The following is a 72,089-nucleotide window of genomic DNA, read 5'->3' on the forward strand; positions in this document are numbered from 1 at the left end:
TTGGTGCAATTATTGATACAACGGAAGACTTAGTTTGAACGGTGTTATAACGAAGGACATCCAATCTACGTTGGAATCAAAAATGTTTTTATATATTCAACAAATGAGAAAAAAGGTTAACCGAGTGGCTCAACTGGCTCACCATGTTATTTATTTTCATCAAAAGTTGAATGGTGTAATGACGACTTTCTTTCTTGGCAATATTGTAAACCAAGACTTTACACAGTAATATATATGTTTGCCTTCCCAAAAATAAAATTCTTTTAATCTCTTTTCAGACTTTTCTCAAACAATATATCATTACTTATCCATTATTATTAACTAGTATTCCACCAGTGCGATGCATGGTGTGTTATTTTTATTAATTAGTTGTAAAAATTAATAAGAATGAGTTTTTGAATAAATAATTAAAATACAAATAAATTAAGGTTGAGTTTGGATAAAATGATATGAAATCTTTGGATTTAATTTTATGTTCATTGTTTAGATAACTTGCACAAAAAAAAAATTCAAAGTCATTTTATATTTATTTACACCAATGTTTTCATAACCGAACGTTGTTCAAACCGAACTTCTTTAAAAAAATGGTCCAACCGATCGCACGCTATAATTGAGTTAATCACAACGGATTTCAAATTATTAGAATATTAGAATCATTTGAAATTCATTGTGGTTAAGGGTGTTTGGGAGATCTTATAAGCTCTTTAAATTTTTTTTGGTAATTGTTTTTAAAAAAAAACAGTTTATAAGACGTCGAAATAAGTTGTTTGACATCTTATAAGATGATTTTTTTAAAAAAAAATTGCTTCACCCCTACTTTTTAAGAAAGGTCTTATTTTAATATTTACTTCTCCATATTATCTTTGTATATTTTGTTAAATGTCCTCCACCCATTTTTCACATTAGCCTAAAAAATTAACAACCACCCATTTTTCGCATTAACCTAATGTAATAATAATAATTTTATTTTTAATATAGACATTTATGATAAAATTATAAAATTATTTTTGTGTATATGTAATTACTTACATTACCTTCATAGTATTATATTTTTTTGGTAATTTTGACAATAAAAAGATCTCACAATATTAAACATATCAACAACTTTAAGTTTTTTAAAAGAAATTCATCCAAGCATCTTAAAAGTTTATTTTTTAAAAAATAATACCTAACTGTATAGACGCTCCTAGAATAGCATATAAGATGTTACAATAAGTTTGATACATGCAATACTTGTATTATATAAAACAATTAAAGAGAAATTTTTTTAAATGTTAAAATGAATTTTTTTAGTTTTTAAACATTAAATACCAAGATAGAAAAATAAAATATAAAAATAATGCTAATATAATGTATATCACGAAAAAATTTGATCTGATGATACAATAGTATAAAATGTTCTTATATTACTATAATAAAAAAATTAATAAAATATTATTTTATCAAATTTTTAATTTAATCATAACAATGTAATTATATCAAAATAATCACCCTATTGAAAGTAAAAATTGAAATTTGTTTGATCATGAAAAAGATTATTTTAAATTTTGTTTAAACGCAATTATATTTTTTTTTGTAATTAGATTAAATAGTCTATCACTTGTAATATTGTCTTTTTTGAATCTCTGCTAGCAAAACAACGCACCTATTAAAAGTCAAAAAAAATTATTTTTACTTTTTTTAAAATTCAATCATATTTTTATCTATATTTTAAAATATTTATATAAAATAGTCTATCACTAATAATATCATTTATTTTTTAAAATATCTGCTACGTAGATCTATATATGCATCAAAACAACCACTTTATTGAAAGAAAAAATTAAATTTTTTTTGGTAAATAAAAATACTATTTTAAATTTTGTTTAAATTTCATCGTATTTATATATATATTTTAAATTTTTTAGATTAAATAGTCTATCACTAATAATATCATCTTATTTTTTAAAAAAAATAAGTATTATCATAATATGTAATTTTAAATTCAACCTTATCTTTATTTGTATTTTTAAATTAAATAATAATGTCTTTACTATCTTTAAAAAAAAATTTTGAGCAGACTTTAGTTTCTATTTTTAACAGATTTGTATGCTTTTGTATAGATAGATTATAAAAAAATTTCATAAATTGTTTATCACACATAATATCATCTTTTTTTATATATTTGTTGCGTATATATATATATATATATATATATATATATATATATATATATATATATATATATATATATATATATATATATATATATATGGTCAAAACAACCACCCTATTAAAAATAAAAAATAAATTTTGTTTGATTACAAAAAATACTATTTAAAATTTTTTTTAAATACAATCGTATTTTTATATAAACTATTTAATCTAAAAATTTTACAATATCACTCATAATATCATCTTTGTTTTTGAGTATGTGCTGCCCATATGTATATCTACATATAAGCAAAACAATCATCATATTAAAAACAAAAATTAAATTTTGTTTAATCACGAAAAATACTATTTTAAATTTTTTTAAAATTTAATTGTATTTTTATCTATCATTTAAAAATTTTAAATTCAATAGTCTATGATTCATAATATCATTTTTTATATGTATATATGCTAAACAACCGTCTTATTAACCAAAAACTAAATTTTGATTGATTATGAAAAATACTATTTTAATTTTTGTTTAAATTCAACCGTATTTTAATCTATATTTTAAATAAAAAATTTATTTTTTTTCTTTATGAAAAAACTATTTTAAATTTTGTTTAAATTTAATAGTAATGTTATCTGTATTTTAAAATCTTTAGATAAAAATGTCTGTCACTTGTAATATCATTTTTTTATTTCAATATTATCTTTATCTATAATTTTAAATTTAATATTATCTTTACTTGTATTTATGCATTTATTATTTTTTGAATAAAATTTTATGCGGAAAAATTATATTTTTTTTAAGTATATTTTTCTGTTTATATATATATATATATATTTATTTTCAATGTCAATACATGAAAAAATAAAAAAATTTCTTTTAGCATTGAAAAGATAATAAGGAAACAATTGTATTGTTGAATTGACAAGATTATCTTGGAAACGTGTATAAGCCTTATTGACATATATCTTTTAATATTAAATCAATTATTTTTAATTTAAAAAAAATTATTACAGCTTGTATTTCCTTTTTTAACCAAACATTTTGGCGGGAACTTTCTAATTTTGGCAACAACTCTGCTTTTATATATATATAGATTATATAAATTCTAGAATTTTTAACCACTAAATATTTTTGTATTAACTTAAAATTTTTAATATTTTGTTTTATTACATTATTAACGTAATAGGTTTTTTATTGGATTTAGATAGTTATTTTTATTTTGTTCAATAATTATTAGTCTTATCTAAATTTTGAATATTTAAATCACCATATATTTAATTTTTATTTATAATTGTAATATTTTATTAATTGTTTAAATTTATCTGAAATGACTAAAATATTAAAAGTTTATCTTACTATATTATCATTGTAGAGAGTTTTTATTGATCAACTTTCAATTAATTGGTTAAGTTTGAGATAAAATTACGTTCATATCTTAATTTAACTCCCAAAAAATCCAAAATTAATAAATTAGTTATTTTACATGATCATCTTTTTTTAGTCATTAAATTTTATCTAATTTATCAAAATGACATTAGCTATTTTTGTTTGTATTTTAAAATTTTTAGATTAGAGATAGTTATCACTATAAAAACTTTTGAATATCTAATTCATCATGTGAGTTTTAAAAATAAAATAAAAATTAATTAATATAAAAAAATTTATGTATATACACGCATCGCGTGCAAGATATGCTAGTTTATCTCTTTCTATTATATTAAGTTTGAGTCCCTCTTAAAAACTGAATTGATATATTGGTGTGTCAAACATTAAATTAAATTGCAAATTAAACCTATCTATATTAACGTGATAAATGAGTTAGTGGAAAATAACATCACCAACTTCTCTTTGCAGGTTTGAAAATAACTACCATCACGAATCTACTATTTCACTAAACCTCTCACTCACCCAAAATTTTACTTTAAAAAACAACATATAAAAAAGTTATATTTTACACACGCAAGACGTGTGCACTTTTCACTAGTATAATATTAACGATAAGTTCCAAATATATTCCGTACAACATTTCTATATTAGAATTGCTTGTGCGATAAAATATATTAACGAAAGTAATGGGGAAAAAAATAGTACTTGCTATAAATTAAAACAAAAATGAGTATAATTTTTTTGTTGGGTTGAAAAAGATATTTCACCTAGATCTGAAAAATAAGAAATAATATGTTTGGGATTTCGGAGGGAAATAAAAAATATTAATTAATTGGAAGTTAGAATCTAGAACCGAGAGAATGTGAAGAAGTGGGGTGAGGGTGGTTTAGGTATTTTAAAAAACAGACCATGACACCATTTAGTTACTCAACTAAACCTAACCTTAATAAATAGTAAAAGAATAATATAATTATGGAGCTACTACGTTTTTATTACATAATTATTGTAGATTATAATAATTATTATTATTAATATTATTATTATTATTATTATAGTAGGTTTCTCGTGATATGGATCGACAACGATCTATATCTAAGATGAAAGAAATATTTTATATTTTTCGTAAAAGATGATCTTACGGAAGTTTTTGCGTTATTATTATTATTATTATCAAGTTGTTCAAATTATTTTATCAAGATGAGTGTCCTATATCGATAAAATATTGATTTGAAAATTATTTAATCATTCATCAAGACAATAAATAATTCATAATGAGAAATTTTTATCTCAATTATTTTGGAAAGCTATTCTTATTTCTCTAAATTGTAATATTTTATTGAGATGGTAAAATTTAATAAAGAAGGGGTATATAAAGATTATTAAACTATATATAGAATACTATATTTTATAATATTTAATAAAGAAGACTATTTTTTAAAATAAACTATCAATAATATGTGCTAGAATAAATTAATTCTATATAATTGTTAAAAAAAATACAAACCTAGTCAATGGATGTTTCGGTCTAATGTGAATGGAATGGCAATGTGTGGAGAATTTACCCCTTTTAAAAAAAAAATAATAATAATCCATTTTCTTTTTCTTTTTTGGAATTTTGAATTCATATACGCACTCATGATTGATTGCATTCTCGTTAGCGGGGATTGCTCCTTTTTGACTTTTGGTATTTCGTTTCATCATTCTTTCACATCACGATTGTTTTAAAAATTATAAAAATAGAAAAATCAGCATATAAATATCATATATGGTATTATAATCTAGTTTTGTTTTGATAAGTATCGACTCGATTTGTATTCGAGACTAAAATGATAATTTCCCATAAAATTGAGTGGAAGAGGCTTTTGGTGTTATGTTGACCACATCTCCAAATCAAACGTCAACCAACATCAATATATTTCTAAATCACAATTGCTTGAAAAATAATGAAATAAACCACATCAAAATATGTTTTGGTCAAATATGAATATTGAAACCACCATTGTCTAGAAACTAGGTTCCACCTTGTCTTATTTTAGCCTAGATAGAGTACTGTATTTGTTACGATGGGTTTGTTATATCAATTGGAAAATTTTCTTTAATGAACTTAAAACGTATAAATATACACATGAAATCACAGGAAAAGAAAAAGTCTGTTAAAATTAATTAAATTAGGAAATGGAACAGTGGCAACCACGTTAGGAAAAATGTATACAAAGAAGCAACCGCTTTCTGACTGTCGTTTTCTCGCCAAACAAACTCAAAACAAAACCCAACCAAGATCTTCCAAGAACCGATTTCTTTATGAGAATTTTCAGCTTTGCTTCCTGGAATCGTCTTCCGTCGCTTCAAAATTCCACCGCTTTCTTTCCTTTATTCTTTCATAAGAGCCATCATTCTTTTATTTCATTCTCGGTTGTTTGATAGGAAGCTTTTCTTCTCGAGAAGTCAGTAATGGGAAACTGTTTAGGTATCTCCGCGAAAATTGATGCGAGTATCAGCAACACATCTGGTATGTCTTTTTGTCCTCTATTTTCTTTGTTCCTGCCTCTGTTTTTCTTGCATGAATCCTTGGGTTATGATGGAGATAGCTGAGGTTCGAATGGTGGGACTTTGTGTCTTTGTGGGTTTGATCTTAAACTATAATTGCTGCAAAATGTATTCTTGTTCTTGAATTTGATTGATCGAGGTTAAGTTTATGAGCCAAAGCTTGGATCTTTCTCATCTGCAAAGGGACTTTTTTGGACCGTTTTCGTTGGACTGGAAGCTGGACTTTAATTTTAATTTCTTTTATGAAGGCATCTTGCTTTTATGAACTATTTGTGTATGTGATTCAGAAACTAATTTCTTCCAACTCTCTATGACCATATGAAAAACGTTAGCTTAGTTCGATTGATTTAATATTTTTAAAAAAAAGTTGCTCCGTTTTTTATGTTTTCTTTTGGTTAAGAAGCATCAAGATATCACAGCAAACCTAGCAATTCAGCTACTTCGAGCATAAGCATACCCTCTCATAGCAGTAAAAGCAATGCTGAAAGCCTTCCTACTCCAAGATCTGAAGCTGAAATTCTATCTTCTCCAAATGTCAAACCATTCACTTTAAATGAATTGAAGAACGCGACTAGAAACTTTCGAGTCGACAGCCTTCTTGGGGAAGGAGGATTTGGCTATGTTTACAAAGGATGGCTCGATGAGCACACTCTAACTGCTGCAAAGCCTGGATCAGGAATGGTTGTTGCTGTCAAGAAGTTGAAGCCGGAGGGTTTCCAAGGCCACAAGGAGTGGTTGGTATGCCCCTTCTTGGTTATTTTATGAAGTAATAAGGTAAAATTTTCTACCAGTATAAATAAGTCTGTTTGAGAGCTTAAAAATGTTTTTTTTTTCAGACAGAGGTTCATTATCTGGGGCAACTTCATCACCCGAATCTAGTTAAACTTATCGGGTACTGCTCTGATGGTGACAATCGACTGTTGGTGTATGAGTTCATGCCAAAAGGAAGCCTGGAGAATCATTTGTTCAGAAGTATGTATCACACTGGTAGTGAGGGTCTATGTTCAATTCTTTATCATAACGTACATCGATGGTTTCTCAATTGATGTGTCGCGTGTTTTGATCATGTCTCCTTGTTATTTTATTGGACCCGGTAATGCCTACCATTTTTGTATGCATTTATCTGTCACGATTAATTTATTGGCTCCTTTTAGGCTACCTGGAGTGAAATGGGAGGGATATGCTAAATTGCTGCGTGTCCAAACAACAATACAACATCATTGACTAAAAGGAAGTAATTACCCTTCTGTGGAATGACGATCTATCAAAATAATTCGGGTCGCTACAAATCCTTGCATGATTTCACTGTCTTTTAAGATTCTCGAAATTGTTTTACATGTTCTCCACGCCTAAGATTTCTCAAGAGCTATTATTTTTCAACTCTTTAAATTGCATTAATCAGAAATCCATATTGTGTTGTGTTGGCTTTATATCAATAAAGTTTCATGTTTGTAAGATTAATCCCCTGTCAAGACTTCGTTGTAATATGTGTATTTTACCATGTTCAGGGGGGCCACAACCCCTCTCTTGGGCCACTAGAATCAAGGTTGCTATAGGAGCTGCCAAAGGTCTCTGTTTTTTGCACGAGGCTGAACAGCAAGTGATATATCGAGATTTTAAGGCTTCCAATATCCTGCTTGATGCAGTAAGTGTACATAATGTTGTTGTGATTCAATTGCTTTAGCTCATACTGTTTGTTGGCATTTTTATTTCAGGAATTTAATGCCAAGTTGTCCGACTTCGGTTTAGCCAAGGCTGGCCCAACCGGTGATAGGACTCACGTTTCAACTCAAGTTATGGGTACACAAGGCTATGCTGCACCCGAATATGTTGCTACAGGTTTGTATCGTTCAACCACAAGGGCATCCTAATTGCAATTCTCTTCAACTGTTCAATGATCATACCAAATTACTGATAATAATATATTTTCGCTTCTCTATATTTTTGTCGTGGAAAGTTAAATGAGAAAACCTTACTCCTGTTACTGCCTGGATATGCAAACAGAGATTAACCTTTCAAATTGAAGATCCAGTGGAATATATTTGACGAGTCAATTAGCAGAGTTATAGAAATTATGTGTTGTGAACATCTTGGTTAACGATGAACAGGTCGGCTGACGACGAAAAGTGACGTTTATAGTTTTGGGGTCGTTCTGCTCGAATTGCTGTCAGGGCGTCGTGCTGTCGACAAAACTAAGACTGGTGTTGAACAAAAATTGGTTGAGTGGGCAGTGCCATACATGAGGGACAAGAGAAAATTGTTTCGGATAATGGACACCAAACTAGAAGGCCAATATCCTCAGAAAGAAGCATACACTGCGGCAACTTTAGCTTTGCAGTGCCTAAACAGTGAACCTAAAGTGAGGCCACGAATGGCGGAGGCTTTAGCCACGCTCGAACAACTCCAAACTTCAAAGAATACGGGTAGGCATTCGAAGGTGGTGAGCAGAGCTTCTACCAATCCTTTGAATACGCCGCCATTAAAACCGCATTCACCTCTGAATATGACTCCTTCAGCTTCTCCATTGACAGCCCATCGAAGGTCTCCCCGTATAAAATGAGACAGATCCTCTTTGTAGTTGTAAATATTGGTTTTCAGATTCAAACTTTTCTGTTTAAAATCTTGTTTTTGAGTGATATTATGTGATTAAAACTAAAATCTTGTTTTTGAGTGGTATTATGTGATTAAAACCTGTACTCGATTCTCAGGTTGTGTTCTAAATTCAAGAAAATTCTAGATTTTGAAATATTTTACTTCAGATCGATCTCTGTATTTTAAGCTAAAACGTGTAATTAACTTCTTGACATTTTAAGACAAGAAATTATTTGTGTTTCAAAAAAACTATTAAACTTTGTTTATAGGCTTGGATCAATGGTTTTAGCTGTCCCGCCCCACCATTATCTTTATTTTTATATTTTCAAATTTGGAAAAACTGCAAATTTGGTCCTATAAATTTGTCACTTTGCGATTTTGGTCCTCTATGTGAAAATATTTCAGTTTTAGTCCTGCATGTTATGATTTTTGGCAATTTCGGTCCTTTTTATTCGAAAATGGTTACGTGGCACTGTACACGTCAGCTTCACGCCAGCACTGAATTGGTGCCACGTCAGCGCCACGTCGGAAAAAGGACTAAAATTGCCAAAAAAATAAAGATAGCGGACTAAAACTGAAATATAAAAATATAGAGAACTGAAATCGCAAAGTGGAAAACATATAAAACCAAAAAAACAATTTTCCCTTTCAAATTTTCAGATAACGTTATCACTTTTAATATAAAAAAAATTAAAAATATAAAAAAAAAAAGTAAAAATATAAAAAAAATATCATGTTTAGATGATTACATGTAACCATTTAGAAGTTAGTTTTAGTTTCGTGTTCTCGAAGAACAATATGCATGGATGAATTAATTTTACAACGAGTTTCAGTTTCGTGTTCTCGAAGAACAATATGGATGAATGAATTTTACAACGAGTTTCGGCAAGAATTGAACTAGCATCCTCTGTGTTGTAAATTACAACTTTCTTCAACCATTAAAAATCCACAACGGTTTCATACCTGTACTTATTTTCTATTATAATTACAATGACAAAATGATGAAATCGTAAAAATTGGATTCCCCGGCCACAGATATCTGCATCGCTAGCTATGGAATGAAAATCGATGGGTATTTCAAGGGAAAGATATAATATTGCATACAGAGACGTGAGCATCGGGAAATCCCGGCCATATTTTTAAAGCTAGCTAGGACTCTAATTAACAATCTTTTTAAACAACTAGAATACTTGATGAATCCTAGCTATCTTCTGTAACAAATTAATTAATAATAAAACCATGAAAATTTATTTACCAACAAGAAGTTCTATAACAAAAACCTTTTCTGCATGGACCCTTCATACTCCCAGCTGCAATGTCGTCGTCAAGATATGATTATGCCAAACCCGAAATCGACCATGAAATCAGTCCCTTGTGTATCTCCTTCGCCTCAGTTTGAAATTAATTTCATAATTTCTGGCACACACATAATTAATGAATGGATTTTATCTCAAAATCGGACTCATGAATTAGTCCATGCCGGAGTTGTTGAGTTGCCCACAGCTACAAGATCAATCCGGTTCAACCTACAAATGATCAGCACCAGCCCCAAAGAGAGAATGCTGGATGCATTGAAGCAAGGCATGGGAGATTTTCCTTTAGCAATCGAGCGTCGCGAAGGCTTGGCCAAGTATGCGGTAGAAACTGCATGGAATATTGTTGTCTACTACATGTCTCCGTCGGACAATCAGTTGAATCTCTACATCAACTTTTCTGTGGTCCACAAACATATTTTACATGCAGAACAGGACAATACGGGGCCTACCATGATTCCTACGAGCGAAGCAGCTATAGAATCCTTGGAAATTAGCAAGATGGTTGATTCTTTGAACCAAAATATTGGTGAGAGTTGTTTGATCTGTCTGGAATGTTATGAAGTGGGTTGCAAGGTTATTTTTATGCCGTGTTCCCATGTGTTTCATGGGGATTGCATTAAAACATGGCTTAGAAATAGTCACTATTGCCCCGTCTGCCGTTTTGGGATGCCAATTGACAATCACTGTACTTGATTAATTTCATGCTTGATTGATTTGCTAGTATTTAATTTAATTTTCCTTCGATTTGATTGATGATATTTTTGATACTCATCTTCCATATATATATAAGACCATTGTTGTACATAAGTTTTTTTTTTTTTTTTTTTGAAGCTTTGTACATAAGATTTTGGCTATAACATTAATTAATGGTTTCTTCGACTCTAGTTATGTTATTGTTGTCACCGCACTATTTATCAATATCTTTTGCCTTAACCTTTTTTAATTTTTTATACCTAAGAATATGTTCGTGTCATATTGACTATATATCACAAACAAAAAATAATCATATTTTTTCTATCTCTTATAAATATAAATTCGTAAATCGTGTCTTGAATAATACAAAAATCTTTTTATTTCTATTTTATTTCTCAACATAACTATACTAATTATCCTATCAATACAAACAACTGATGAGAAAATAATCATTTGTCGGGACATAATCCCGAATAACATAGATATACTTAAATTCATGTACAAAAAGGTTCTTTAGGAATTCTCATGCCAAAATTTAACAATTGAAAACAAAAATATAATTTATAAATTCAATTACTTAAATCACAAAGTATTACGAGATCAAATTCAATGAGATGATAAACAACGAACTATTTTTGTATATTCAGATGTCAATATAAGATTTTAAGAGAAGTAAAACTATTTTCTCTTATAAATATGGTGTAGTAAAAATTTTTGTGGGCTCTATTTAAAATTAAAAAGATAAAATATCATATTACAATATTTTAAAAAAATTCGGGACAGTTTAAAAATGGGCTTTGAAGTAGACTTGTCAATAGGATCGATCGGCCTAATAAACTCAACCCATTTTGACAAGTATATTCGCCGAAGCCAGCTAGATCATATATTATAAAGCAAATAGGACCATGGTTCCTTTTGGTTTCAAAAGCTAAGCCAAAAAAGTACTTTTTTAAATGCTTTTTAGTTAACAAGGTGTTTGGTTGACCAAAAAAGTGCTTAAATAAGCATTTTTTTAAGTCAAAATTATAGCTTTTTTAAAAGCCAAAAATTATAGCTTTTAAAAGCATTTATTTTAAAAAATCTCTACAAAATTCAAACGGGCTCGATGTATAGCGGATATAAGCCCATGAGATACCAAATAGCGAAACTCGTAAAAGATGGACTCTACAAAGAAGCCATTGCACTGTTCACACACCTCCACTCTGCTTCTGTTTCTCTCAACAAATTCACTTTCCCGCACCTTCTCAAGGCCTGCGCCCAGCTCAAGGCCATCTCACATGGCCAAATGCTCCATGCTCACCTACTCAAGACCGGCCGCAACACAAACACGCACACCGTCACAGACCTCATCAATATGTACATGGGTTTTCGTTTGTTAAACTGTGCCGTCAAACTGTTCGATGAAATTCCGGACCCAAATTTATCTGCCCTCAACGTTGTGATTTCTGGGTTTTCGAAAAATGGCCTTTTTGGAGAAGCCTCGAGGATATTCAATCTCTTTAGTGTTCCGAATCTTAGGATTGACGCAGTTACTGTCGCCACCCTGTTGTCTGCTTGCGAAAACGTTGAAAATGGTGTGCAAGTGCAGTGCTTGGCGATCAAGATTGGTGTGGAGATGGATGTTTATGCTGCAACGTCACTTATGGTTGTGTATCTGAATCACGGAGAACTAATTTCCGCTACAAGGTTGTTTGGATTGATCGAGGACAAAAATGTTGTGTGCTACAACGCTTTTCTATCGGGGCTGGTGCATAATGGTGTTGGTGAATCGGTGTTTTGTGTGTTTAACGAATTGAGGGAGACCCTATTTGAGAAACCCGATCCAGTGACAATGATTACTGTGCTCTCTGCGTGTGCCAATAGTAAGAAAATACAATTTGGAAGGCAGCTCCATGGTTTCATGATAAAAGTTGAATTAGTGTCCGACACCAAGGTTGGAACTGGTCTAGTGGGTATGTATTCAAAATGTGGTTGTTGGCAGCGTGCTTATGATCTTTTCAAAGAAATGGGAAGTCAAAGAAACTTGATCACTTGGAATTCTATGATTGCGGGAATGATGTCTAACGGTCAAACTGAAATTGCAATCGATCTTTTCATGGAGTTAGAATCGAAAGAAGGGTTGAAAGCAGACTCTGTGACGTGGAATTCCATGATCAGTGGATTCTCACGGCTAGGAATAGCGGATGAAGCTTTCTTGTTCTTCAGAAAGATGCAGTCTTGTGGCCTAATGCCCAGTCTGCCGTGTATAACCAGCTTATTAGCAGCTGCTGCATCTCTGTCAGCACTGAACTCTGGGAAGCAGATTCATGCGTACTTTGTGAGAATGAATTTTACTGATGATGAATTTGTGGCTACTTCACTAATTGACATGTACATGAAATGCGGGCAATGTTCTCTTGCATACAGTTATTTCACACAATTTGAAATTAAGCCTAATGATCCTGCAGTTTGGAATGCTATGATTTCTGGGTACGGAAAGAATGGTAATAGTGAGGGTGCTTTTGATATTTTCAATCAGATGGTAGAAAACAAAGTTCAGCCAAATTTAGTCACTTTCAGTTGCCTTTTGTCTGTATGCAGTCACACTGGTCAAGTTGAAAAGGCATTCCAATTTTTCAGATTGATGACTATACATTATGGTTTGAATCCAAATTTGGAGCATATGAATATCTTGATTGGCCTCCTCGGTCGAGTAGGAAGGCTGGATGAAGCTTTTGAGCTATTAAGAGGAATTTCTGAAACATCTGCTTCTGTTTATGCTTCATTGCTCGGTGCTTGTGGGCATCATGCAGATTGGACGTTTGGAGAGGAAATAGCTAAGAGACTTTCTGAGTTAGAGCCAGAGAACCCAATCCCTTCTGTGATTTTGTCCAACATATATGCTGTACAAGAAAAGTGGAAAGATGTTCACGAGATTAGAGAAATAATGAATGAGAAGGGACAGAGGAAAAACCCTGGACTTAGTTCAACAGGTGTGGCATAATAATTAATAAGAGAAGCTTGTTATATTACATACTGGGATTATAAGCTATTTCTTGGATTCTTTCTCACCTGATGGATGCAGAAGATTAACTTACAGGTTACAACATCACGTGCTGTGTGGTTTAATGCTTAGGTTTAGTTATGGATGTGGTGTGCTAATTGAATAGTGGTGAAGATATAAAGCAACTCCGCACAAATTTGGGAGAGGATGGCAGGATGAGGCGATTCGATGAGTTGGTATGGGAATTTGGTGCATCATTGCCCCCAGTTTCCGTTTCTTTGACGCATAGTCTCTAGAAAATAGAATTTACTAATTTAGATATCTGGCTATGTGAGATGTTTTTTTGAGATTATGTTTCATTGGATCAGTGTCTTGGGCCATGTTTGTTGGGCCAAAGGTTGGATGGTTGGGCTACTAATTCCTGATGGGGCTCATGACCATAGTCAAGCCCAAGTTAGTCTAACAGCTGGATACAAATAGCTAAGAAACAGCTTTCAACGGTATCAGTTGAAGATCAAGAGAGAGCTCGAGATCCAAAGAGAAATCAAGAAGTTGTGATCACTCGTGAAACTGAAGTTTACAAGAGGAATCAAGAAGAAGATAAGTTGATTGATTTTAATCTTGTAAGTTAGTTAGTGATTGGAGCTTGGCATTGATTGTAATCTCGTGATCTGTTAATTTTGTTCTCGAATTCTTGGTTTTTTGGTCAATAAAGATTATTCTTGGTTGCCCTCCCGTGGAGTAGGCTCGGATCACCGGCCGAACCACGTTAAATCTCTTGTGTTCTTTGTTTTTCCTTAATGCGCATTTAATTCTTGGTTCTGTGGTGCTTGATTGTAGTTAACTTTCTGAAATTGAGTGTGCAAGAGTGTGCGGGTATTATTGGTGATTTTTCTGGAAAACTTGGATTGTGCTGATCTTAATCTTGCATCGATCCTGTGTGATTTACTTTATAGATTATCCTCAACAAGTGGCGCCGTATGTGGGAACCATAAAGATGGTGGCTTCATTCCCACAAAGATGGTGGGATCTATGAAGTATGACATTGAGAAATTTACTGGGAAAAATGATTTCTCACTTTGGAGGATAAAGATGCGAGCTATTCTAGTGCAACAAGGGCTGGTTGAAGCTTTAAAGAAGAAAGAAGACATGCCAGCAGATATAAAAGACAAGGATGAAGTGCTAGAAAAGGCTCACAATGCTATCATTTTATGTCTTGGTGACAGACCCCTTCGAGAAGTTGCTCGAGAGGTTTCTGCTGCAGCCGTGTGGTCCAAGCTTGAAAGCTTGTATATGACCAAGTCTCTTGCAAACAGATTGTATATGAAACAAAGATTGTACTCATTCTTGATCCAAGAAGATAAGAATCTGGAATATCAAGTGGAGGAGTTTACAAAGATCATAGATGATCTGGAAAATATAGAAGTCAAGCTTGAAGATGAGGACAGTGCTTTGATTTTACTGAATGCACTCCCAAAATCCTATGAAAACTTCAGGGATGCATTGTTATATGGAAGGGATCAAACAATAACCCTTGAAGAAGTAATGTCTGTCATCCAGTCAAAGCAACTTCAAAAGAGGACTAATGTAAACAGTAACTCACAAGGAGAAAGTTTAAATGTGCGAGGAAGAACTGATAAGTGAAACTACTTTGGAAACAAATTCAGGTCCAAATCTAAGAGCCAAGGGAAATATCAGAAGAAATATGGGGGAACCGTGAGATGTTATACATGCCACAAGCAAGGACATATAAGGAAGGACTGCCCAAAAAGAAAAGGAAAGTTTCCTGACAAGCAGAATGATGATGGTTCAGCTGCTATAGCTTCTGATGGTTATGAATCTGCTGAAGTCCTAACAGTAACTGAGGGCAATACTACATCACAATGGATAATCGACTCAGGATGTTCTTTCCACATGTGTCCCATTATATCTTGGTTTGAGAAACTGAATGAATCAGAACAGGGGTTAGTGCTTTTAGGAAATAAAAAAGCATGTAAAATAAAAGGCTCAGGTTCGGTTAGAATCAAGATGCATGATGGAATTGACAGAGTTCTAACCAATGTAAGATTTGTACCTGAGTTGAAGAGAAACCTAATATCATTAGGAACTCTCGATGCACAAGGATACTCATTTAAATCAGAGGTAGGATAGCTAAAGGTATGCAAGGGATCCTTAGTTGTAATGAGAGCTGTCAAAGTGAACTCCTTATATGTGCTGCAAGGAGAAACCATAGTTGGAAATAATGCCAGTGTACAAGAATCTCACAATAAGACAAAGGTGTGGCATCTTCGACTAGGACATGTGAGTGAAAAGGGCTTACAAGAGTTAGCCAAACAAGGACTCTTATGTGGAGATAAGCTACAACCTCTTGATCTATGTGACAGTTGTGTTTTAGGAAAATCCAAGAGAGTATCTTTTAAACCAGGGAAGCACAACACCAAGCATCCCTTGGATTACATACACTCTGACTTATGGGGACCTGCTAGAACTGAAACACACGGTGGAGGAAAGCACTTCATGTCAATAATAGATGATTACTCAAGGAAGGTGTGGGTCATCATTCTGAAATCTAAAGATGAAGTATTTGAAAAGTTCAGGGAATGGCTTATTACAGTAGAAAACAAATCTGGCAGAACTGTTAAGCATCTAAGAACTGACAATGGACTTGAATATCTCTCTGAAAGGTTCATTATGTTGTGTAAAGAAAAGGGAATAACAAGGCACAGGACAGTAATAGCAACTCCGCAACAAAATGGACTAGCAGAAAGAATGAATAGGACGCTGCTAGAAAGAGTAAGGTGCATGCTAATTAATGCATCTTTACCTAAAACTTTTTGGGGTGAAGCCTTGGCCATTGCCTGTTATTTAATTAACAGGTGCCCTTCTAGTGCTATTGAGTTTAAGACTCCCATTGAGAAATGGAGTGGGATACCAGCAGATTAATCCACACTAAGGGTGTTTGGATGCTTGGCATATGCACATATAAAGCAAGGAAAGCTGGATGCCAGGGCATTGAGGCGTGTCTTTATTGGATATCCAGATGGGGTAAAGGGCTACAAAGTCTGGAATCTAGAATCAAATGGACCAAAATGTTTCAATACAAGAGATGTAAAATTTGATGAATTAAAAATGGGCTATGGATTGAAAATGACAGACAAGGACCTGGAATGTACTGAAAATGAAGAACCTCAGTTTGAGGTGGAGCTGCAATCAGAAGGTGAGATCTCACCTGCTTCTGATAAGACAGAGGAAACAGGAATAGATAAGGATCAATTTTTGAGCTCCTATAAACTGGCCAGGGACAGAGTTAGAAGAACAATTAAACCACCTCAAAGATTTGGTGAAGCTGATTTGGCATGATATGCACTTGCTATAGCTGAGGATTTAGAGAGCATGGAACCATCATCATATACTGAAGCCATTAAATGCAAACAGAGGCAGAAATGGAAAGAAGCAATGGATGAAGAAATGAATTCTCTATGCAACAATAATACCTGGAAGGTGGTTGAAAGGCCGAAAGACAGAAAGGTCTTAGGAAGTAAATGGATATACAAACTCAAGGAAGTAAACTCTGGGCAAGGAAGAATGAAGTTCAAGGCGAGGCTGGTTGCAAAAGGATTCTCTCAAAAAGAAGGAGTTGATTTCAATGAAATATTCTCACCCGTAGTGAAACATTGTTCGATAAGGATAATCCTTGCTTTAGTAACACAGCTGGATTTAGAACTTGAACAAATGGACGTAAAAACAGCCTTCCTGCATGGAGATCTTGAGGAAACATTGTATATGGAACAACCAAAAGGCTATGAGAAGCAGCTGGGCCAGAACATGGTATGCCTATTGAAAAAATCCCTATATGGCCTCAAGCAAAGTCCAAGGCAATGGAATAAGAAATTTGATACATTCATGGATTCTATAGGATATGCAAGAAGTCAGTTTGACAGCTGTGTATATATGAAATATTTAGGAGAACAAGTTCAAGTATACCTACTCATATATGTGGATGATATCCTAATAGCAAGCAAGAGCCAAAAGGAGATTCTTAAATTGAAAAGCTTATTAGACTCAGAATTCGATATGAAAGACATGGGATGTGCAAAGAGAATTCTTGGAATGAACATTTAGAGAGATAGAATGTAGCGACCCTACCCGGATCTGCTACCTAATCAGAGTTAAGAGCATAATTAAACATGCATTAAATAAATCGCTGCGGAAGACTTAAGTAAAAACAGACCGGCAGAATACAACCGGTTAAATAAATTCGATTTATACAACCAAATCGAATAAATAGCCTAAAGGCAGAACCTACAGCTAATCCTGCTGTCTTCACTGGTCACTGGCTACTCCAAGCTCCGGGTACTCAATCCTGCACCTACACCTGCCCCGTCGAATGGAGTGTCCGGATACACAAAAAAAGACTGGACGTGAGCTCTAAGCTCAATACGAAAGCACTGGGTAAAACATACAAATACGATTTATGCAAATGATAGGGTATCCATATATGGGATAATTGTATATAACTGCTCAGTAATGGCGCCTAGGACATGAGTGGTACAACTCGGGGAGCAAACCCTGCGTACACTGCTCATTCCTACAGGACGTGGACTGTGTCCCCAGATGCTAATCACTCATGACCCGTCAGTCACTGAGTGCTAGACGTCAACCGTCCAGACAGGGCTGAGCGGCCCTACGTGGCTCATCTCACAAGATGGACAGGCACAATATGATATGCACATGCTGCATAATAAATGACATACAAAATGCAACATATAAGTATGCAAAACCCGCTGGCAATCTCAGTCTGTACTTGCGTACCTTACTACAGGCAGTTCCTAGCAGTCCCACTCTAGGTTCCAAGCTTATATCAGCTCTACAATGAAAATACTCATGCATCAATAATTTAGCTCTAAAAGCCTTAATTAAGCTATTGCATACTCTTAAATAATTTAAGGAGACCATAGCTATACCTGCGTCCGTCGTCAGCCCGCTGATGACAATTGCCTCAAAATTAGGCCACAGCTCCGCCTCGATGCCTGGATCGCTATGCCACTTCCGGATTCCCAATAGGATGCCTAGAACTCCCTAGATCTGAGTTAGAAGGTTTAGGAATCAGAGAGAAGAGAGGGAAAGGTGCACTTGAAAATGAAATCTCGGCCCCCTATTTATAGACGAAGTTCGGAGCCTCCGAACCCGGTTCGAAACGTCCGAACACGATCGGAACCTCCGATCTCATCTTCGGAGCGTCCGATCGCCCCAATATTACGTCAGCCATAACGTCATCTTGCTGATGTAAGCGATGATGTGTGCCCTGGTCCCGATCGAAACGTCCGATCTTGCCGACGGAGCTTCCGATCCACTTCGGAGCCTCCGATCCTGAGTTCGGATCCTCCGATCCAGTTCGGAGCTTCCTGACTTGGTTCGGAGCTTCCGAACCCTCCGGACCTCCGGGACCTTTCCGGCTATTTTGAGTGTCCTGAATCCATTTTTGAACTCCGTTAACCCATTTGGAATTTCCTTCATCATGTTTTATTTAATCTAGACATGATTACACGATTAATATACTCATTATCGTCAATTCTGGATACGACTCCGTTAACCCATTTGGAATTTCCTTCATCATGTTTTATTTAATGTAGACATGATTACACGATTAATATACTCATTAATCGTCAATTCTGGATACGGGTTACTACATTCTCCCCCCCCCCCCCCCTTAAAAGATTTCGTCCTCGAAATCTAAGGTAATACCTCGAGAACGTACAAGAAACCCTTGCTCGAGTGTCTGGTCGAGATATCCTCCGACACACTCAGACTCCCGTCGAACTCTCTGCAAGCTCCATTAATGCTGAACCGCATTAACATTTTCCCATCTGAAAATTACTGCGCTACTGGTCGACAATCGAACTTCCTTTGCGCTAACGTATCGTAACACTGATACATCTTTCACTCGAACCACGATCTTCCTGACCACGAAGGATACAACATCCGCTTGACCGAGATCATCGTCTCAAGAAAAGTCTTAGACTGACGAAGACCAAATCATAACCTGATTGGCTTACGACAATCTTCGAATCACTAATCAAAATTAACCATCTAATGGTTTCAAAATTTCTCGGTGCTCAACACCTCTAATCAGGAAACACTATTCCCAACACTGTGCCAACACAACAAATCCCAAATTCTCCTCAAGAGAATCTAGTTGCTCAAGTCTATACTTCAACGTAATTGCTCACAATGTTCCCTAGACTGGTTACCCTCCCCACTCTCCCTGAAGCACAACCGGCTTCCCAAGAAATACTGGGAACTTAAACCATCATGTCTAGTACATTCTGCTGTCCACGTTTCTTAGTATAACCTCAACACTGTGCTCTGATGATAACTATCATCACTTGCAATTTATGACGCTACGTCATCTCCTAGCCATTGGCCTGCGAAGTCACGCATACATTGTAATAAAAGTTATTACACCTCTAATGATCTACATCACTTCACCCATAGGTTATTCACCCATGAATCTCAATCGTTAGACATCCTCCTGATAGTTATACATACTCGCAATCACTGTACACGCATCAAGACTAAGGCAAGCTCCCACCAATATGCTCGACTGGGACATTCCACAGTGCACAGACATATGGAAACGCTTCCTATTTCGTCTCGAAACTCGACAGTCATTGCACCTGGTATAACTCAACTCAGAGTCTCTGATAATACCATCAGCTCATACCAACTTCCCAAGGTTGAACATACGGATCCTGGAACTAAATCTCAACGGATTCTCAATAGTCAAATCGCTCCCTTGCCGAACGCATCAGTATCAGCACTGAACGAACTAATTCGTCGATTCCCTAGTCGATCCTGGAAAATACTTGTGCTCGAAGTAACTTTCCACACAATGCATCTCTGATTGTCGTTCATTGCTAACGCACAATATCTTTGACAAATAGTCCGCACGGATGTGACTCACGGCTTGAAAGAAAAATTTCGATCCGTCACGATCTTGCGAAATCTTCTATCCCAAAGGCAAATCTCGTTGGCTACTAAGTCGATCCTTGACTATCTTTGTCATTTCAGAGACATCATTCTTCATGCTAGAAGACTAGTGACACATCCTGCTAGATCTCGAGGATCAGATCCTAGCTAATGTCACGCAGATCAGACAACTGATGTTTTCTTACTAATGTTCATTAGCATTTCCAACTACTCGTCGGATCCAACCACAACGGTACACATAGATGCCCTCACTTAACCGAAATATTCGGTCAACAATCTTCACTATTGTTGTTCAATGGAAAACTCTCACATGAAACAACAACATGATCCTTTCCTGACCTATTGCTATCACTAAGCAATTGATTGGATTAATATCAGCTTCCTTCTTAACAAGAATGCACTATACTGGAAACTACCAACTCACTTGCTTGTCTCCACTGTCAAGTTAGCACCTAACTTGATTATACAAGTCTACTTGCAATCGTTCCCAATTACAGCAATCCCAGAAAATTCATCTCTGGCGATCATTGAGACTAAATAACTCAAATCTCCGATTTCTCTGAGATTCAGTACTCATCCCATAAGCATTACTCGACAAAATACTATCCCAAGTATTTCTTAATTGCTACATCCTGATCAACCCTGATTGGCTCAACCAATCGAATTCGTCGATCTACTTAAGCTCACACTTATCAGATCAAACCACCACTGATCATCCAACCTACATGGCTCGGTCAATAATCATGACTTAGCTGCCACAAGGAATCATTTCCAAACGGTGTCAGATCACAGTACATAAGTAGTTTACTTGGCACAAGTCCTGCGCCTTTTCAGCACTACTAACCGCTGCTTTGTATTCTGAACTTAATCATCCTTAACTCTTAACAGAGTTACCCAATAACCACTAGTAGTCACTAGCACAGATCCCGTGCCACCTTAGCACTACTAATCGTTGTCTTGTTCACTCAAGGCAAACATCAAGATAAACTAAGGTCATTCCATCCCATGGAAAATCCTACGCTCAACTTCTGAAAATATCAGGCAGTACTTAGCGCAACCATTGGACTCACTATCCTTACCTCGTTCATTCAAGATGAACATCGCGATTCGTCAAGTCCAAAGTTATACCTAAGGAATTCCAAAGATTCCCAACATCCCGGGCATGCTCCTTATTATATCCCTTGCTAAGATTGTGCAAAAATTTAAGACTAAGGTAGCTTACCATGTTAACCCACCTGGACAACCACTAAGGCTTCACGGATATAGGCCACGCTTCCCTCATATCTCAGATAGCTCTGTACAATCCTTAGCGTCTGACATAATCTATCACAGATGAAGTCAATCATCATGGTGTAGTCCTCGTATTCGAGTCAAAGTCTCGTAACAACATCCCATCCAAGTGCTTGGATGACTCCTATCATAGAAAAACTCTAACCACAATTCTGATGACAACCCCTAGTCATCGCTGGTAGAAATCCGCCCGCCTACTAGATCCACATGTCTAGCAGTAACCCATAGGTCAAAACCTATCTGCTAAGAGTACACACTCGTCAAGGATATCCCTCCATGACTGGTTCCACAGCAGAAAACTCAATATATATCTCTGGCTCACCAGACGATATTGTACCATCGATATCAAACCTGATATCTTAATCCAAGGTCATACCCTGTCGTGACTGCTACCAAATCCCTAGACTGAGTAGTCTTCCCACCGCCAATCCTGAAGCACAAGGCTCCCGGGTAACCTCTGAAGTACAAGGACTCCCAGAGTAACACTGGCATAGGGTCGCGCCCCATCACGTCTGGTCATGGTCATAGTCCACAACTCTCGGCATATACTGGACCTAGTATCCTGATGGAAACACATCATCACAAGTCTCAACCTAACTAAGGTCAGACAGCCTACTGTTCTAAGAAAACAACCTAGAACAAAGCCCAAATGTTCTAAACCGAACAATACCCTTCATGCCTCTAGATGAGTCCACTCATCGCTGGCACTAACATAGTCCACTGACTAACTAGGTCAATCTTAGAAAAACGCCTAAACTAACCACAAGTCAAACAGTCACAGTCGGCCCACTCAAATCCCATGAGTTACAGCAGTTGAATACTAATCAACTAAAACAATGTCAATTTTAGCAAAATCACTCGCAATCATTCACGAATTGCTGAATAAATAAAACATATATCATTGCTTCCATTTATGTACAATTTCTTAATTACAATCCCATGTAATAATACAGTATTCAAAATACAATGAAATGTACAATCGAACTTGAAATGATACAATCAAAGTATGATGATACTTTACAATTGAAATACTGTTTACAACTACAACGATACAGTATTAAAATCATCGTACTAGTCTTCGTTTCTTGAGCATGAAGTTTCAAATCGACACACGCATCGATACAATCATACTCCCGACCAAGTCTCTCTACATGTCCTCCTACGAAGAACTCCGGAGAAATGGCTCGTGATAGCTAACCAGCTATGCTCTGCGTCAGTGCATGCCAGTCGACCTCTTCTGCTCACGATCTACCATCAGCGTTCTTCTTGTATTCATATCATGCTTCTGAACATGAAGTTTTCCGTGTGCCTACTGAACGCATCGATATCAGCATACCGGCAAAACCATGTTCTGCATGAGGTTAAAGACCTCACTCTCGAAACCTGTCATGCTTTAGGCACTCGAGGCATTCTCTGGTGAAGGTCTATCTGACAATCTCTTCATCTACGACTGGAGAATCTTCATAGTAGTGTCATCATGGTATGGACGATACAGATGCAAGCATCAAGTGTGTCCCATCCAATGCTCTGCCACTGCCTCTGGCATCCGGTACTCGATCCAAATCTAGGATCCACATGAGTAGAAATCTTGAAAATTCGGACACGATCTATCACTTCTGTCCGCACTTGCTGGTATCCCATTAGCCAAATCTTCAGAAATCCCGCCAATGATGATATTCTTTGGACAACTTAATCACCGTATCATTACCTCTTCCAAGGTGTCATCAATCCTATAAGGATAACCCAAAGTCTTATTACTATATCCCAAGTCTCTTGCATGCATATGCTCTGATACCAATAAATGTAGCGACCCTACCCGGATCCGCTACCTAATCATAGTTAAGAGCATAATTAAACATGCATTAAATAAATCGCTGCGGAAGACTTAAGTAAAAACAGACCGGCAGAATACAACCGGTTAAATAAATTCTATTTATACAACCAAATCGAATAAATAGCCTAAAGGCAGAACCTACAGCTAATCCTGCTGTCTTCACTGGTCACTAGCTACTCCAAGCTCCGGGTGCTCAATCGTGCACCTACACCTGCCCCGTCGAATGGGGTGTCCGGATACACAAAAAAATACTGGACGTGAGCTCTAAACTCAATACGAACGCACTGGGTAAAACATACAAATACGATGCATGCAAATGATAGGGTATCCATATCTGGGATAACTGTATATAACTGCTCAGTAATGGCGCCTAGGACATGAGTGGTACAACCCGGGGAGCAAACCCTGCGTACACTGCTCATTCCTACAGGACGTGGACTGTGTCCCCAGATGCTAATAACTCATGACCCGTCAGTCACTGAGTGCTAGACATCAACCGTCCAGACAGGGCTGAGCGGCCCTACGTGGCTCATCTCACAAGATGGACAGGCACAATATGATATGCACATGCTGCATAATAAATGACATACAAAATGCAACATATAAGTATGCAAAACCAGCTGGAAATCTCAGTCTATACTTGCGTACCTTACTACAGGCAGTTCCTAGCAGTCCCACTCTAGGTTCCAAGCCTATATCAGCTTTACAATGCAAATACCCATGCATCAATAATTTAGCTCTAAAAGCCTTAATTAAGCTATTGCATACTCCTAAATAATTTAAGGAGACCAGAGCTATACCTGCGTTCGTCGTCAGCCCGCTGATGACAATTGCCTCAAAACTAGGCCACAGCTCCGCCTCGACGCCTGGATCGCTATGCCACTTCCGGATTCCCAATAGGATGCCTAGAACTCCCTAGATCTGAGTTAGAAGGCTTAGGAATCAGAGAGAAGAGAGGGAAAGGTGCACTTGAAAATGAAATCTCGGCCCTCTATTTATAGACGAAGTTCGGAGCCTCCGAACCCGGTTCGAAACGTCCGAACACGATTGGAACCTCCGATCTAATCTTCGGAGCGTCCGATCGCCCCAATATTACGTCAGCCATGACGTTACCTTGCTGATGTAAGCGATGACGTGTGCCCTGGTCCCGATCGGAACGTTCGATCTTGCCGACGGAGCTTCCGATCCACTTCGGAGCCTCCGATCCTGAGTTCGGATCCTCCGATCCAGTTCGGAGCTTCCTGACTTGGTTCGGAGCTTCCGAACCCTTCGGGACCTTTTCGGCTATTTTGAGTGTCCTGAATCTATTTCTGGACTCCGTTAACCCATTTGGAATTTCCTTCATCATGTTTTATTTAATTTAGACATGATTACACGATTAATATACTCATTAATCGTCAATTCTGGATACGGGTTACTACATAGAACAAGACACACATTGCATCTAAACCAGCAAGACTATCTAAAGAAGGTACTGAACAAGTACCAGATGAATCAAGCAAAATCAGTCCAGACACCACTTGCACAACACATTAAACTCTCTATGGCTCAGTCCCCAGAATGTGAGAGTGACAAGCAAGAAATGGATTCAATACCATATGCAAGTGGAGTAGGAAGTTTGATATATGGAATGGTGTGTACTCGGTTAGATCTAGCATATTCAATAAGTGTTGTTTCAAGATTCATGGCAAATCCAGGTCATTGTCATTGGGAAGCACTCAAGTGGATTATGAGGTATCTGAAGGAAACCACCAATATTGGACTGAAATTTGAGAAACAAACGGCTGGTTTAGATGAAGCAGTGGGATATGTAGACTCAGATTTCGCTGGTAACTTGGATACAAGAAAGTCTCTGACAGGATATATATTCACCTTATATGGCACAGCAGTAACTTGGAAATCAACTCTTCAATCTGTTGTAGCATTGTCTACAACAGAGGCAGAGTATATAGCTGTATCAGAAGCCATAAAAGAAGCTATATGGCTGAAAGGAATGCTAGGTGAGTTAGGAATAGATCAGAGGAAGATCACCATATTCTGTGATAATCAAAGTGCAATCCAGTTATCTAAACATCAAGTATATCATGAGAGGTCCAAGCATATTGATGTGAAATTGCATTTTGTGAGAGACGTGATATCCAAAGGAGAAGTAATCTTAGAAAAGATTTATACTGAAGATAATCCAGCAGATGTGATGACTAAGGCATTGCCCTACCCCAAGTTCAAGAAATGCTTGGACTTAGTAAGGGTGGTGACTGGAGAGTTATAAGGAATGCTGGAACTAGAGGGCAACCGAGAGATTGATCTACAGAAACAAGGTGGAGATTGTGAGATGTGTTTCTGAGATTATGTTTCATTGGATCAGTGTCTTGGGCCATGCTTGTTGGGCCAAAGGTTGGATGGTTGGGCTACTAATTCCTGATGGGGTTCATGACCATAGTCAAGCCCAAGTTAGTCTAACAGCTGGATACAAATAGCTGAGAAACAGCTTTCAACGGTATCAGTTGAAGATCAAGAGAGAGCTCGAGATCCAGAGAAAAATCAAGAAGTTGTGATCACTCGTGAAACTGAAGTTTACAAGAGGAATCAAGAAGAAGATAAGTTGATTGATTTTAATCTTGTAAATTAGTTAGTGATTGGAGCTTGGCATTGATTGTAATCTCGTGATCTGTTGATTTTGTTCTCGAATTCTTGGTTTTTTGGTCAATAAAGATTATTCTTGGTTGCCCTCCCGTGGAGTAGGCTCGGATCACCGGCCGAACCACGTTAAATCTCTTGTGTTCTTTGTTTTTCCTTAATGCGCATTTAATTCTTGGTTCTGTGGTGCTTGATTGTAGTTAACTTTCTGAAATTGAGTGTGCAAGAGTTTGCGGGTATTATTGTTGATTTTTTTGGAAAACTTGGGTTGTGCTGATCTTAATCTTGCATCGATCCTTTGTGATTTACTTTATAGATTATCCTCAACAGGCTATTTTGGCAGCATAGAAGAACCAGCCGCACATATAAAAGCATCAAACTACAAGGTTTAAGTATGCAAACTTCTGGAGATCATAATGCTTCTCTAGGATAAGCTCGATCTAACGTGTATCCCCCTCGGCTTCGGTTATACTTTACAATTTTGGTCAAGGTTGAAACTTATCTAATATTTATCATTGTTGTAAATGGCGGGAGGCGGTGGTGGGACGGTCCGTGACCGTCTAGGCGTTTTAGCATTTTTTTTATATGTAATCATATATAGTAATCATCTTTATTATACAACACCACATAATCACAAACAATATCATTAAACTTTCACTTAAATTATGTAAAAGTATGCTAAATATACGAAACCTAACCTAAACCCTCCCGTGGAGTAGGCTCGGATCACCGGCCGAACCACGTTAAATCTCTTGTGTTCTTTGTTTTTCCTTAATGCGCATTTAATTCTTGGTTCTGTGGTGCTTGATTGTAGTTAACTTTCTGAAATTGAGTGTGCAAGAGTTTGCGGGTATTATTGTTGATTTTTTTGGAAAACTTGGGTTGTGCTGATCTTAATCTTGCATCGATCCTTTGTGATTTACTTTATAGATTATCCTCAACAGGCTATTTTGGCAGCATAGAAGAACCAGCCGCACATATAAAAGCATCAAACTACAAGGTTTAAGTATGCAAACTTCTGGAGATCATAATGCTTCTCTAGGATAAGCTCGATCTAACGTGTATCTCCCTCGGCTTCGGTTATACTTTACAATTTTGGTCAAGGTTGAAACTTATCTAATATTTATCATTGTTGTAAATGGCGGGAGGCGGTGGTGGGACGGTCCGTGACCGTCTAGGCGTTTTAGCATTTTTTTTATATGTAATCATATATAGTAATCATCTTTATTATACAACACCACATAATCACAAACAATATCATTAAACTTTCACTTAAATTATGTAAAAGTATGCTAAATATACGAAACCTAACCTAAAGACTCGCGGGCGGCGGGCCTAGTGGTTGATGTGAATAGACTTGAAGCGAAAGTGGAAAACAAAAAAAAAAGTGAATAGTGTTTTCAAATAAATAAAGTTCTAAAATTGGTAGACTTTGACAAAGTTTTTAAAATTGGAAGACTTTGATTAGGTTTTTGAATTTAGTTGACTCTGACATTTGACTGAAATTTAAAATTTGTTGACCGCCTCGCCCGTCGGACAGCTTGGGGCCGCCTGATGCCAAGGCAGGGCGGTCGCATTTAGAACACTGATATTTATTAAGCAAATCAAAACATCTCTCAGTGCAGCTTATTATAGAGCAGTATTCCAATAATAGTACCGGCAATATGCCATATTACATCCAAAGAATTTATACACTAATACAATAATGTGTACAACAGTTTTAAGGCATATATGTATATCTATTATACATAGACTGTATGTATATAAACCCCGATGAGATGGGGCCTGCAAGCAAGACTCTTTTTTTCCGATGCAAAGAACGGTCTCTGCCCGATTAGAATCTTGTGGATCATAGAAGTAAAACTTAAAACTTATTTCAAAAACTTTGCACGTTTGATAATTAACTATGGCGATGAATCTGTATGTTTTCATGATTTCTCCCAGACCTTATAATCCAGACCTTCAACGGCTAAACACCAGTTTTGTGGATCGCCGGATGGTTCAAAGTGACCAGGTCCAATTTTCATAGCCAACTTTTCATCGATCATGGCTGCATAGACATCTCTCTCGGCCTTGAGTATTTTAACCTATAAAAATTGCGAAAATTTCCTGTTATCCCACAGACCCCATATCAAAGAAGAAAAAACAATGACTGAAAAACATCCATCACTTAACTATGCTCCGACAGTGGATATTATTACGCTTTCTGATGGAGATGAGTGAAGATATTTCGGATTTATATTCAGAAAAAATGTGATCGTGGAATACAGATGGCGTTCCGGGGTGAGAAAGGATATAGGTGTAACCCTGCATTTCTTTCCCACCTGGAAATCTCCAATGACCCTTCAAGCCAAAGAAAATGTCAGCAAACAAAGTGCATAACATCCCAGGGGCCTTCAGCGTTAGAAGAAGCTAGTCTATACACATGCATGCAAAAGCGAGTTATAGAATAGATTAGCTCGTTAAGGAAGAGATCGAACCTGAGTAGAACCAGTATCATGATTCTCAATAAAAGTAACAGCCCTAGACGGCCACCATCCAACAACTCCAGGAGGTTTTCCCTGTCCATCTGATAGTCGCCAATATTCACATCGTTCAAGAGCCTATATGATCCAGATACCAAGAAAATTAAACCAAAATGCTTTTACACAAGCTCATTGGTCAATTGTAGTTTTACTTGTTGCGACAAATCAACTGGACTGATGTGACAAAAGAAAAGGCAGTCAAAAGAATGGTATATACTTACAGCATGAAGAATTCCTTTTGTTGTGACATCAAACGCGCCTGCAGTTCCATTGGTAGCATTTATCCAATCGACGATTCTCTGTCTATGCGCATCTTGATTGTGATCCACCTCACCATACGTGTAACTGAGAGAATCCCAGTACTCGCCCACTGCGAAATAAGGTTCACTTGAATCTAGATAATCCTTGACATACCCACCCCAAAACCCACGAACAAAATCGAGCCTCCATCCATCATAACCAATTTCTTCTCTGTATATCCAAGTAGCAGTCAGTGTCATTTTAATCAGTTCATTTAACCAAAAATATTTGCAAGCCTTAAATTAATGGGCTAAAATATATAACAACATACAAGAAGACAATCTTAATATATTTTGTCATATTCTAAGCTCTTATTTCAAATTCTCAACATAGCCTGGACCAGGTATTGAATAAATAAAGAAGGGAAGAAGACAATCTTAATATATTTTGTCATCTTCTAAGCTCTTATTTCAAATTCTCAACATAGCCTTGACCACTGTATCTGATGGCAGTCAGTATCCGGGATTTGACTTCCTCATCACCTTGACTTCCTGACATAGACATGAACACGATATGACTTTAGGAGTAGTTAACTCACCTCAGCCAGTTTAGCCATTCCTTGATATCCTTTCTCACAAATTCTTGAGAATGATCAATATTTGGAGCAGCGTGAAAATTATCTCCGCTACTCTTGTTACCCCTTCCCTAGAAATGATCAATAAGACAATTCTCAACATTTGAGCATTCTAAAAGAAACTATGTTTTTTTAAAAATCATAAATAATAAGGCACTGTCAAAATACAGCTTATTGCTTCATGTGTGCCTGTTAGTGTTTTGCAAAATAATATACACGTGTCTTTATATACATATCTAAAAGGCTATACAATGGACAGAGTCAACATCCGATGCCCAATGCTCACAGCTCAATACTCTGTGTTTGGATATGGTAGCAGTAGAAAAAGGTTCAAAGAAGCACAAGCCTACTATATGTCAGGTATATAGCAGAAAGGGGAATGCATGTGGGGAGAGGACATGCGTAAGGCCAGACTTGGATTTTGGGGGGAATTGTGCATATTTTTATGTTATTACTTGCTTGTGCAAGGGCAGTGCTATTAATCTTTGCTTTATCTTGTAAAGGATATTGACCTTGGCTGAGTACTCAGATTGTTCTTGGTGAATCAGTTAACTCCAACTAATATAACATTGTGGAAATTCTGTAATTACTTGCTTAATTTTCTCGTTCAATTTATGCTTGCAATGAGTCACCAGCGATCAGGCTCTAACACATCAATATGCAAAGACTATCCATTAACTGTCTTTTTGAATATATACGAGTATATCTACTGGTCTGGAATTTCATGGTGATATTTTGGGATATTATACCTGGAAATGCGGGTCATCGGCAACAACAGCTCGGTCGTCCCAGTTTAAACGACCACCAAAAATGTTCCAGATACCATTTTGGTTCCGGTACTGTGCACACCGGTGGTTTAAAACAACATCACCCAGAACCTTCATGCCCACCTCATGAAATCTCTTCACAAGAAGTTTTAATTGATCTATGTCTCCATACCTATCAAACATCACAATTGTCATGAACTCCTAAAGGTCAAAGGCAATTATTTTTATGAACCTAATCACACAAAGGATTATTGATTTAAGCACAAGCTTAACTTATAAAACTTACTTTGGTACTAGATATAATTTCGTTTTGTTTTTGTTCAAAAAGACCAGGGACACACAAATGTCACTTGCTTAAGAAATACCTGGAGTTTAAGTTATATAAATCCCTTGGCATGTAACCTTCAGGTGACACCGAATCAGTAGGTGGAGGTAACCAGATCACAGTGAAACCAAGTGATGATAATTCCGAAGCTTTTTCATGAAGATCCAAGTACCATTTTCCAGATTTGTGAGATTCCCAATTAAATCCTTGACAAAGAATTTCATACCCTGTGCCAGTCCCAGAAGATATTTTTACAGGGGGTTGTAGAACCTCAGCTTCTGATATTTCAGTTTCTGGAAATGTTGGCATAGAACTTCTGAAGATACTATATGCTTCTGCAGCAAGCTTCTCAATTTCTTGGAGAATGCCTTCTTGTGCTTCCTTGCTTTTTGTTTTTCGACTCTTTTCAGATGAAATATCACTCACTAAGTTCCTTATCTCATTAATGATTTCATCCGTGTAAGCAGAAACTCCTTGATCCGACTTGGAAGCATTTTCCAATACAACCGGGGAGCCAATATCCTCCCTCAGTTCCGCACCCTCAGAATGTGTCGGCTCATGTTGCTTGTTTCTGACCATGGGACTTGAAAAGGGTATGTAAAAATCATTTCCTTTGCAATCTAACCATGTGCTCTCATCCAGTTTCAGCACAAAGACAAATGCTGAATATTCCTCATCCAATGAAAATGACCCCCATGAACCATGTCCATTGGTTTTTTGCTGTAAAACAGTCCGCAAGGCTTTATTCTTGAATATGCTTGTTTCAGGAGGATAGGGCTCAGCCGGGATTCCCCAATGTTTACTGTCATCTTTGCAGACACCCCAGTGAAGTACTACATCACCAGGTATATCGGTTTTTATGTCCAAAATATTTTTTGCTTCTTCAAGGCATTGGCGAACAGATATACTAACCGAGTTATCGATAATGGTTTCTTTAACAACGGAGTGTTCTTCCAAAAAGCCTTGAGGAGGTATCTTTCGCAAGCTACGTCCTCCAGTGTCTTCTGCTTTACGATCAGCTACTTCTGGTTTAAGAAGCGCACTGGATAGCTGTCCCAGTGTGCCTGCTCTAAGAAATGGTTTACGGAAACTGTCAAATGGTGGCAAAAATGCATAGAATATTAGATATAAAAATGACCTCGATATATTAAGTTATTGACAAAGCGGAGGTTGAATAGGAAAAAATCACATGATGCTCATGAAAATCATATGTAACGGTGGGTACAAGCTAAAAATCCTACTATTCTGTTAGTCCATCGAATGAGCCAAGAATTGAAACAACTGCAAACGAATCCAGTAGAGCTCGATGGGCTCAGATATTAGTCAACAGTCTATCTACTGAAGCAAGTCAGCTATCCGAAATAAGAAGGAAAGTGCATAAGTTAGAATGAGACAAGAAGTTGACAAAATACATTGGATAGATTAAAGGATAAATGATATAACATACAGAAGAAAATCCAACGCAACCTGGCCATACACCCAAGCCCTTTTTGGTTCCGACAACATTTCTATCTTCTGCAGGGTAGTCAAGGAGAGGCACTTTAAAATCTCTTCCTCGGTGCTGATACCAACACCCACTTTCCTCATCCTAGACCGTTTATAAACACACAAAAAACAAGATATATTTCAGTAAAAACTAAAAAGTCATATAAAAAAATATACATAAACAGACACAAGTGAAAGTCTCATTTCTAAACAACAGAGAAACTGTATGGTATTAGCAATGTGCAGGACAGAGTAACTTACTTTCAATACAAAATTTATAGCTGAAATTGAACTATTTGTGTTCACGTCAATCTTTACTTCATAAAACGCTTCTCCTCCCGTTGAAGCAGATGATATCTCCAGAGGAGTTTCAATTGCATAGTCCTGAAAGGCAATCAATATCAGCACCATAAAAACACATTGGATACGTAGAAAACAATGACAAGAATCCAAGCATCAAATCTCTGTACCTTAACGGAAATGGAACCTGGAGGCCTCATATCCAGAGGAGGTTGATCCCATTCACTGGAAAAATAAAAGTGTAACACACTAACAAATGATACTTTAAGTAACCATAACGAGCATAATCATCGGACACCATCGGAGGAACCGCTTCTTTACAAAATCCATGTATATGTTGCCACAAATGTTTGTGAAACATTACTACAGATGAAAAACTAACCTGCCTACGTCGCCTATGTAGTTAACTCCCCAGTGAAGAACCCACTGTCCAGGAAGACTGCACCCCACAATAAGCTGCCAATAATCTTCACTTTTCCCTTTGTCTAATTTGATTGATATCTTTCCCTCCACCTGTAATTCCAGCAACCAATTGAAAGCATAACTATCAATTGTCTACTTTTAAGCACAAAAACACTCTATACCATACTACGCCCAGAAACAGCAAAAGGAATAAAGGTCCATTTATCAACAAAAACATGCATATCAAACCTAATCCACGTCTGAAAGCAGAGATAATGAATAGTTTGAAACTTTGAAATTATACAATAATCCGATGCTTCGCCAGTTCAGGTTTTGAATTTCTTTCCAGCACCAAGATTCCCAAAAATACACACACACACACACACAAAGGAGGGTGCAGTACATATAAATTTTAAAAATCGAAAAACGACTCTTCAAGTTTTAAAATTTAAAAAGTAATCGCCAAAAGTAAAGAAAAAGTAAACGTAGCCCAAGAACTACATCCGGCTATCCGAAAGTTAGAAGTAAAAAACTTGATCTTGATTTCCTAAATTCGCACACATTGTTCCTCCCAGTCAATCTATTCGAAAACATGCTCATGCTCACGATTTTTTTGGAAAAAAAAAATCGGTAGTAGAATGTACCATACATACTCAAGTGACAGGGGATAAGCAACCACGAGCGTAATGACAAATACAAAAAAGCCCACCTTTTCAGGTCGTTTCAACTGGAAGGTTTCGTTGAATGTTATGATAGAGGATTCAGATGTTTCCACCACGGCAGCGCCTCTAGGACCGAGTGCTTGAGGAGGGTCGAAACGGCTAGAACAGAAGCACGAACCATTGAAGCGGGATTTTGAGGTCTGCGTGTAATCAAGTTGAAAAGGAGGGGGCTTTTTCGATGATAATTGAACTTTGAGGATGGGTTTGAGATAAGGCCGGCGGCGGCGGAGGAGATTGCAGCGGCCGTGGTGGTGGAGGAAGAATGGCGCTGTGGCAACCGCTGACATTTTTCTTGGCGGAGCGGGTGCTGAATTTGTTTCTGCATATATGTATCACGGTGATCTCCTATATTATTTTTAATTGTATTTGTATACCCATAAATAAATATATTGATTTTCAACGGATGCATGGAAAAAAAAAATATCACCGTCGTTATTTTTCGATTTCGATGATTAGTAATATAATAATATATAAATCATGTTAGTCACATGAGATAAATTTGTGCGTTTTTGTTTCGAGTAAAAGTGTTCCATAACTATCCTTCCACGAAGATGTTCGGTGTGAAATACAAAAATCTAGAGACATGTGAATTAAAATCAAGTCAAATAAATGTGATGGAAGTGAGAACAAAAAATCTAACTTGGTTGGTTTCATGATACAAACAATTTTATGGCTGAAAAGTGAAAATGATGTTTCCAAAATATCATTGCACTTTCCGTGGCAAATAGGAACTTTTTTTATATAAGAATCTAGGTGGCACCACATAGCATTGGAAAAAAAATATCTCTAATAATCAAGGGAAAATGTATATTATTATCATCCGATTTGGGCCTCATGAAACTTTTGGCCCATCAAGATATTGGGCTAATAGAGAGGAACGAAATGAAAAACAGCATATTCCACCATCGGTCTTTGCATATTTGATTTTCTTAAAAAGTCAATTATGAATAAATTTCCAAACCCAAATTTTTCTTTCTCCCAACTCCTTCCCTTAAAGATTCTTTCTTTGCACTCCCTAAGGATCACAAAACTTGATTATTTTAATATTTAATTATTGTACTCAATATGGGTTGTTTTGTGCTTAGATCTGAAGGTTTTATACTTATGTCTAAAGATCTCTGTGCTTATATCTCATGTTTTAATGCTTATTTTGGAACAAAGAATTATGTGCAAAAAATGGTATCAGGGCTTTAGATTAAATATTCAGACTTAATATTATTCGTTAACTCATACTTTTCTTTGTTGAGGAGAAGATTTTTTACAAAAGATGACTTCAAACGAAGGTTTGAATCAAGAGGATTTTATTTATATGAAATCCTATAAACAAGTTAATCTATTCACAATAGATTACTTACGACAGAAAAATGATTTCTAACTCTCAATTTTTAGAAATTACCCCAGATTCCTCTAAACTCTCCGGAGATCTTAGAGAAATTCAAAAGACGGTACAATATTACAGCAATCAGCTGTATGAAATACCTCGGCAGATTGAAGAAATCCTTAAAAAACAAGAAGAAATTCTTGTAACCCTAAAGGATCTTCAAACTAAAATCACAAATCTAGAACAAACTTCAGGTTCTAGAAAAGAAAATACAGGAGGAAGGTTACCACTCTCGTTTGGTACCGAACCGTTGTTACATCAGAAAGGTAAAACCAAAATGGTTCAAAAATCTTTAACTGATGATGAAAGGATGATTAATCTTATAAAAGCAGTATCAGAGAAAAATACTATTTGATGACTACTTTAGAGAGATTAAATCTCGAGGATCTACAAGATCTCTCGGATTTTTTTGCGAATCTCAAAGTAGTAGATCTAAAAATGAACTCCCCTGAGGGTGAACAACCCATAGAAAATCCCCCAAGATATGCGGTTAAAACAGAAGAACTACATAGTGAGTTTTAGGTTGGAGAAAATTCACATCCAGCAAGAACCAGATCAAGAAGGAGTAAAATCCCACTCCATCAAACTTCTTACGGAAAAACTGTTTTAGATCCAATATATCCTTACGGGGTTATGTTAAACCTTGATGTTTTGGACTTCAAAAATAGAGAAGATCTTATAGATGATTGGACGTCAGCTATGAGAATTGCAGCAGGGACATTAGATCTCAATAAAGAAGGATTCATTAAACTTCTAGAAATGAGTCTAATGGGATCTGTCAAGATTGCTTGGGAGATGACTATGCCAGATACGAAGGAATCAATCTTAGCAGGAAAATCCCTCAGCGAAATTGGAAAAAGAATGGCCACCCTATTTAAAGCACAATTCATAGGGGTAGACTATTTCAACAATCAAGATACAGAGAAAAAGAGAAGATATACTCAAGCTCTGTATAGCCTCGAGTTACATGATATCTGTTTAGTTGATGAATACATTATGTTATTCACTAAATACATATGGAATTCAGGAGTCGAGAAAAATGTAGCTATTCAGCTATTTTTCGCAAAAATGCGTAGTCCCTGGAGAGAAATGCTGATTAAAGAATACGTTCCAGGTCATCTTGACACTTTGGCAAGACGCGCGTCCTTTTTGAAAGGAAAATTGGCAGAATGGTGTCATATGGCAGCATTACAGAAGAACTACAAGAAAATAAGGGGTATAAATAAACTACACTTTTATGTTGTAAAGATAATGATCTTCCAACGATCATTGGAAACAGATCACAGGGATTTAAAAGGAAGAAATTCAGAAGTAATCCCTACAATAAAAGAATGAGAAGTTCTTGGAAACCAAGAATATTTTGGTCCAAACAAAAGGCCAGATCTTATAGGTCAGGAAGAAGAAGTGGACCTACAAGAACATCCCCAGTAACAAGTGACCGGCTAAATCGGTTTGATAAAAATCTACTGGCAAGCGCACCAGGTCAAGTAGTAGTAAAGTGGACTGAGAGTCCAAGTATCGATCCCACAGGGACTGCAGTCAATTCTCAAGAATTAATTATTTTACTTAATCTAGACAAAATAATAGAAAATATTTTGAATTAAATAAAATAAGAAAATAAAATAAAAACTGCTTAAGAAATACGAATAAAAATAACTAAAGATAAAAATAATTAAAATAAAGACAACCAAGACACACGTAGGTACCGAACAAATCACGTAACATGTAGTCGATTCAGGACTCAGATTTAATCTTAATTCACGGGAATTCTCCTAATTTGTTCAAAGGTCTATTTTTAGAACAATCAAACCTATTCAAATATTGATGAACTAATCTTTCGTAATTCTAATCAAATTTGAATGCATTAAATATTTGTGAAAATTCAGTTTACACCTAAACCGCACACTGAAACCGAATTCTATTTCTAGTCGGTTTTACAATATGTTAATTATCAGAGTGATCAAAATCAAAATCTCCTCTGTCGATTTGGAATTGATTAACATGCAAGCAAATAGTTGATCAGACTATTCACAAGATAAATATAAATCTGACAATCAATAAAATAAAATCAACTCTAAAAAATCCCAAACAAACATCCAAGTTTTCTACATGAATTTGTTCGGCCCAATCACGCCGTCTTGGTTGAAAATAAACTACTCAATAATTAAAAACAATAATTCAAAAATAAAAATAAAAAGAAGAAAAGAAAGAAGAAATCTTCTCTCCCAAGCCTTGTAGCCGCCTCCTCTTGCGTTGTTTGCGCTCTGGAGCTTCCGAAACCCTCAAAAATATGTTATATCTTGTATATATATGGTCCGGAACGCCTATTAGTTAATTTCCTCCCAAAACAAGGATTTTTCGGAACACATATGACCCCCGAACACGCGCGCGCGCGCGGCATAGACCTCGCGCGCGCGCGGCTCATAAAAACAGAGCCCTGTACGTCAGACTCGCGCGCGCGCGAGCTTGATTCTCGCGCGCGCAGTACAAAAAATCTGCGCCGAGCGATAATTTTCAAAAATTCATATCTCGAGATCTAGCCGTCGGATTGAGCTGAAATTTGGACAGCAGCTTCAAAACATCTTTAACTTTAATCTGAACGGTGGAGATTGGATTTCAATGTCTCTAAAATTAAATATGATTTTTCGATCAAGGCTGCTCCGTAATTCACTCTTCAAAATTCCATTTTCCTACAAAATTAACCCAAGGAGTGAAATACACACACATGCACTAAAACACATAAAAACACATAAAAATAATATGAATGCACTTTATGCAACACAAACACAAAACATAATGAAATAAACTAGTCTACCCCCCCATACTTATCCAAAGCATTGCCCTCAATGCTTCAGACAATGAACAGAATTCAAAACGAACAAAAACACAATGAAAACAAAAATAACACTCCCCTGGTTTTCGTTTCATTCTCTTCCTTCTTGACGGCATCAGCTGGGACAGTAGCATCAGTCTAGATATATCGGCAGGCATGACCAACTGGCATGAGAAAGAAAACAAAATCAAATAAAAACAAAATAAAAACAAAATAAAAACAAAAGCAAAAACACTGGGTTGCCTCCCAGTCAGCGCTAAAATTATAGTCTATAGCCCGAATATGCAGAAGCCACCATCAAAGAGCGGCTGCCGCCCATAGTAAGAATCATACGATTCTACGTATGGGTTTTGAATTTCTTCGCCCTCAAACTTGGCGTGATATATGCATGGGAAGCTCGTCGGTCCAACAACACTTGGTCTGAAATTTTTTTTTTGGAAGGAGACTCCGAATATAGGCTGAAGCTCATAGAGGATGGAATATGCTGGAGGTGGCGTCAATGGCAAAAAAATATCTTCTAACGGTGTACATAAAACGACCACTGACGAGGTAAAATCTCTCTCCTTGTATGGTTCTTCCTCCTCCACTATCATGTTTGGCTCATCCTCACAAGAAGATTCCTCATAAATGATTTCTTCATGCTCTGGCTCAGTTACTTCACTCAATTGGCAGATATCCAAAATTGGTTCTCTAATAAGCGCAATCTGTTCATCCAAAAGACTTATGCGGCTTTCTAAAAATTGATTTGACTCTGTCTGCTGTCGCACAAGATTTTCCAACTGAGCCACATAATCTTCGGAACGCCCTATGCACTCTTCTTGATGCTCCGGTGGCTGGTTCGCAAAATTTTTAGAGTTGATATCTGGAGGATATTGGTGACTCCAACCCTGCAGTGAAGGATCATAATGCCAATGGTAGTCAAAATCTGCCATATCATTTAACAAGTGCATCGCACTGTCTTCATCTCTTCTAAACAATTGACTGCCAGTGGCCAACGCTCCATAATCCACCCAACTTCTTGTAATCTCATCCAAACCACCATAAAAAAATTGAGTGAGGGTATAGCTCAAAAATTTATGGCATCGAAATCTGTTCGCCAAATCATTGAATCTCCCCCAAACAGCATAGAATGGCTCCAAGTATTGCTGGCCAAATCTTGTGAACACCTGATGATGATCCATCTCCAAGTACCTCACAAGCAAAAGAAAATAAAAAAAAATCAAAATTAAAATAAAAAAAAAACGAAAGAACGAAAAGATAGAAATAAAAAAAAAATGTCTAGCCTCATGCAAATAATCTATCCTAATATCAACTAAACAGTCCCCGGCAACGGCGCCAAAAACTTGACCGGCTAAATCGGTTTGATAAAAATCTACTGGCAAGCGCACCAGGTCAAGTAGTAGTAAAGTGGACTGAGAGTCCAAGTATCGATCCCACAGGGACTGCAGTCAATTCTCAAGAATTAATTATTTTACTTAATCTAGACAAAATAATAGAAAATATTTTGAATTAAATAAAATAAGAAAATAAAATAAAAACTGCTTAAGAAATACGAATAAAAATAACTAAAGATAAAAATAATTAAAATAAAGACAACCAAGACACACGTAGGTACCGAACAAATCACGTAACATGTAGTCGATTCAGGACTCAGATTTAATCTTAATTCACGGGAATTCTCCTAATTTGTTCAAAGGTCTATTTCTAGAACAATCAAACCTATTCAAATATTGATGAACTAATCTTTCGTAATTCTAATCAAATTTGAATGCATTAAATATTTGTGAAAATTCAGTTTACACCTAAACCGCACACTGAAACCGAATTCTATTTCTAGTCGATTTTACAATATGTTAATTATCAGAGTGATCAAAATCAAAATCTCCTCTGTCGATTTGGAATTGATTAACATGCAAGCAAATAGTTGATCAAACTATTCACAAGATAAATATAAATCTGACAATCAATAAAATAAAATCAACTCTAAAAAATCCAAAACAAACATCCAAGTTTTCTACATGAATTTGTTCTGCCCAATCACGTCGTCTTGGTTGAAAATAAACTACTCAATAATTAAAAACAATAATTCAAAAATAAAAATAAAAATAAGAAAAGAAAGAAGAAATCTTCTCTCCCAAGCCTTGTAGCCGCCTCCTCTTGCGTTGTCTGCGCTCTGGAGCTTCCGAAACCCTCAAAAATATGTTATATCTTGTATATATATGGTCCGGAACGCCTATCAGTTAATTTCCTCCCAAAACAAGGATTTTTCGGAACACATATGACCCCCGAACACGCGCGCGCGCGCGGCATAGGCCTCGCGCGCGCGCAGCACATAAAAACAGAGCCCTGTACGTCGGACTCGCGCGCGCGCGAGCTTGATTCTCGCGCGCGCGCAGTACAAAAAATCTGCGCCGAGCGACAATTTTCAAAAATTCATATCTCGAGATCTAGCCGTCGGATTGAGCTGAAATTTGGACAGCAGCTTCAAAACATCTTTAAATTTAATCTGAACGGTGGAGATTGGATTTCAATGTCTCTAAAATTAAATATGATTTTTCGATCAAGGCTGCTCCGTAATTCACTCTTCAAAATTCCATTTTCCTACAAAATTAACCCAAGGAGTGAAATACACACACATGCACTAAAACACATAAAAACACATAAAAATAATATGAATGCATACAAAATAGACATAAAAATAACATGAAATAATGCATACAAAATGCACTTATCAACAAGCTCATCACAAAGCAGGGGAAGAACACCATCAAGAAGAACTTTCAGAAGAACTCATACAAGATCAAGTGAAAGTTTCAAGGATTGCAACTGCTGGACATGTGGAGCAAGAGGACATATATCTACAAATTGTCCAGAAAACGAGAAAAAAGGAGTTAAACTCTTTGAAGCAACACCAGATATGGATGATGCGGTCTTCTTTCAAGATCTAGTCCAAGTATATCAATTTAAGGATATCCCCTCAGATGAAAGCATATACGAAGAAGAGATATTGTTTAGTCAAGAAGATTCTGAGGATGGATCAGAATCAGAATCAGAATAAAGAAGAAGTGTTTCGGCATGAAACACATGAAAGTTTGGCTGGATTCTTTAGCCAAACCACGATATCTCATAATATGGTCCAAAGGATTATGAGAGAAAATCCAACGTTACAAAAGTACCAGGGATTTTCGGCAGGACAAGTAAAAAGAGTCTTAGGCAACCTAGGGCTTAGACAAAGAAGACATAATTTGATTTACAAAGTATCCAGAAGGGAAATGGCAATCCCCATGGAGTTAACAAGTAATCAAATAGAAATGCAGTTAATTCCTTTTGAAGAAATAAGAGAGGAATTGCAAAAGTTGAAAGGTGAGGTAGCAAGGACGATGTCTTGGATTCATATTGGAGCAATCCAAATAATGATCAAGGCAACTTTTAAAGAAGGAATAGATTCACCCATAGATATCTTAGTATGCGATAAAAGAATGGGGAATATTCAAGATGCTGTCCTGGGTACTATATCAGGAAATCTTTGTGCAGGAAAAATTGTAGGAGTTATCTATCCAAGAATAGCCTACAATTTAGCTGACAGAGACTTTAGTCGAGCCTTGACGTTGCATCAAAATTTCAAGGAAAAGAGACTAATGAAGGAAGGTAATAGACCATATTCTATTACATATCAAATTTCATATGCTCTTTCTAATACTCATCATTCTGAATTATTTATTAGAAATGAGTTCATTGAAATTCCAGAGATCTTTGGGAAAGTTGCTCATGCAATATACCCAGAAAGAATCGAGTTTCCTTTAATTCAGGAAACAGACATTCAAATCCAAGACAGACCGGTTTTATACAGAGACCTTAAAATAGAACCTCGAAGGTTATCTTTTCAAGGAAACCGAATGACAAGTAGGAGATGGGACAAATCTCCTATTCAAGAAATTCCACCAGAAGAAAAAGAGTTTTCTATAATAGGAAAATTTAGATCTCCAGAAGGATGGAAAGAAGTGAAAATAGTATTCGATATTACAAGTCATCGGAACTAGTTCCCTTGTAACTCGATTTACTATTTGGAACAACATGAAAAATGAATTTACCAAGGATTGATAAATATTGGAGAATTGGAAGTTCAAATATGTGGAATTCCAGGAAAAGAAGTGGATCAGCTCATTCTTGGCCTAGAGTTTTTGGAGGACCATAAATCATGGAAACGCCTTGAAAAAGGAATAGAGTTCATGGCAAAAGAAAAGACTTGGAGGATTCAATAAGAATTCTACGAAATGGAAAATCAAGAGAATTGGATAAGGGATAATCCCTTAATCAGATTCGAGAACTCTGTTTACAAACAGAGGAAGAAGCAGCTGTTGAAATTAGTAAGTCATGAACATGATTTACTAGATCGCATTGAAGAGGTAGAAAGGAGTAACCATACTCTACCTTCTGAAGCCTTAGGAAAACTAAAGGCGAATAGTCTTAATCGGATTACTGAGTTACAACACAGTCTGTTAAAAATGGCAGGACCATTTAGTAATCCCTTTAAAAAATGACAACAAGTCCTTTCTCCATATACATTCCGATAGGGATGTTGTATGAACAATATAAGGCTGAATACTTTGCAGCTTATATTGATTCGGGAGCAAGAATTTGTACAGCAAAAAGAGGAGTCTTCCCTGAAAAATGTGAAGAAGATTTGCCAAAAATTGCTGGACGAGATTTTTTTCGAAGAATTTTAATTCTTTGCAAAGGAATAAAACAAGCAGAGATAATTATAGGAGGAGCAGGTCAGACACCTTGGTACAAGGTAAAGACACCACCAATCTATTTCCATGATACAGGAGCTGATATCCTGTTAGGAAATAACTTCTTACAAATGTTTAAGAAGTACACACAAGACAATGAGTCAAGAAGACTTATGTTCACTACAATTTGTGATCATAAAATTATCGTTCAAAGACTCAAATTTGTTTTTTATCGACAATTGCCGATAATATTTCGCAGCCAGCGTGGTGATAAGGGACAACTTTTTCACCCAAAAATGAAAGATCCAAGAAGGTTTAGAGAAACCATGTTGAAAATAACAACAGAACAAGAACTCCAAACAGAGGATATGGAGCTTCTCAAGGTAACTCTAAATCATAGAGATATAGAGTTAGAAAATAAGGTATCCCTTGAAGATGTCAAAAAGAGGCTCAAAGAAAGTTATAATGAGCATCCTTTGGCATGGTGGGATAGAAATCAACTCAAAGCCAGTCTTACTCTAAAGGAAGGCAAAGAGTATGAATTCGTCAGATATAAGTCTATTCCGATGAACATAACAGATCAAAGGGATATGAGAATGATTATCAAGGAACATTTGGACCTTGGTCTAATCAAAGAAGGAGTTTCACCATATAGTAGCCCATGTTTTCTGGTCAGAAATCATGGTGAAATAAAAAGAGGGAAACCCAGGTTAGTTATTAACTACCAAGGTATTAATAAAATCCTGGAGTTTGACGGGTACTTCATACCTAGTAGAGAACATCTAATTAGCTGTGTACGAAATGCTAGAGTTGTAAGTCTGGATTCTACCAGATAAGAATGGAAGAAGGCAGTAAGAAATTCACAGCCTTCTCTACTCCACAAGGACACTATATTCGGGAAGTTATGCCTATGGGATTGGCTAATGCACCCCAGATATTTCAAAAAAAGATGGATAACCTTTTTAAAGATTATTTCAACTTTATGTTTGTTTATATTGATGATATTCTTATAGCATCAAAAAATATAGACGAACACGTTAAACACTTAGAGATTTTCTCTAAAATTTGTAAACAAGAAGGACTGGTGTTATCTGAAAAGAAAGCAGTCATAGCAACAAGGAAAATTGAATTCCTCGGTATTGAGATTGATGAAACTGAAATAATTCTACAACCCCATATTGTGGAAAAGGTAAAGAATTTTCCAGATAAACTCAAAGATGTAAAACAACTCCAGAGTTTTCTTGGAGTAGTTAATTTTGCAGGGATGTTCATTAACAATCTAGCAATGTACAGAAAGGTGTTCAGTCCTTTGTTAAAAAAGGATGCTAGGTTTATATGGACCGATGACCATACTAAAGGGGTAAACCAATTAAAAGAGATATGTAAGAATCTCCCAAAAATGGCTATACCCGTAGATGAAGATGATCTGGTATTATTTACGGATGCCAGCGACGATTGGTGGGCGGCAGTCCTTACCAAAATCACTCCAGATGGGGAAATACCATGCAGATACTGTAGCGGTCTTTTTTCAGAATCTGAGGCCATTAGATGGCATATCAACGAGAAGGAATTTTATGCGGTTAAAAGGGCTTTTGAAAAATGGCCATTATTTTTACTTGCTAAAAAATTCACTCTGAAGGTTGATAACACCCAAGTAAAAGCTTTCCTAAAGAATAAGATTGAATCTAAACCTGAGAAAGCTAGGTTATTAAGATGGCAAGCATTATGTCAAAATTATATTTTTGATATTGTTATTATTAAATCTCATGAAAATATTCTTGCAGATTTTTTAACAAGAGATGGAAGGCAGTGACGTGGATTCCATCCTGAAAATGCAGAGGCATCTTAGGGAACACCTTGGGTTGCTTCAAAACGAGTTCAACCAGTTAGCCATTAATGCTGAAATGGCCGGCAGGTTACAACAAGCTGATCGGATCAAAGTATCTAATCGAATTACAGGATGTATGCAAGCTCAAACACAACTATGGGCTGCTATTCAAGGGCCAATTGTGAAGGCTATAGAGAAACCATTGGTTTCTCATAAACAAGATATACTAAAACCATTGGTTTTACAAGAACAAGAAATACAACCACTGGTTGTGAAACAAGATGTTGAGGAATCTAAAACTCAAGAAACAAGAGCTAATCTATCATCAACCTTTAATGATTTGGATGAAGCAACAATTGATGAGGATAACTCATCAAGTCAACCCTCCGCCTCTGGGGTAAAAGAGGAAGAGATCAATCTTAGGCCCAACACTGACAAGGGCAAATCTAAGATTGATACTAATCCATCTATTATTTCTCCATTCCAGGTTTATCAACAGAAGTGGGAGAAATTGAATACAAGGAATGAAATCAACCCGAACACTTGCAGGGTTGATGTTGCAGGAATATATCCAAGGGTTTGGCTAAAAAACAATGTCAATCCTAAAGATGTAAAACTCTGGTATAAATTTGGGGCTTTGGCCTCAGTTTATACAACGTCACCAAGCTTTCTGGAGATATCACAGTTACCAAAATGAAATCAGGAAGCAGTCCAAGAAACATGGGCAAATAATAATCATTTGTCCAGAGGAGATGTGCTTGAGTTATATTTTTTCAGTGCAGCTCCAGAACCAACAGTGAAAGGATCACACGAACCCTTTCATTTTATCAAGCTGAGGAGACCTGATATAAACAGTCATAAATTTATCAAGGATTCTAAAACTGAAGAAATACTCTTGGTGTCCACTTTCGGGGAAAATGAGATCTCAATCAGAAGGGCATGGGGTATTTGGGTTTGTCTTACTGAGATGGACAAAGTCAAGTTTCCATTCAAATTTTATCAGAATTCTGTAAACGGATCGTTCCTGTTGAACACAATGACAGGAAAAACTACAACATTTGCGGAAGAACTCTTCGAAAAGAAGAGAAATCTTTTGTGGAACAACAAGCTGCCGGGGAGTAAAGAAACTCGCCGAAAATTTTGTAACATGGCTCATATTGGACGATGGTCAGAGAATATCTGCCCAGAATGCCCAAATCAGAAGGAGCCAAAATTTGGAAAAACCTTTAGACCCCGAACGGATCGAAAGGATTTTTCCGAGACAAGCAAAGGTGGACAAAGACCACCAAAGATGCGTTTTTACAGGGGTCTACTTCAAAAGCAAAAGATGCCCCGACAATAATAAAGCAGACATGTGAGGAGAATAAAGCCAAAAGAAAGTGGCAGGCATGTGATTCCTCCACAAGTAAAAGATGCCATCAATAATGGCATAAAGAAATACAAGATAGCTGTAAGATTCCCTGAAGTTTCTCGGTGAAACGAGTGGAACTACAACTATAAATACAGGCATTTGAGGAAGCTGAAGACATCGATCATTCCCTTCAGTTTTCTTACGAATAAAATTGTTGTAATATTTCTCTTTCTATTGTAATAAGTTTTCGTTTATGTATTTCAAGAACGAGGCTACTATGAGTAGCTAAACAAGTTGTCTTCTCCTCTTCAAAGGAGTTGATTTATGTAATAATATTATGTCTGAATAATTTTTTTAAAGTCTCTTGTTCTTTCATGTTCATATTTTATAATTAAATTTATATACCATACGCCTTAAGGTAGAAAACGAATTAAGGCTGTGCTGGGTGTCGTTGAAGGAGCTTGTGCAGAAACCATCTGTTGCGACTGCGTGGTTGGAGTGTGAGGAGCACTTCGTAAAACTCGGCAGGTATGACCCGACGACATTATGGTCAAAGAGGTATTTAAATTTGATTCACTTTACGGAAGCATGTTGGACCCTAATCTAAAGTATACAGGCTGGAAACCTTGCGCAACCAATAGTTCTTCACGACATGAACTGGTTCGATAGGTAAAACAACGTCAAAGTACAAAAGATTAGTTGAATACTTGTTTAATCAAAATTGGGAACCACAAGGGAGTGCAAACTAAAAAATTTGAATGTAGGGAGTTAGGAGAAATTTATGTTTAGGTTTAGGTATTTTAAAATAATTACCCCTTTCTTCAAACAAATAAGTTGATTCATTTCAAAAAAACCAACTTATTTTTTTGACATAATTAAAAAAAAAAAAAAAAAACCAACTTTCGTGACTAAGAAAAAGTCCACAAATTTGATCCAAATGAAAAGAGTAATAATAATATGTGTGTATTTCTAGAAGAATGATCCAACGGTGGGGATAATCCATGGCAATAAAATAGGGTCACCAGTTTCTTTTATTAGCCGATGTATCCTAGGCCAAAAGAACGACGGTGTTGTCTCTCTGTGACCGTGAGTGAAGAAAGGAGAAAATGGTGTTTGTTAAGGGTCCAGGCCTTTACTCCGACATTGGCAAGAGAGCCAGAGGTAACACACCTTTTATCTTTTCTTTTCTGCTAGCTCTTTCATTGATTCATGTGATTTTAATGAAGTTTCATTTGTGGGCTCGTTGCAGATCTTCTTTACAAGGATTACCAGGGTGACCAAAAGTTTACTCTAACTACCTACACTTCAAATGGGGTGGTCAGTATTCTTCATCCTTTTCCTCCCCCGTTATTACTGATGTTCAAAATCTTTAGATTGGTTTTTATGTGTGTCAAACAGAAGAAACAAAAGGGTTCTGATTATAACGGATTGATGAAGTAAAATTCAGTTTGCGATAGCCTATTTCATAGGATATGTTGATATTTGACTGAAAGATATGTGGAGCTGATCTTATTTCTCTGCTTTTTCTTGACTGGAAGGATAAGTTCTGCTCGTATAAATTTGGATTTCTTATATGCGCGTTGAGTCTAGATGGTGATGGTTATCATGTTTGGATTTGGAAGCTTAATATGCTGTGCATCTATATACGGTTACCTTGAAGAGTAATTTGGTTACCTTGAAGGGTAATTTATATGGTTACCTTGAAGGGTAATTTATAATGGTTACAATCTAGACTTCATTTTTCTCGTCAAGAGTGTCGAGCGATTAGAAGTGTTCAAAGTTTGCAATGCCTAATTCAGACATCATGGAGTGTGTGGTTTCATCAAGATTGCGATGCCTTTCTTTGCATTCGTGGCCGTAAACGATTGGCTTTTTGGATTTCGACGTCTGATTATTCAATTTGGCTTTGACTCCGCAGGCCATTACATCATCTGGAACGAAGAAAGGTGAGCTGTTTTTAGCTGATGTTAACACGCAGCTGAAGAACAAGAACATCACTACTGATGTGAAAGTTGACACTAATTCTAATGTGAGTCATCTTGCTGTCTGGAGATTCTTTATTTCACTTTAGTCTATGGCCTTTGATGGGATGAAGTGAGTCACTCCCTGGCTCTAATTTCCACAGATAGCTCTTGGCTTGTGTTTTCTTGACATTCGATATCTATAATGTTTTCTTGATGTTCGTAGATTAGTAGAGTATGTTTGTGTTGTTATATAATTGACTCGAATGCTTCATGCAACTGTTCTATGATGAAAGTACATCTTGCACAACTCTTCTCTTTCATCCTTTCTTTAGCGTCTTTTGTACTTTGTAGCTTTCTGTTTTATCAAAAGCATTATAGATTATCCAACTAAAAGTGGCTAGAACATTGTCAGTTTGTTTTAGTTCTATAGATTGAGAGGATTTCGCCTTTTTTTCATGGGGGATTGGGGTGAGGGCACTGAGGAGGGGAGGTGCTTATACTTTTGCAAACTGTACAGTCAACCAACAAATCTTTTGAATTTTGACATTGGACTAAAGGTTTCTGGTTATGAAGGTTTTCACGACTATCAGTGTTGATGAACCTGCTCCTGGAGTGAAGGCTATCTTTAGCTTTGTTGCTCCCGACCAAAAATCTGGCAAGGTATTTTTTTTACTTCTATCTGCGATATTTGAAATTCTCTCACCATTCTGTTCTTTAAAGCTTGTGAAATTTGTTTTCCATTTATCATTTCTATGGATTGTATCCTCATGTGGATTGAGTTTTGGTCATCTAATCATTTGGTGATTCGGTTTGACAGGTGGAACTCCAGTATTTGCACGAGTACGCAGGAATAAGTACCAGCCTTGGTCTCACTGCAAAACCTTTGGCCAACTTCTCTGGCGTTGTTGGAAATCACCAGGCTGCTTTTGGGACTGATATCTCATTCGACACCGCTACTGGGAACTTTACAAAATGCAATGCTGGAGTTAGTTTCACGACTCCTGACTTGATAGCATCCTTGATACTGTAAGCATCTCTAAATTAACAAAATATACTAATTAACAAATTTCTTACTGTCAGTAGTTTTGGATAAATTTGGATTGGGATCCTGGGCTAGCTTTTAACTCTAGCTTTTCTTGGAAGAACTAGAAAAAATTGTATTTACCATGATTAGTATGATTGTGGTATTGTCATGTTTCTTTCGTAGAATTGTGAGCACTGAGGTCAATATTTTGAATAATTTTATTTCCTTTTGCTTTATTCCACAGAAACGATAAAGGTGAAACACTTACAGCATCCTATTTCCACACTGTAAACCCATTGACCAATACTGCAGTCGGAGCAGAATTGATCCACAGCTTTTCGAGCAATGAAAATACCCTAGCCGTTGGCACTCAGCATTTACTCGATCCACTCACTTTGGTGAAAGCTCGAGTCAACAACTATGGCAAGGCAAGTGCTCTTATACAACACGAATGGCGTCCTAGATCTCTCATCACCATCTCTGGTGAAGTGGACACCCGGGCTATAGAGAAAAGCGCGAAAATTGGACTTGCTGTAGCACTTAAACCCTAAGATGAAGAATTTACGAGTAATTGATTTGCGGCATTTTCTTGAAGCGACGAGCAGGAAATAAGGTAGACAATAGCTTCTGGGCATTGCCCTTGTTTTTCGATCAAGTTTTGAATTTGTTTGCTATCTTGGTTCTATTCTTGTTTTTGGTGTGGCTTTGGTTTGTATAATAATATTGCTGGTGGCACAAACTTGACAAACCCACATTTACGGGGTCGTCCTCATAAGGGTACTGCTTACTTCCAAAGCTTCCAAAGTATAATTATCTCGCAGTTTTACATCTTCCATTTATGCTTTCATCATTGGGTGCAAGAATTGCTAAAATCTTTTGTAACATTCATCGATATATCAATGATTTTTCATTTTTGCTGAATAGTGATTTTAATGTATAAAACAATGGAGATTTAAACAATAATATAAGCATAAATTACCTGACGTTTACATACCATTTGTTCGAAGAAAAAAATTATTTAAAAAATAAAACTGATGATATCAAGAAACACCATTAAAATTCTCCTGTGTAGCACATCTGCCCTATTTTCCGTTTCTAGACTAGATGATTGACGTTGTTCATGACATAAAAATTATTTTACATATAAAATAAAACATTATTTCCAAAAATTTTAATTTTAATATGATAAGAATTTCACGCATAAAACTAAAAATATCTGGCGTCCCCGGTCGCCCTGCTAGATTATTGTATTTACGCTGCCAGCCAGGGATATACAAAATGATCAAACAGAATACAAGCAAGATTCCTTGGTAGTTAGAAATGGTAGTCAAATATACAGAATAATGATCCGATAACTCGAAATGCACTTATCAATTAGTTGTTAAAACACCTAACGAAGAAGGGGGAGAGTTCAATATGTTAGGTCTCTATATGTTTTTGCAGGACCAACCCGAGAGAGACCACGGCAAGATGACTTCGACTCGGCTAACATGACATCCTTCCCATGTCGGAGTTTGCCCCTCGAACCAAACATTGCATTACAGCAACATGTGGAGACACTGTTTTCCTATCAGCCATCCGACTATGGACTGACAAGATATATCCAAATCTGTTGGTGTTTTAAAAGAATGGCAGAGCTTCAGCCAACCGAATCTTATTATTTACCATTTGGTTTTGGTGAGTTTTGTGCAGACTGATGAAACGGTGAAGCATGAGAACCATTCGGTATTGAAAGTCTTCTTGGATGGTGCTGGCCGTTTCTTGAAATAGACACTTGAGTTCGAAGCTCTTTTTTACCATTCGGGCTAGATCCGACCCGATCAACTTGAACCGTTTGAAAGTGGTAAGATGAACTAGCCATGTCTTTGAGGTTTGGCAATGGCTTTAAAGCTTCAACTACTTCACTCATTAGCGGCCTGGCTTTGGGGTCTCGACTAAGGCAACGAGCAGCTATTTGTGCAGCTTTCTGGGCACCTTTAATAGAAAAATGACCTTCAAGACGAGGATCTATCAGACGATAAAACTGTCTCCTTTCACCTAGATTAGGCCTGGCCCATTCTACAAGGTTATGTTCCCCATTAGGCCGGTTCTTGTCCATTGATCTTCTGCCTGTGAGCATTTCAAGAAGAACAACACCAAAGCTATACACGTCGCTTTTTGACGTAAGATGTCCTGCAACAGAAATCGACAGAACTACAATGAATCAAAGAGAACCATTTTCTGTATCCTGAAGATATTACGGTTTTGCAAGCTTGAGTATATTTTAGGCTTCAAATAAGCCTTACCAATTCTATCTTCCCATTAATCCATGAACTATTTGTTCCCCTAGTTAAAAAGTTTCTATAAAACATCAAACTCAAAACCTCAAATTCCCATGATACTAGGGTGTAAATGAATCAAGTCGCCTCTTGAACTCAAACATGTTCAATTACTTTTTCAAGTCGAACTCAAGCTCAATTTCTTTATTCAATAGCTTGCAAGCCGCTCGTGAGTTTCAATATTTTATTGATATAATATAACTATTCATTATCATTAAATAAATATATTCCGAACCTTCCAAATCAATATTTTCGAGCAATGGTTCAAATAGTTTGCAAACATATTTGAATTTTTCGAATTCGTTCCAAATCAATATTTTCGAGCAATAGTTCAAATAGTTTGCAAACATATTTGAATTTTTCGAACCGAATTCGTGCTGAAAATTTTAAACTATTTAAGCTTCAAATCGAACTCGAGCTCGAATACATCTGATTCAAGCAATTCAGTTAGTTTACACTAACATGACACGGTTACCTGTCATCACATATTCTGGGGCTGCATAACCATAGGTGCCCATAACACGAGTGGAAACATGAGTTTTCCCTTCATCTGGAGCATCTTTTGCAAGTCCAAAATCGGAAAGTGTGGCATTATATTCCTGAAAGAAGTTAGGATGATCAAATAAAAATCTGACACACTCGATATCCATTAAGAAAATATATCGAGCAAGACTGGATTATTAGAAGAATCAAGGTTCACAAGTGCTGAGTTCATACAGCATCTAACAGAATGTTTGACGTCTTAAAATCACGATAGATCACTGGCCTTTCTGCTTCCTCGTGAAGAAAAGCAAGACCCTTGGCAGCACCTAGAGCAATTTTCATCCGGATAGACCATGGAAGAGGGAGAGATCCTACAAGAATTATAGTGTCATTAGATTACCAAGAAATTTAAACATATCACAAAACAAATTCAACATTGCTCGGTTTTGAGATTTGCAACCACAGTCTACAAACAAGGAAATCGAATATAGTAAGTGCAATTGAAAAGAAACCAGGTGAATACTTCTGAAAAGGTGATTCTCCAAGCTTCCTCTAGGCATGAACTCATAAACTAACAGCCTCTGATCATCTTCAATACAGTACCCGATCAATTTTACCAAATTAGGATGTACAAGGTCCCCAAGAAAATTCACTTCAGCCTGTAGAATGATATCACACAATTTAGAAGAATCCAGCATGACGTAAGAAAACCAAGTGAGGGATACTTAAGGAAAATCAAAATAAGACAGTATCCAACCAGCCATTCGTTGTGACCCTGAAGTCCATCGTGATTTAGGGTCTTGACAGCAACGGTAAGTCCTGTCCCCGGTTTGACTGGTGCAGTCCCATTCTCTTCTATCCAGCCCTTAAAAACACATCCAAATCCCCCTTCTCCAAGAAGGGATTCTGGTCTAAAGTTTCTGGTTGCCAACTTAAGGCCATTAAAGTTAAATTTTCGAAGCCGGGAAGAGATGTTAAGTTCATCTTCTGGTTTGGGTGTTGAAGAATTGCTTTCACCATTGCTTGTGGTGGTGGATGGGATTATGAGAGCAGCTGGTTGGTCTATGCTGGTACCTTTTGTGGATTTACTTTCTGGTTAAATGCACCACAAAATAATGATAAGAAAACCAACATTGTACATTATGTGGAAAGTCCAAGATGTTTTATATGATTAACTAACTATAAAAAATTGGTAAATATAAATTCAAAAAGTCGAATATTTTATAATCAAACATAATGTCAAATCTCCAACAATCAACAGCAATACTTTCGAAGGATTAAAGTAACACTTGAAGACATGCAGCATGTCTCTCGCACTCAACTTTTTTAGCAGCAGAAGTTAAGATATTTATTCACCTCCTAACAGAGTTTCGCGTGACTGGTCTAGAATCCAGCCATTTCGTGCAATTGGCTACATCCCACCACATTCGAATGCAAATATAACAAACTCCTTTTCTAAGTCTTAACATTCTAGCTGAACTCGACTTATGATGTCATTAGCTGAACCCCGTCCCTCCAACTAGTAAGACAAAGTATGAGACAAGTAATATCCATTTCATGGTTGGTCCGCCCCTTTCTATAACTTCAACGTCAACATCAACAGAAAGCAATTTCTATAACTTTCATATCAAGATCATACGAGCAAAAAGACATAAATACAAATTGCAGACGAAATTTATGGAAGAAGGGGGAAGGGATTACCGTGAGTGCTGATGCCACTAACAGAGTTATCGACTTTAGATCTTGAAGAAATACAACTACGAAAAAATCTCAACTTAATCCAGCAACCAGTCTCCTCCACACCATCAAAATCACCATCTTTCTTCTTAGTCCCCTTTGATTTCTTCACGTCCCAAGACTCCACCTTTACGCCATCTCCCTTTAGTCCCATCTTCTAAAACCTAATAACCATGAAAATATTTCCAGAAATCCAACCACCCAGCCTCTCGATTATTTGTGCCAAACAGGCCCTCAATTCCAGTTTAATCAGCTCTAAAAACCCATCAAAATCACCTACAGTAACTCAAATTTATTTCCAAATAAAAAAGTCAAATATATCAAAGGAAATTTTCTTCCCCTATCAAGAAATCCAAATCGCCTACGGGAACAAAATCCTTCCTACCTTTGAAGAACTCATTTCAATCAAAAAAAAATTTCTTTTAAAAAAAACAAATAAATAAAGGAAGGAAGGAAAACAGAGAGAGATCGGATAAACAAAAATATCTTTAAAAAGAGTACAGAATATACTTTTCCACTTCAAAAATGAAAAATAATAACAACGACAAATACGATGTAATAGTTGAGACCCAGTTCAAAGAACGAGCAAAATTTTACAGATCACATGCTTGAAATTCAAAAAAAAAAAATTGTATGGCCCGTGAAATAGTGCAACGTTCAAAGGTGGAATCAGATAATTATACCATCCGTTCAAAAGTAAAACTATGGCTATGCACGCACCACCCAGAAACGTCCCTCTTGGAAAAGATATCCAAATCTCAACAAAACTATATTTGCTGACCAGTTCAATGCTCAAGAAAATAATGTAGATATTCAATCATCAAAAATAAATAAAGTTCCAGTTTATCATGATCTAGGCGAGGAAAAATGAGTGCATAATTAATTAACGAATAGAATTGTCTCAGCTCGTTCCTTTTTATAAAATAGAATCTAAGACTAAATAAAGCAAATGGGAGCTGCCCGAGGAACACGGGCAGAATGTTTTGAATACCAGATGTAGCCTTTTGGCTCTGTGTGTTTTTTTTTTTAAAACATATTGGTTTTGTGTTTTTACGAATTCGTCAAATGAAATAACCTTTGGCACCCACGAAATAAAATAAAATCTATATAAATTAATAATGTTGAGATTATAAAATTTTATTAATTATAAAAGTATTAATTGATCGATCAATTAATGACTTATTGTTTTGAAAAGTGGATTTTCGGTTTAAATAATATATAGTAATTAAAATGATATAGCACAATAAGTTTTCTGTATTATTTGCTAAAAAATAATTTCATATTTCTAGGGGAAAACGAAAGTGTTCATAAGAGAAACTTAGAAGAAACTATATATAGCGCAATTGAAATCTCATTGATGATGAATTTGAGTATGATACAACATCTTTGAAATCAGTTACTCGAAAAAAAAAATTCATATAAAAAACAACTCTTCAGAATTTTTGTTTCAGTTCGATAATACAACATCATAGCTTTTGGATTCAATGAGAAAAGTTAGAGTAAACTTTAATTAGAATCATATTTCGATTTGATTTGAATTTATAGTTTTTATAAAAAATAAATTAACAACGGAATCATAATTTACTAACTTGTCAGATTATATTTTGTAATTTTATAACATTATTAATTTATAATATTAACGAGATCATATATTTATATGAGAGTCTTTCGAAAATTTATATCTTGTTAGTTTATTAAATTTATTGATTTAATAAACTGGTCCAAGTCGAAATTGAAAACAAATTTAATTTAGAGATGTTATTAATTTATCGAATATTGATTTAGATTATGTTTCACTGTATATTCAGATATAGTCACCTTCAACAATCTTGCAATATAGTTACAACGTACAAGACAATCTCTTACTAGACATGTATCATCATATTTTATTTTATAACATTTTTTCTTATAAGACAGTCTCAAGAAATTAATGTTTATGTGTTAAACGTAATATTTTTCATGTTAGATACGAGGTGGATTGCGCTGTTTTATTGATATTGTTTCATAGGAGTCCTACTCATTCAATATCACAAAAAACTCTTATGACATGGTCGCACCATCTCAATTTTGTGAGATTGATATCTTATTTGACCCGATCAATAAAAAATATTATTTTTTTACGCAAAACGTATTAATTTTCATTGTGGATATAGGTCGAGTCGAGACGTCTCGTAGACCATTTTACAAGAGATCTACTCGTTTTATAATTATAAATTATAAATTTATTATTATTCACATATAGAACTTGGAATCAAAATTTGTATCGATTTTAGAAAATATATTCCTTAATGGTAATGTAAATTAATCATCTGTTATCTAAATTTAGTCACTTATATATTGGTGTTGATATATAGTTAGTTAATGATTCCTGATTTGACATTGTTGAAAAAAATTTGTTAAATGGCCACAAAAAATAATAAATTATAGGTTGTCTTTGGATTATTGAATTTCGATGGTAGTTTTAAAGTTGAAATCTTAAATTTATATCTTAATTATGTATAAATTAATAATAAAAATAGAATGAAATTTAAATAACACGTAGATTTGTATTCATCTTACTTAACATGAAATAATAAATAAATGCTTAAATAGTGGAATTGATATTTTTTATTTTATTTATCTGAATAACAAAATTACATCTAAAATACATGGTTATGAAATTATCAATTCAAATGCAATGACAAAATTTAGCGGGGGTAAAAGGGGAAAGATAAGATATGTGTGGTTGAGCGGTCAGTTGTGAGAGTGTGGGAACTGGGAACGGGAAAACGTGGGCTTACCCGGGCAGGAGAGATAGCAAGAGGTAGGACCCACCTGTATGCTGACGTGTTGGTATTTTGATGGGCGACTTAATGCAACAATGCATCAGCGCGTGCATCATTTTTTTTTTCTATTCTATTATTTAAAAAATATATTTTAATAAATGACAAAAACTTTAAAGACGTTATTAAGGGTTATTTTTTTTAGATGAGTTTTTTATATGAGTTATCAATTAAAAAAATTAAATTTATTTCAAATGTATTATTTATTATTATAAATATGGGTAGAGTTGACTCATATCACAGATAAGATTGTATCAGATGAGTGTTACCAAGGGCGAAGCCACACTTGTGTCCACCCGGGCTGTAGTCCCCGTGGCCCAAAATTTTTTCAAATTTTTGTATATATAAGTTTTGAAAAATTTTGGATTAATTTGGTATTAGCCTGAGTAGCTCAATTGAAAATATTAAAGGATTCGGGAGCTTTTAAATTTTAGGTCAGTAGATAAAAAATCATGGCTCCGCCACCAGGGGCGGATCTACATAGGGGCCCAGGGGGGGCCGTTATAGAGTATGTATATATATTTTAATAAAGCATTTGATATATCAATTGGGACTTAGCCTAGATGGCAGAAATGTTTTTTCCATGAACGAAGATAGGAGAATGGTCCAGGTTCGAATACCCTTATCCCCTCATTTCTTTTTTTAAATTTTTATTTATATATATATTTTTCTTTGGCTAATTTTTTAAAGTTATTTTTTTATTTATTTGTATTTGGCTCATTGATTAATATTTTTATTTGTCTTAGCCTCATAATTAATTGACATGTCTTCAATATATTTTTAATTGAGACAATTTTAATGTCTATTATTAAATATTTATTAATTTGAATTACTTTATTTTTTCGATGTTATGCGTGAGTATTTTTTATAAAACTAAAATTTTATTATTAAAATTTATTTGAACTCACTTTTTTCGTATTAAAAAAGGTGTAAAAAATTAGTTAAAAAAATACTTCTAAACTTTAAATTAAAATTTAAAATAACATGACATAAAAAAATAGGAGTTTTATTATGTTAAAATTTGATTTCGTTAATATGACAAGATCATTGTGGCCCTTGAACAAATTTTTTTTTTCAATTTTTTTCCTTTCTATCTCACACTCAAACATAAATTTTTAAGAAAATAATGCATAAAACACAAGTTAAAAGAGCGAAACTAATAGTACTAGTTGAAAATTGGTAGCTTCGATATCGCCGCACGTTGCTTTCATTTCATATGCGGCCCCCCAAATTTTAAATCCTGGATCCGCCCCTGTCCGCCACCGAGTGTTACTCCATAAATATGTGCATGTATGATTTCTATTGTGCTTGATGAGACCATTTCTATCTATATATAAAACTTCAACTTCGTGCTTCACTTTCTAAATATACATACCACTCCAAACTTAATTCCTCTCGCAATAAAATTTCAAGAAAAATTCATAGCATTTTTGGAAAAAAAATTCAAACAATTCTTTAATTAAACTACTTTCACATTTAATTAATTACCTCCTGATAGTTCATTCTTACCACGTGTCCAAATTAAAAAAGGGAAGAATCATTATGGGTGTTTATCAAAGCAAAAGCCAAATTCGGTCTTAATAGCTAGCATATAACCTCATCATAAATTAATTAAGATAAATTCTGAATCTGGAACTATATCAACAGGTGCATATATGGAAAATTTGAAGTAGTGCCAATATATAGAATTATCTTACTATATTACCATACTATACTATCTTATTAAAGAAGAACATCACTTAGTAACCGAATTAAAATTAATTTGATGAATTTAAAGATGAAATATCTGAAATAACCTTTAAAAAAAATCTCTATCTCTATTTAAACTTCATTTGTCTATGATTTTCTTCATTTTTTGTGCTTTCATTTTATTTTCAAATTTAAAATGATTGAAAACAAAAATATAATATATATATATATATATACAAAAATAATATTTGCACGCAACGTGTGTGTAGACGGTTGTATCATTAAAATTCTCAACATTGTATTCGATTATTCGTATTGGGTGTTTAGAATCAAGGTGCAGCCCATATAGAAAGGTCCAACAGAGGGTCCAGTCCTACAATGTCTGTAGTAGCCCGGTTTTATTTTACAAGATTAAGTGATTTTAAACATGTTAGAAAATGACATATAATTTTAAAAGTGTCAAAACATGTTTAAGGAGTCCCTATTTGGTAAAATGGAGTGTAAAATCAGATCCGGAATGTCCAAAAATAGTAGGAAAGGTCCCGGGGGTCTCAAAACCGACCAGAAACAACCAAACGAGTTCGGAAGGACCAGACCAGAACGTTGCGTCCGAATCCGAACGGACGCAACGATCCGGTGCAAGAACGTTGCTTCCGTTCTGACGAACGTTGCGTTCGTTCTGCTGGCTGGACAGGTGTCGACGAGATCATGACACGTGGTTAGATGGTGCAAGAACGTTGCTTCCGTTCTAACGAACGTTGCGTCCGTTCGTTGTCTATAAATATGGGCGAGATTTGCTCATTTTCAGCCGTTCAAAATCCTCTCCTTCGCCCATATGGCTCTATTTTAGGGCCTTTTGGGTACTTTTATTTTAGAGTTGGAGTAGGAAGTTTATATTTTAGTATAGTCAGACAGTGTCTGACATAGTAGCGGACAGTGTCCGCAATAGCAGCCAGGAGGCGGAGCTCTGGAGAGGCGTCTAGAGGTCGTAGCTAGGCTATTCCTAGGCTCTGGGGCATGCGACATCAGCGGGCTGACGACGGACGAAGGTATGACTTTGGTTCCCTATAGTAAATAGGGAGTAGACTATAGTTTAATTAAGGCTTTTAGAGCCTAGTAGGTGATGTTGGCATGCAAGGTAATGCATGTGTTATTTATGTTGTAGTGCTGCATGGTAGGCTTGGACCTAGAGGGAAAGCTTCTAGGATCTGCTTTAGTAAGGTACGGAAGTATTATTCGAGATATCCAGTGTGGCGACCCCGGGCTCGTCTATGTTAATCCAATGACTAAACCCTAAGCCTTAGAACAAAGCACAAGAATACAAAAGAAATAAAAATTATTTTTTTTTAAAAATTTGGACCCACCGCTCGATCGGCCACACTTGACCGATCGAGCGGCCAAGAAACTACCAACCCTCGGGTTGGCATTTCAAATGCACCGCTCGATCGGCCAAAGTGCGCCGATCGAGCGGCACCTGCAGTGCAGAAAATCTGCAGATTCCTCTTATGCTCTTGTGATGTCCTTGGCTAGTGTCTTGCTATCTAACAACATAAAAATCAATATAAACAAGGCTATACATACTAGAACAACATGTACAACATACATGACAAGTTTATTCAAAGGCCAAGTTTACATGATACTAAAAGTATTCAAACTAACTCCAAGTTTAGATCTATTGTTTTGGTACAACACAACCAACATATATGCCATAACAAAACTCATATTCTTGACAGCACTTTTTCAAACTTAGTCCGGAACGCCACTTCTCTAACTCCCATCGTTCAAGACCTTCTACGACTCGGCCCTGCATCCTCTGTTGTAATGCACACACGAAACAAAACAACAGCCGGATAACCGGTAAGTATAAACTTAGTATGAAACAACGGAAACATATATTGAAACACAAATAACAAGTTTCATGCATTGCAATATAAAAACCAACCTAAATACCACAAGGCAGTTAGATACACAATAAATATTCAAGGCCTAATGTCGACACGGTTTAGATGCTAGAACGCACCACTCATCATCAGGCTCAAACTCATCACTGATGCTATAACCGAAGTTGATCTATCAATGATAAATACTCGTCATTGATATTTGATATCAAAGTTTACAACTCATCAACGATATCAGCAAGACTTGAATAAATATTAAACACACAAAGATAACAGGATAACATAACCATAATCTAAACATATATGTCAAGTATTGTGTGATTTAAGGGAATCGAGAAAGTGAACTCGTCTCGACGAGCATCCCCAACTTGATCATCGTCGTATCATACCTTAATCTTGATAAAGAAACGAGCTAGATCCACGAGCTACAAAATACACAATTGCAATCACAAATCTGCTCAAGGTAAACTCAAGAATCAAAGTCTAAAGCTCACCAACTTTGATCAAATCTTTCTCGGTTTGAAACTGAAACTCTCGAAGCTATTGTCCTTTGATTGAATCTAAAATGAATGGTATTCAAAGCCATAACATCAGCAAGAACTCAGTTATACCACAGCTCAATCACAAGAATACAAAATCTATCAATTTTGTGAACCGGCGGCGTAACGATTGAAAATCGGTAACCGTAACTCATAGCCATCAATTCCAAACATCATACACCATATATATATCATCATAAAACCCGCATAAACCAACATACTCATATGCTAAAAAATCGAATCCATGCTGAAATAATAATAAGTTCATCTAACAATCAATCCTTGATCCGATTTTGATAACAAGTCACATACAAACTCAAGAACATGAGTTTATACAAATTCCATATCTCTGCCATATATCCTTCTTCGAAATATGATGAAATACTGAAATAGTTACACCAAATCGAAGCTTTCATTGCAAGGATTACAACGCAATTTCCGAATTCAAAATCGGATAACCGGAGCAAAAGATACGGATATGAAATCAAGAACAAGAAGAAAAGTAGAGCTCGGTGCATTGCTCTGTTCACTTTTCCAATTCTGAAATAACATACATGATACACATGTGGAAGCTGACTCCTCAATACAAAATCAGATATGTTTTAATAAAATGGCAATTTAGTCCCTGAAACTTCAGAAATTGCAATTCAGTCCTCGGCCCTTATCTTAATTAAATTTCAATCCTCAATAATTTAAGAATATTAGAATTCCAACTCAAACTCTAAAAATTCTCAAATTAAATATACTCGGATTAAAATTAAATAATCTCGGGCCTTACAATTCTCCCCTACTAAGATATGATTTCGTCCTCGAAATCGCATGTAATCTGAGCACACATAAGATAATAGAATAGCAAAAATAATGAAGAAAACTCACATCAGTGAAATAGTTCTGGATAACGCTGTCTCATATCCTGTTCTAACTCCCAAGTAGCTTCTTCAACTCTGTGTCTACTCCATTGCACCTTAACAAGCGGAATGGATTTGTTTCGAAGCTGTCTTTCCTTATGATCAAGGATTTGAATAGGACGTTCGAAATAACTCAATGTTTCATCCAACTCAGCTTCATCTAAACGAAGAATATGGGAAGCATCGGGCTCGTACTTCCTCAACATAGACACGTGAAATACGTCATGTATACCTGACAGTGCTGGAGGTAATGCGAGTCGATATGCAAGATCACCAACTTTATCAATGATTTCGTAAGGTCCAATAAACCTCGGTGATAGCTTACCTCTTTTTCCGAATCGCACAGTGCCTCGAAAAGGAGATATCTTCAGGAATACCCGATCACCTTGTTCAAACATAAAAGGTCTACGCCTTACATTTGCATACTTTTCTTGTCGATCTTGCGCTGTTTTCATTCTGATCTGTATCAACTTCACTTTATCAGACATTTCTCTGATCATGTCTGGCCCCGTAACCGGTGTTTTAGAAATATCATCCCAAAATAATGGCGATCGGCATTTTCTACCATACAGTGCTTCAAATGGAGCCATCTGAATGCTTGACTGATAGCTGTTATTATACGAAAATTCAACAAGTGGCAAAGATTCTTGCCAACTCGTACCAAAGTCAAGTATGACAGCTCTCAACATATCTTCCAAAATCTGTATAGTACTCTCTGACTGCCCGTTAGTCTGAGGATGATACGTTGTACTCAAATGCAGACGAGTACCCAAAGCTTCCTGTAGACTATGCCAGAAATGTGAAGTGAATCGAGGATCTCGATCTGATACAATTGACTTAGGTATACCATGCAATCGCACTATATCTCTGATATAAATATTGGCCATCTGGTCATGACGATACGTCATCTGATAAGGAATAAAACATGCAGACTTAGTTAGTCTATCAATCACGACCCAAAATGCATCACATCCCCTCGAAGATCTAGGTAGTCTTGTGACAAAATCCATAGTGATATGATCTCATTTCCATTCAGGAACTGCTAAACTGTGCAATAAACCACTTGGTCGTTTCCTTTCAGCTTTTACCTGTTGACAGTTTAAACATCTAGATACAAACTTTGTCACATCAGCTTTCATTCTTTTCCACCAAAACTGTTGTTTCAGATCATTATACATTTTTCTGCCCCCTGGATGGATACTAAACTTGCTGCAATGAGCTTCATTCAGAATTTTCTGTCTCAATTCTGCAATATCAGGTACAACAATACGTCGATTAACAAATAAAATTCCATCCATACTGACCTGAAACTCTGACTCATGCCCAGTCCTAACTCTTTCAATCGAATTCTGAATGTTCTGATCAACTTTCTGAGCTTCTTTAATTCGCACAAACAACTCTGGCTCAGCTGTGATTGCATAAACTCGTACAGGTTGTATATCTGTCTCAAAATCCAGACCAGAAACACAGCAATCTTCAATCAACTTAGAGACACGCATAGTAGATAAGGATAAATCACATACCTTTCTACTCAGTGCATCAGCCGCTGCATTAGACTTCCCTGGATAATACTTAATTTCACAGTCAAAATCTTTCAGCAAGTCTAACCAACGTCTTTGTCTCATATTTAACTCAGCTTGAGAAAATAGATACTTCAAACTTTTATGATCAGAGAATATCTCAAAGGTCTCACCATATAAATAATGACGCCAAATTTTCAACGCAAAGACAATAGCTGCTAGCTCAAGATCGTGTACTGGGTATTTGATATCATGAGGTTTCAATTTCCTGGAAGCATATGCTATCACATGACCTCGCTGCATCAAAATACAACCCAAACCCTTATGAGAAGCGTCAGAATAAACAGTAAAACCACCTGTAACTGATGGAATAGATAATACAGGTGCACTAGTCAGCCATTTCTTCAATTCCACAAAACTAGCTTCACATTCATGTGTCCAAACAAACGGAGTATTTTTCTGTGTTAACTGGGTAATCGGCTTCGCAATGCTAGAAAATCCTGCAATAAATCGACGTTAATACCCGGCTAAACCCATGAAACTACGAATCTCAGGTACAGACGTAGGTCTAGGCCAGTTAATAACCGCCTCTACCTTGCTAGGATCAATAGATATGCCATCTCCTGAAATTACATGGCCAAGAAAAATAACTCTGTCCAACCAAAACTCACATTTGGACAACTTAGCATACAGTTGCTCAGTTCTCAAAATCTGCAAAACAATCCTCAAATGCTCTGCATGCTCAGTCTTATTCTTAGAATATATCAGAATATCATCAATAAAAATGATAACAAACTCGTCTAAGTACTTCTGAAATATTCTATTCATTAAACCCATAAAGACAGCAGGAGAATTTGTTAAACCACATGGCATTACTATAAACTCATAATGGTCATACCTCATTCGAAAAACAGTTTTAGACACATCTGCTTCTCTTACCCTCAACTGGTGATAACCAGATCTCAAATCGATCTTTGAATAGACAGAAGAACCCTGCAATTGGTCAAACAAATCATCTATTCAAGGTAATGGATATCTATTCTTTACCGTGACCTGATTTAATTGGCGATAGTCGATACATAATCTCATCGACCCATCCTTTTTCCTTACAAACAGAACCGGAGCACCCCAAGGTGACACACTTGGCCTAATGTAACCTTTGTTAAGCAAATATTCAAGTTGATCTTTCAACTCTTTCAGTTCAAGTGGTGCCATCCTATAAGGAGCTTTAGAGATAGGCAAAGTACCTGGTACCAACTCGATACTGAAATCAATCTCACGCATTGGAGGCAATCCCGGTATTTCATCCGGAAAAATATCTACAAATTCACATACAACAGGAATATCTACCAATACAGGACTAGCTTTCAACACATCCAACGCATAAACAAGAAATCCCTCAGCACCAGTCTGCAATAACTGTTCCATAGATAAACTAGAAATCAAAGGAATCTTTGCACGAGAACCCTTACCGAAGAATTTCCAATCATCTTCCATGTCTGGTCTAAATCTAACAATCTTATGAAAACAGTCAACTGTGGCCCTGTACCAGAGAGAACACAATTACCTGCAATCACATTGTCCGGTGCTGCCTGTGCCTGATCTTCTGTCAATGCAAAAACTCTAGCTGGCTGTCGTGGAGGTTGGGCTACACTCTGACTTTCTCCCGATCTACTCTGAGCTGGTCTACCCGAAGATTGGAAGGAATGTACAGCAGAAGCTTGTCTATCAGCTTGAGTTGCTCCCTGTGATGGTCCACGTGTAGGACACACTCTAGCATAATGTCCAAGCCGGTTGCATGGATTACAAGTTCCAGAAACTCCTTTGCAAGCATCACTAGAATGTCTTCCCCCACACTTGCTACAAAACCAACCTGTAGACCCTGAACCCTGACTTGATCCATATGGCTTTGAACCACTAGAACTAGAGGAACTACTTCCTGGCTTCTTGAACTGTTTACCTTTGGGCCTAAATCGATCCCTTTTGTTGCTACTGCTGCCACCTCCTTCATACCTGCTTTGCTGTTGAGGAAATGATGCTTGAGGTTGCATTGGTGGTGGTTGTGGTTGTGAATATGGTTGAGGCCTGAACGGAATTCCTTTCTGTCTAAAGATACCAGCTTCAGCACCCTTGGCTTTATCCAGAGCATCAGCAAGATTATTAGGTCGCCCCGCATTGACCAATGTAAAGGCATCAGGATTAAGACCGTTAATGAATTGATCGGCCTTTGCCTCCTCATTATCCGCAATATGAGGTGCAAAACGGAGTAAAGTAGAAAACTTCGCAACATAATCTTCAATACACATATTACCCTGTTGCAAATTAGCAAACTCCGCTCCCTTGTCTTTTCTGTATGACTGAGGAAAGAAACGTTTGAAAAACTCAGCTTTAAACACATTACAGGTAATAACAATACCTCGATTTTCCAACGCTTTCTTAGTCATGATCCACCAACTTTTAGCCACATCATGCAATTAATGGATAACCAATCGAACTCGTCGATCATCAGTGTAATCAATGGATTCAAACAGTTGCTCGATATCATCAAGCCAGCTTTCACATGCTACGGAATCCTCAGTACCATGTAGACTAGGTGGTTTGAATGACTGAAATCGCTTCAACAACACCTCCATCGGATTAGCAGTAGTATCCATTGGAGTAACAGTTGTACTGCCTTGCTCAGTTGTAGGGACCAATGGAATATTCGGAACTACTGGAGGAGGAACTTGTTCATTCAGAGGTACTTGCTCATTCGGTGGTGTCTGTGGATTAATACGACCACTGCGAAGAGGTAAAGATCGAGGAGGCATAGCTGATAACTGAGAGTAAACAACAGTTCAGCACATAACAACATCATATCTCAGTTCCAACATCTCATACTCTTTAATCTCATGAGCATGTTTTATCCCATCACACAACACTTCCTTTACATGTTTAGCCATTAACTCATATAAGCACATACTTGCAATAAGTAAACATGCTAGCATATAACATGTGATTACAAGAGTAAAACATGCTTGCATAACATTCATATAAACAACCATGCATTAAACTCATACATCATGAATTTATGCGACTCACTCTACCCCGCTCAGCTTCTAATGTCGACTCAAGAAAACTTAAGCTCTGATACCAAACAATGTGGCGACCCCGAGCTCGTCTATGTTAATCCAATGACTAAACCCTAAGCCTTAGAACAAAGCACAAGAATACAAAAGAAATAACAAAAAATTAAAAAAATTTGGACCCACCGCTCGATCGGCCACACTTGACCGATCGAGCGGCCAAGAAACTACCAACCCTCGGGTTGGCATTTCAAATGCACCGCTCGATCGGCCAAAGTGCGCCGATCGAGCGGCACCTGCAGTGCAGAAAATCAGCAGATTCCTCTTATGCTCTTGTGCTGTCCTTGGCTAGTGTCTTGCTATCTAACAACATAAAAATCAATATAAACAAGGCTATACATACTAGAACAACATGTACAACATACATGACAAGTTTATTCAAAGGCCAAATTTACATGATACTAAATGTATTCAAACTAACTCCAAGTTTAGATCTATTGTTTTGGTACAATACAACCAACATATATGCCATAACAAAACTCATATTCTTGACAGCAATTTTTCAAACTTAGTCCGGAATGCCACTTCTCTAACTCCCATCGTTCAAGACCTTCTACAACTTGGCCCTGCATCCTCTGTTGTAATGCACACACGAAACAAAACAACAGCCGGATAACCGGTAAGTATAAACTTAGTATGAAACAACGAAAACATATATTGAAACACAAATAACAAGTTTCATGCATTGCAATATAAAAACCAACCTAAATACCACAAGGCAGTTAGATACACAATAAATATTCAAGGCCTAATGTCGACACGGTTTAGATGCTAGAACGCACCACTCATCATCAGGCTCAAACTCATCACTGATGTTATAACAAAAGTCGATCTATCAATGATAAATACTCGTCATTGATATTTGATATCGAAGTTTACAACTCATCAACGATATCGGCAAGACTTGAATAAATATTAAACTCACAAAGATAACAGGATAACATAACCATAATCTAAACATATATGTCAAGTATTGTGTGATTTAAGGGAATCGAGAAAGTGAACTCGTCTCGACGAACATCCCCAACTTGATCATCGTCGTATCATACCTTAATCTTGATAATGAAACAAGCTAGATCCACAAGCTACAAAATACACAACTGCAATCACAAATCTGCTCAAGGTAAACTCAAGAATCAAATTCTAAAGCTCACCAACTTTGATCAAATCTTTCTCGGTTCGAAACTGAAACTCTCGAAGCTATTGTCCTTTGATTGAATCTGAAATGAATGGTATTCAAAGCCATAACATCAGCAAGAACTCAGTTATACCATAGCTCAATCACAAGAATACAAAATCTATCAATTTTGTGAACCGGCGGCGTAACGATTGAAAATCGGTAACCGTAACTCATAGCCATCAATTCCAACCATCATACACCATATATATATCATCATAAAACCCGCATAAACCAACATACTCATATGCTAACAAATCGAATCCATGCTGAAATAATCATAAGTTTATCTAACAATCAATCCTTGATCCGATTTTGATAACAAGTCACATACAAACTCAAGAACATGAGTTTATACAAATTCCATATCTCTGCCATATATCCTTCTTTGAAATATGATGAAATACTGAAATACTTACACCAAATCGAAGATTTCATCGCAAGGATTACAACGCAATTTCCGAAATCAAAATCGGATAACCGGAGCAAAAGATACGAAAATATGAAATCAAGAACAAGAAGAAAAGAAGAGCTCGATGCTTTGCTCTGTTCACTTTTCCAATTCTGAAATAACATACATGATACACGTGTGGAAGCTGACTCCTCAATACAAAATCAGATATGTTTTAACAAAATGGCAATTTAGTCCCTGAAACTTCAGAAATTGCAATTCAGTCCTCGGCCCTTATCTTAATTAAATTTCAATCCTCAATAATTTAAGAATATTAGAATTCCAACTCAAACTCTAAAAATTCTCAAATTAAATATACTCGGATTAAAATTAAATAATCTCGGGCCTTACATCCAGATTGAGTATGCATGTATTATGTGTTTGCATGGATTATGTGATTGCATGTTTTATATGTCTTTATATACAGCATGTCACAACTATATGTTGCATACATGAGTATATTGAGCTATCTCTTTTGAGATATCTATTAGTAGGGTTTTACCCTATCCTGTTAGTGGATGGACTTTCATCGATTTGGGTCCGGAAATCCACTGTTATTTCGGTATGGGAGCCACCTCCTGAAGCGACGGCACAACGTGCTACATACCAGGGCCCTGTCTGTCTTTGTATCTAATTCTTGACCTCTAGTCAGTAGGCAGTACACTTGCATTCATGTATACTCATACTCTCGTACTGAGCATTTTAGGCTCACTTTCGGTTATTTTTTGTTGGATGAATGCCCTATTCCATGGGGCAGTTGCAGGTAGTTCTCCCAGGGACAGAGAGGTTAGGTGGTGACCAAGGCTGGATAGCAGGGTTGACCACTAGGTTTAGCCTACCTGGTATTATTTTATTTTAAAATTTTGCAGTTACTCTGATTAAGATTATTTTATTGATTAATTGCATGCTTAAGTTCTGATTAGTAGGTGATCACGGCGCGGGTCACTACATTTATGGTATTAGAGCATGAAATAAGATTATTTGGGACATAGTATTAATTTTGGGTTATCCTTTGTAGGATTACAATTTGGTTTCAATGAAGATAGCAGTATCAAAAATTGGAATAGCAGGATGTCTAGGCTTTTTCAAGAACATCATTTCCAAGGTTGGCAGCAAAAGTTTGTATTATGTGGATCCCAGCAGGATGGAGCTGGAAGAGAAGATCCATTTTTCAACGCCAGACACTTCTCCAGGTTGAACGGAATGTGTGACATGTAGTCATCCATTCTGAGTCGACCAAGGAAGCCACCCCAGAAGGCTCTTCACTTGTAGTTGGAGAGATTGTCAGGGAAATCTTGTCTCATATACCAGATAAGGAACCCAACAATATTGGAAGGATCCGGTAGATTATCAAGATTTTATCTTTTAGATCTTGAGATGAAGAAGTTCTGCTGACATGAGTAGCAGACAGAAACTTTATGTTCAAGATCAGTAGACGGAATGAAAGACTTCCGCATGAATTTAAATACTGTATTTTGTTGTAAAAAATATTTTAGTTGTAATCAGATGTATTAAAGATTTTTAGTATTTGATGTACTCAGTTATTGTTGTATTGTACATCTTTCAGTGTAATCTTTTGATTAAGTTATGTATTACATGAGATTGTAATAAAAGATTGATCATTGTTTAAATAATTACTTGGGAAGTTTGCATGTTTTCAATGAATATTCTAGATGTTTTACCCAAAATATTCTAGTAAGACAAGTGTTTTCCAGAGATGATGTGATTCATCAGGGGGCATGAGTGTTTGTTCTAGGCAGGTTTTCATAGAGCAATTGATTGTTTTGTTCTTTTTAGATTGTTACCTAGTGATGATGGATTTAATTATCAGATGCTTGCAGACTCGGGATTTGAGTTGTGTCTCTATAGAGAATTTTCCTTGACCAATGATTTTGGTTCAGATAGGAATGTTGCATAATATCAGAGACTCAGGGATGAGTTATGCCAGGGTGCTCTTGACTGTCAGGTTTCGAGATGGTATAGTAAGTGCGACCTTATGCCGGTGTACTCTGGAAGGATTCTTTTGTTCCAGTTTGGCATTATAGGAAGACTTACCTCAGTCTCGTTGTATGTACAGTCATAGCAATGGGTATAACTATCAGGAGAATATTCAGGATTTATTTGAGTCTTCTGGAATTATACTTGGTGCTGGATTAGTGCCAAGGGAATGTGGTTAATTATCGTCTGACTTCATCAGAGATACGGATTTTAGTTCTTGTGAACAGAATATCCTTGGAAAGGATTCCTTGACAAATGAATATTCTGGACGGGTAGTTCTCGCACGTGATACTGGGGGAGAACCAGGAGGTTTTACCAGTATTGTCTGATTCTATCAGAGGTATATTAGTGATCAGGATCTTGTTTACAAGATGAACAGGAAATTCTAAGTGACGAGTTTACTTAGGTAAGTTTTCCCTGTAAGAATTGGAATTTTATTGATGGGTTATCAAGCAAAGAAAAATTTTATCAGGGCACTGTGATGACTTATACTGGGAGACGTGAACTGTGATCAACGATAAATATGGGAGAGTATATTTCCATTGATATTCTGAAAGTATTTTGTACTTCAAAAGGGATTGGAAAATTTACTCAGTCTAGAGATCATTGCAACAGTTACGTTAAAATATAATTTGGGGTCAGTTTGAAAACCTTGAAAAGATACTCGATTCTATGACAGATGTCATGAGCCTGCTAAGTTACAACATAGATTCGTCAGTATGAAAATTCACTTGGATAGTGAAAGTTGAGCACTTAGGTGTTCATGTATGTTTTGAAATAGTCAGTTAAATTGGTGCAAGTTTGGTGCCCAATGACTATTTACAACTATTTGTCTGAGGTAGATACAGATGTAATAACCCCGTGACGGGGGAGCTAAATATTCTTTTGCATAAAGAACGTTTGGAATTTTTCTTTTTGGTAGACTGATAAGATGAGTATAGTACTCAGATATTCAGTGCTCAGAAATGATTTGCAATAATTCTCGGACTTCAGTGTCAGAAATTGATCTAGCAAGCGTTTGAATTTTAATGAATACTAACATGATATCATCAAGTCTTTAGACATGGAAAAAGGACAGCATCTGAGATCTAAAGTTACCAGATCTAGCAGGATTGTTGTCACTGATTTTTCAGGATGTATAATGGATGTGCTAGACCATTGATAAGTCTGATTCTATGAGATCGAATCAGAGGTTAGCTAGATTGTTTTGATTTAAGAACTTTGCCAAATAAGGATGAAACAGTTTTGCTCATATAAACAGCGTAAGTTAGAATTCGGCAAGGAATTGTTATCCGTTGCAGGATAATCAGTATGTTTTTAGATGTTTTATGTATTAGTAGGTCAAGGCAGAATACCAACGACCTGGAGGATTGCTTCACAGTTTATCCATTTCTGAGTGGAAATGGAAGTTGATCATGATGGACTTCGTGACCCATTTACCAGTAAGCTCAAGGGATTGTTATGCTATCTGGGTTGTGGTGGACCGACTCACCAAGTCAGCACATTTCATTCCTTATAATCGGGACTACAGTTTTGATAGGATGTCACGGTTGTACATCCAGGAATTTGTTCGATTGCACGGAGTGCCTGTGAGCATTGTCAATGATCGAGACCCCAGGTTTACTTCCAGGTTTTGGGGGAGTTTTCAGCGCGCTATGGATACTACTCTTAGCTTGAGTACATCATATCACCCAGAGACTGACGGGCAGTCAGTGCGCACGATCGGTACTCTTGAAGATATGTTGCGAGCATGTTCTATGGATTTTGGTCCAGCATGGCAAGATCAATTTCCATTGATTGAATTCGCGTACAACAACAGTTCCCATCGCAGTATTGGGATGGCTCCGTTTGAGGCATTGTACAGGCGACAGTGTCATACTCCACTGTTCTGGGAGGAAGTGGGGGAGAAAGTATTCCTGAAAGTCTCACCATTTCGCAGGATTTTGAAATTCGGTCTCAAGGGTAAGCTATCTCCTAGGTACATGGGTCCATTCGAGTTACTGGAAAGTGTTGGAGATCTGGCTTATAGATTGGCTTTACCGCCGTATTTTTCTAGTATCCACGACGTGTTTCATGTTTCACTGTTGCGACAGTATGTGACAGATGAGTTTCATATCTTACAGCCGTCTGAAGTACATTTGGATACGGATTTGACATATGTAGAGAGACCTTTGCATGTCATAGGTCATAAGGATAAGGTGTTACACAACAAAACCATTCCTCTTGTTCTAGTTCAGTGGCAGCGCCGAGGCACTGAGGAGGCCACTTGAGAACTTGAGAGTCGTATGCGTACATATTATCCAGAGTTATTCTGAATTGTTGTATTTTCAGGTTGTAACTTGTAAAATGAATCAGTTTGAATAAAAGATGTTTATTCATTATTTTACTGCATTCAGTACTTAAGATTGTTCGAGGACGAAATATCTTAAGTAGGGGGAGAATGTAGTAGCCCGGTTCCATTTTACAAGATTAAGTGATTTTAAACATGTTAGAAAA

At 36.4% G+C, this 72,089-nt stretch overlaps 6 protein-coding genes across 8 annotated transcripts; 4 read left to right on the top strand and 2 right to left on the bottom strand.

The window, feature by feature from the left end:
- The first annotated feature begins 5,765 nt into the window (after positions 1–5,765).
- LOC140878092 (probable serine/threonine-protein kinase PBL3) lies at positions 5,766–8,818 on the top strand. Of its 3 annotated transcripts, none has more exons than XM_073281695.1 (6): positions 5,766–6,041; positions 6,480–6,817; positions 6,916–7,051; positions 7,588–7,724; positions 7,795–7,918; positions 8,188–8,818. In XM_073281695.1, exons 1-6 carry the CDS (start codon positions 5,984–5,986, stop codon positions 8,637–8,639), a joined length of 1,245 nt encoding a protein of 414 aa, XP_073137796.1. In that variant the 5' UTR covers positions 5,766–5,983; the 3' UTR covers positions 8,640–8,818. The 3 variants fall into 3 exon arrangements, with proteins under 3 accessions (XP_073137796.1, XP_073137798.1, XP_073137799.1); XM_073281697.1 differs by having other exon boundaries at positions 5,767–6,041; positions 6,483–6,817; XM_073281698.1 differs by having other exon boundaries at positions 5,768–6,041; positions 6,499–6,817; positions 8,188–8,816.
- Positions 8,819–11,806: 2,988 nt separating this feature from the next.
- Positions 11,807–14,268, top strand: LOC140884100 (pentatricopeptide repeat-containing protein At2g02750). The gene has a single exon (XM_073290768.1). It carries the CDS (start codon positions 11,807–11,809, stop codon positions 13,661–13,663), a length of 1,857 nt encoding a protein of 618 aa, XP_073146869.1. The 3' UTR covers positions 13,664–14,268.
- Positions 14,269–25,266: 10,998 nt separating this feature from the next.
- On the top strand, positions 25,267–26,046 carry LOC140878219 (secreted RxLR effector protein 161-like). Its single transcript, XM_073281825.1, has one exon. It carries the CDS (start codon positions 25,267–25,269, stop codon positions 26,044–26,046), a length of 780 nt encoding a protein of 259 aa, XP_073137926.1.
- Positions 26,047–28,056: 2,010 nt separating this feature from the next.
- Positions 28,057–34,166, bottom strand: LOC140880200 (alpha-amylase 3, chloroplastic). Its single transcript, XM_073284425.1, has 12 exons — positions 33,802–34,166; positions 33,073–33,203; positions 32,861–32,915; positions 32,652–32,774; positions 32,373–32,493; positions 30,946–31,969; positions 30,563–30,752; positions 29,778–29,884; positions 29,161–29,410; positions 28,895–29,017; positions 28,590–28,757; positions 28,057–28,501 (listed from the first exon to the last, which is right to left on the bottom strand). Exons 1-12 carry the CDS (start codon positions 34,099–34,101, stop codon positions 28,343–28,345), a joined length of 2,751 nt encoding a protein of 916 aa, XP_073140526.1. The 5' UTR covers positions 34,102–34,166; the 3' UTR covers positions 28,057–28,342.
- A 12,769-nt stretch (positions 34,167–46,935) lies between these two features.
- LOC140882754 (mitochondrial outer membrane protein porin of 36 kDa) lies at positions 46,936–49,756 on the top strand. Its single transcript, XM_073288939.1, has 6 exons — positions 46,936–47,101; positions 47,190–47,257; positions 47,859–47,969; positions 48,478–48,564; positions 48,722–48,930; positions 49,173–49,756. The coding sequence occupies exons 1-6, from the start codon at positions 47,047–47,049 to the stop codon at positions 49,477–49,479; spliced, it is 837 nt and encodes a 278-aa protein (XP_073145040.1). The 5' UTR covers positions 46,936–47,046; the 3' UTR covers positions 49,480–49,756.
- Positions 49,757–50,129: 373 nt separating this feature from the next.
- Positions 50,130–54,356, bottom strand: LOC140882753 (serine/threonine-protein kinase PBL34-like). Its single transcript, XM_073288938.1, has 7 exons — positions 54,150–54,356; positions 53,431–53,742; positions 52,487–52,821; positions 52,253–52,388; positions 51,964–52,100; positions 51,722–51,845; positions 50,130–51,100 (listed from the first exon to the last, which is right to left on the bottom strand). Exons 2-7 carry the CDS (start codon positions 53,618–53,620, stop codon positions 50,586–50,588), a joined length of 1,437 nt encoding a protein of 478 aa, XP_073145039.1. The 5' UTR covers positions 53,621–53,742; positions 54,150–54,356; the 3' UTR covers positions 50,130–50,585.
- Between the last annotated feature and the right edge of the window lie 17,733 nt (positions 54,357–72,089).

The sequence above is a fragment of the Henckelia pumila genome, chromosome 2, assembly GCF_033568475.1.
Source record: "Henckelia pumila isolate YLH828 chromosome 2, ASM3356847v2, whole genome shotgun sequence".
NCBI classification, from domain to species: domain Eukaryota; kingdom Viridiplantae; phylum Streptophyta; class Magnoliopsida; order Lamiales; family Gesneriaceae; genus Henckelia; species Henckelia pumila.

What these genes read in the sequence shown, in the direction of transcription:
- LOC140878092 (XM_073281695.1), top strand. Translation starts at nt 5,984, where the DNA reads ATGGGAAACTGTTTAGGTATCTCCGCGAAAATTGATGCGAGTATCAGC. An exon ending in GAGTATCAGCAACACATCTG is followed by an intron (nt 6,042 to 6,479) that starts GTATGTCTTTTT and finishes CTTTTGGTTAAG; the next exon opens with AAGCATCAAGATATCACAGC. An exon ending in AAGGCCACAAGGAGTGGTTG is followed by an intron (nt 6,818 to 6,915) that starts GTATGCCCCTTC and finishes TTTTTTTTTCAG; the next exon opens with ACAGAGGTTCATTATCTGGG.
- LOC140884100 (XM_073290768.1), top strand. Translation starts at nt 11,807, where the DNA reads ATGAGATACCAAATAGCGAAACTCGTAAAAGATGGACTCTACAAAGAA.
- LOC140878219 (XM_073281825.1), top strand. Translation starts at nt 25,267, where the DNA reads ATGAATCAAGCAAAATCAGTCCAGACACCACTTGCACAACACATTAAA.
- LOC140880200 (XM_073284425.1), bottom strand. Translation starts at nt 34,101, where the DNA reads ATGTCAGCGGTTGCCACAGCGCCATTCTTCCTCCACCACCACGGCCGC. An exon ending in CAAAAGGAATTCTTCATGCT is followed by an intron (nt 29,018 to 29,160) that starts GTAAGTATATAC and finishes TGGATCATATAG; the next exon opens with GCTCTTGAACGATGTGAATA. An exon ending in ATGATACTGGTTCTACTCAG is followed by an intron (nt 28,758 to 28,894) that starts GTTCGATCTCTT and finishes TTTGGCTTGAAG; the next exon opens with GGTCATTGGAGATTTCCAGG.
- LOC140882754 (XM_073288939.1), top strand. Translation starts at nt 47,047, where the DNA reads ATGGTGTTTGTTAAGGGTCCAGGCCTTTACTCCGACATTGGCAAGAGA. An exon ending in AAGTTGACACTAATTCTAAT is followed by an intron (nt 47,970 to 48,477) that starts GTGAGTCATCTT and finishes CTGGTTATGAAG; the next exon opens with GTTTTCACGACTATCAGTGT. An exon ending in CCGACCAAAAATCTGGCAAG is followed by an intron (nt 48,565 to 48,721) that starts GTATTTTTTTTA and finishes TCGGTTTGACAG; the next exon opens with GTGGAACTCCAGTATTTGCA.
- LOC140882753 (XM_073288938.1), bottom strand. Translation starts at nt 53,620, where the DNA reads ATGGGACTAAAGGGAGATGGCGTAAAGGTGGAGTCTTGGGACGTGAAG. An exon ending in AGGGTCACAACGAATGGCTG is followed by an intron (nt 52,389 to 52,486) that starts GTTGGATACTGT and finishes ATCATTCTACAG; the next exon opens with GCTGAAGTGAATTTTCTTGG. An exon ending in GGAGAATCACCTTTTCAGAA is followed by an intron (nt 52,101 to 52,252) that starts GTATTCACCTGG and finishes TAATTCTTGTAG; the next exon opens with GATCTCTCCCTCTTCCATGG.